Below are 70,404 nucleotides of genomic sequence, written 5' to 3'. Positions count from 1 at the left end.
ATCTCTATGAATTCCCCAACCCAGAGCCGGCAACCTTAGCTGCCAAGTGGGAAAGGAGCACAAGGCGAAGTTATTGGGGGGGGGGGTGAGGTTATTTCTCCCCCAATGCTTCTGGGGTGTGCAGCGCCAACAGCAAATGGTGCACGGCTGTGATGTACCGGCCCGGCGTCCCCCCCCCCACCCGCTTGGTGTTTCCACTGCAGGGATGTTGCTTGGCCCCCCTGGGTGGCAGTGACCCAGATAAAGAAATAGATGCGCCAACCCTTCCAAATGCACAGCACGGCATGCTCAGGGCCTCTGCCCTCCGCGCAAAGAGATTAATGTGCAGAAAGCTAATGGGGAGCCGACGGAATGAATCATGGCTGCTGCAGATAATGTTATCAATTAAAAAAGAGAGTGAGAGCATCTTGGGGGAAGGATTTTCGCGAGAAGCGGGAGACAACTAATCGTATTGTTTGGGCTACGGGACACATTGATTTAGCCTCCGTCTCCCGTGCGATCCTAAACAAAGTTGCTCCTTTCTTAGCTCGCCGAGGTCCGTGGGTTTAAGAAGAGCACAAGTCTATCAAGGACCGTTCAGTTAATTACCTAAAAAGAGGCTCGATGGATCCCCCCCCCCCCCCGATCCATATTGTTTTACCCAAAGGTCTTAATGAGGACATCGACTGTCTGTCTTTGTTGCAGGGCCGAGGGAACGAGAGGAGGTTTCTGCGGGCCAGAATCGGAACCCGCTTCCTCTTTCTGTTTCGATCCTGCCAAGGAGATTCATCTCTTGCGGATAAAGGGGGGCAAGGAAGGACCAAAAGGGACCTGGAGAAGAAGACCCCGAATCTCTTTCTCCGTTTGTTCTCTCAGAACTCTCCACCAGACCTACCTCACAGGGTCCCTGTTGCGGGGAGCGGAAGGCAATCAGAAGCCGCTTTGAGACACTTTCAGGCAGTGAAAAGCGGGAAATAAAAAACCAACTCTTCTTCTAAATCTAAAATCTGTTTGATTTGAATAATTCATTTGGATTCCCCAAGTGCATAGAGGTCCCCCCTTCAGGCACGACTGGTTGATGAATGATAAATTGTCTTTTGAATCATACATCTTTTAAAACTTGGCACTTTGTTCTACTGGGTTCGTAGCTTGCATGAGCTGCCCTGAGCCACCGGGAAAGGCGGTACATAACAATGACAAAATTTTAAAAACCCCAGATCTCCAGATCAGAAGCATGACTTCTTAGCCACCACGTCAAGCTGGTTTTATTCCTTGCAGCATTGATCAAATGTGCTTCCTCCACAGAGAGCTGCCAAGGCAGTTCGCAATCAAAACCAGCAAATCCAAGAAACGGCAATCTTATCAACTAAGCAGCACCCAGCTGTCGAACATCAAGAGCCTCCCTTCTACAGAATGTGCCGTGAAAACGAACTGGCTCCCCCCTCCCGGGCTTTTCCTTTTGGCCCAGCCCAAAAATATAGGTTAATGGACCGCGAAGGGAGGAAAGTAGCTTTTGTTTGGCTTCGAGGGGGAGCAGATGCTTGCCTGTGCCCATGCGGCGGCGAGATTCCTACCAGATGGTGGAAAGAGATTAACAAAATAATTTATTTGGTGTTTTGCACGACGTAGTAATGGCTGTACACACAAACAGGGCTCGGCTAGCGTGATGCGCAAAAGCTGCCCCTGCGAAGAACGGAGTGTGGCGTGTGCGTTGTGAGGTCCTGACTCTTGACTGGGCATGTTGTGTGTGAGAACGTCAGGAGGGGGGGCTGAAGTCAGCGAGGGACAGGGGTTTCCAAGCTGTGTAAGGAGCAGATATTCCAAGACTCAACTGGGGGGGGGGGGGGGGGCGGGGGAGCTGTCCTTCAGTTCTGAGAGCTTTCTGCTGAATCCAGGAAAGCCCACTGCAAATGCAGGCTTCCCAGATCTAGGTTGTAAACTCTTGGTCATTTTGGGGATGGCGCGTGGGGAGGCAGGAGACTTTAGGAGGGGTCATGCCGTAGTCTGTAGGAATGTGCCAGATCCGTAGTGTGCAGGATTGAACGGATTACAAAGAGCGTCCAGCAGGGGGCATCAGAGAGGTGTGTTTGGCAGGGCTAGATTGACATGGAGGACTCCCTATTTTCTGTGCTAAACCTAATGTGCACTAATTTCATTGAGCGACAACAAGAAAGGGCAGAGTGACACGTACTGTTGAGAGAGGCAAGGATCTCCTGTGCCCCTTGGGGAAGCATCTACCCCAGCTGCAACACAAAAAGAACATTCAGATGCATAGCGTTTGTCTTACACAACACGCATTAGAATTCTCTGGCCGCGCATAAACATGAGGTTAGGAGGAAAGGGAAATGCGCCCTGCCAAATTCCGACCTCTTTAACATTTTATTTGGTGTGGGCAGGCATTGGATGGCTGGAGACATCCCTAATGCACCGGAAAACCAAGGCTGCAACCTTGATGCACTCATTTTGGAATGTGCGTGCTTAAAATTGCACAGCACACATTTCAGTGCTCTGATACATGCCTTCAAATCATTCAGTGCTTATTGAGCATTGATCTCTCCTGCCCTCTCAAAAGAAGTCGAAATTACCCTTGTGGTTGGCCCTCTGCTGCCCCCAAGAGGTTTTGCCAGGATCCTGCTACAGGAGTGTCACCTTTCCAGTAAAACCTGGGGTTCACATTTACCCATTGGCGCTGCTGTCTGCATGCCTTCTGTTGCATATTGTGCAGCTTTTAATTCTAGGTTTGCTTTATTTTTACACGTTTGATTCTGAGCCAGCTTGGTGTCCTGGTTAAGAGCAGCAGCTTCTAATCTGGCCAGCCAGGTTTGATTCCCCGCTCCTCCACATGCAGCCAGCTGGGTGACCTTGGCCCAGTCACAGTCCTGCGACAGCTGTTCGGAGCAGCTCTGTCAGAGCTTTCTCAGCCCCACCTACCTCACAGGGGGGTCTGCTGCAGGGAGAGGAAGGGAAGGCGATTGTCAGCCGCTTTGACACTCCTGGTAGAGAAAAACAGGGTATAAAAACCAACTCTTCCTTTATTAGTGTTGCACAGGTGGGCTGCATTGAGCACACTTAAAAGCTACTTGAGAAACCATGTAATTAAATGTATTTCAGTACCGTGGAAAGAAATATTGCACACTGCAGTAACCAAGCCGGTCACCAGTGTGGCCCAATGACGAAACTCAATTTATTCATTGTTAATAATAATTATTAATTAATCATAGAGCCACAACAAAGCGCTAGATGAAGAGGCGGGCTTCAGCTGCCTGGCTATTATTCCCAATTGCTGGGGCCACGGCCTGCCTCTTCATAGCGATCCTGGCCTCCCTGGGGGGTCTCCCATACCAGGACCAACCAGGGCTGACCCTGTTCAACTTCCATGATCTGATGAGAGCATGTTTACCGGAACAGGCAGTGTCCACAGGACCCACAGTCTCCCTCGTCTCTCACCTAGTCAAAGAAGGAAGAGTTAGAAACAGGTCCTCTTTAGGGCCAGGGGCAAAACCTTCCATTCACTTATCCCTGTATCAATGTTCCTTCTAGTTTTCCCTCCCTCCTTCTAAGTAGAACAGGTTCAAAGTTTTTGTATTATTGGCTTTCTGGTGTTGATCTACAAGGCCTGGGCCCTGCGTAGCTGAGGGACTGCCTCTCCCAATAAGACCCCCGGAGAAGCCTGACGCTCTGCAAATACCCACTTGCTGGGGCTCCCTAGCCAGATCTCGACCACAGCTTCAGGCTCTTGGGGGGGCGGGTCAGCTGAGATGGGGGCTCTGACAGATCTGCAAACAGCACTCTTTCTCCAGACCTACGGCTGAGGCCAGGGCTCCCCTCCAGTTCCTTTTCCTTGGCTCCCCCTCCCCATTTACTAGTTGTGCCCTCTCCAGTCCAGGCAGCCGGCAGAGGGAACTGAGTGGGCAGGGGGTGAAAGTGGCCTTTTAATGGAATCAAAGTCATTTTGGCAGCTCAAAAAAACGGAGCCGTTGAACAAAACCACGGCACGTTCTTGCGACATGTCTCGGCGCCTGCAATGGACGCAGAAGACTGGCTTTCACAGCTGTTATTCAATTTCTTCACTTTGGGGTCTTCAATCAAAAGTCCTTCTCAATAGACAGAGAGTCTTCATTCACACAAGCGGAGCCTGGTGAACTGGCGCCCCCTAGAGGCAAGACAGGCAGTTGCAGCTGAATGGCTCCAAGTCACTCCAGTAGATTTTCCTATTTCACAGATTGAGGGCAGACAGCACCCCCTTGTGGTAGCACGTGGTCTGTCAGACTAAAGCTGCCTTTCTCAACATTTTGCAATCCAGAACGCCCAGAAACGTTCTCCAGGCCTCAAGAAACCCCAGGACTGGCTTCCAAGGAAGAACATGAGGCTTACTTCTAAGTAGACCTGGCTGCTCCTTTTGCCTTGCAGACATTCAGCGCCTCCTCAGCTCCAGGTTTCCCAGAAGCAAGAGACATCCATAATCCCACAACACAACTGTGACATTTACTAAAACACCAAAATCCTCAGATTACTGATGCCACTGCCAGATTTTTCTATTTAACATTGTTCAAATATGCTAAAAATTTATAGCAAATTTGAATTTTACTATGAATGGTTTTAGCACAGTTTTAACTTAGGTATCAACTAGAAATGAAGCCTGTTGCACCCAAGGATACAACAACGGGCACTAGCGTGGGGAGGGCACAGTGGCCGTGGCATGGTACCGGAGTGGGCGAGGCGTCCGGGCTGGTGGGTGTCCAGAGCTTGGCTGGCTGCGGCAGTCCTGGTCTCCTGCATGGCGAGACAGGGCAGCGCTGGACAGCCAGCCTCCACCGCCGACCAGCCTGTGGTGCTGGCGGTGGGTGAGGTTGGCGGTAGGCAACTGCCTGGTCAGGGCATCGCAGGTCTGCCATCCTCTGCAGCCAGGGAGCGTCTGGCCGTGAGGCTGGGAGCATGCCTCTGTTCCCAGAGATGTCCAGTGGCCAAATGGCGGCCACTAGCATCAGCAGGTTTGTGGGGGGTGGGCCTGAGAGAGTTTGGCCAATCACATTGTCCCTGGGGCCGGAAGCAGAATCCAGACAAGCCCCGGACAGTCTCCGCCCAGCAGGCCGATTCCCAAATAGTAGAGGAGCAAAGTGTTAAAGATGCCAAGAAAGGTAATTGATTTGATTTTGATTTGAGTCATAATGAAATCCTACAAAATCCCCAGAGATTATTCCTTCCTAGACACCATCCTTGGGAGCTGCCAACTAACGTTTACAGCTGGAACTGACTTCACGGCATCCAACAGGAATCCCTGCGACCCCACTGTTTTATGCTGCATTAACCCCATGGGAACCAACAAATACCTGCCAGGCATTTGGGCTTTGGGGCAGATCATCCCAGACTATGACACAGATACCATGTTTCCTGCTTTGGGAATTGGGGACCTGGTTGCCACCAGACAAAGGTTTTCTCCTGAATTTGCCATTAACTTCAACCCGACCCACCCATTCCACTTTGGTGCAGAGGACACTGTCCAAGTCTACTCCAGCTGCTGCCTGACTCACGTACGTTTTTACGGACCCACCAACTTCTCCCCCGTCATTAACTACACAAGTCGGTTTGTAGCCCAGGTGGCCCAGCAGGAGTTAGCAAATCAATATTTCATTCTCTAGATCAGGGGTGGTCAAAACTGTGGCCCTCCAGATGTCCATGGATGACAATTCCCATGAGCCCCTGCCAGCTTTCGCTGGCAGGGGCTCATGGGAATCGTCGTCCATGGACATCTGGAGGGCCACAGTTTTGACCACCCCGATCTAGATCATCGGTGACGTGGCCGAGACGAGGCACATCGTGGGTCAGGCCTCCAAGCTGCCCGTGTCCATAATCACTGTTGGGGCGGGGAACACTGCACCCCCAAATTCTACAAGGGAGAAGAGGCCAACATGTGCATCATCCAGCTTGGGCCATTCCACAGCACACCTCAAGAGACCTTGGCCAAAGCTCTCTTGGCAGAGCTCGCTTGGCTAGCGGTCCGATATTTCAAGCATCCAAAATTACTGCCCGCTAGCAGTGGGCCTTGGCTGAGCAGGGAAGTTGCTATCTGTTGCCCCAAGGGTCAGGCCAGAACCAATGGGTTGAAAGTAATTCAAAAGAATTTTCAGCTTGATACTCCTTTTCACAAGTCATTACTATGAAGAACCTTTCAAAACAAGGGGACACCTGGACTCGAAGGCTTTACTCCAGAGTTTTATCAACTTTATGAAGTAGTCGCAAGCTCCCTATGGGCACCTCTAAGATAAACAGTTATGAATATTTGTATTTGCCTAAAACAGAGAGGGAATTGAAATGGGCTGTGATTCCAAAAGTGGGGGTGGGGGAAGAGAACCGACTAAAGTAAGTTCTCAAAGGCCAATTAAGTTTATTAAACTACAGTAACAAAACCCTTCCTTCAATTTTGGCAAAGCGGCAGAATCTATCTATTATTCATAAATACATAAACACCATTCAAATAGGATTTTATTCCTGGGATAAACATCAGGAAACTCATTAATTTGCCTCATTATGTAAATAAAGGAAAGCTAAATGCAACTTTATTTTTAGACACTGGCAAAGCGTTCAACTCACTGAAGCCTGCACCCTTTTTGTGATAAAATATTCAGAAACTTTGGGTTTTGGGAAGTGGTTTAGGGTGGGCCAGCATTCTCTAGTCAACAGCCAGCCCTCGTTTCATAATCATGTCAGAACAGGCATCGGTTCTAAACAGCGATGTTACTGTTTGTTAGTTTGTGTAAGTTAGTTGGGATGTTGTTTGTGGCCACTCCCCATAACATCTTCTGTAAGTCCGACAGTTGGTGCTCGTCTGTGAGAGATGATGTCAGGAAAAGGCATTTTTCTCGTCAGGAAAAGGCATTTTTTAAAATATGTGTTCTATCCAAGTGTCATTTACCACTCGTTTTGCTAGTAAACTGTTTACAAACTCACTCATGGAGAACTGAGAGTGTTTTTGGCCAAAAGGCCACTTTACTTGGCTAAATCCCAACAATCTTGGTTATGGGCCCAGTTTCACTTCAGCTATGCAGAATCAGTGTGAGGCAATGGCTACACGAGCTAGAAAAGTAGAAAATAAAGTCGTATTGTTTTTGCTTGAAGAGACAAGAGGAATAATTTCTCCTTATCTTGCTCTTAAAGCCCAAGAGTCAGCATAGGCAGAATTGCTTCCCAGGGCCAGCTACCTAGCTAGTTGCCTTTGCTGAATAATAATTTTGAAAAGCTGCTAACGCAGCTGCACGCTTTACGCTTCGACCCATACGGTGACCTTAGCCAAGGCACCTTTCACACTGGCCTTCTTCATGCATTTAGGAAGAGTGAGATACTAGCATCCTCATAAACTCACATGGACTCAGCTGTGCTGGCCAGGGGGCACGTGGTTGTCATACCGGGCACAATGCAGGTCTATTGGCAGAAGACTGACCAAAAAGGGCAGGGGACAGCCATGGTACCGGCAAGTTTGCCTTGTCCAGTGCGGTGCCGGTAAGACTTAAAAGCAGGGGTAATCAAACTGTGGCCCTCCAGATGTCCATGGACTACAATTCCCATGAGCCCCTGCCAGCTTTTGCTGGCAGGGGCTCGTGGGAATTGTAGTCCATGGACATCTGGAGGGCCGCAGTTTGACTACGCCTGCTTAAAAGCATGATGAGCTTTTCAAGACTTAAAAGCATGATGAGTGGAGAGCCCATGGGATAATTAATATGGAGTAGTGAAAACATTAAGAAAATACGAAGGATCAACAATCACTGAGGAAGTTTGGGAAAACGGGATATTATTTACCTAGGAACCCGTTTTGGCTGTGATTTATGATTTTGGATGATTTACAAAGTTCTGAATTATTATAAAAAGAAGAAATAAAAAGATCCATTCATGATTTGAAATAGCCTGGGCAATTCCTATACATTTTGTTTGGACTGGAGTTACCAAAAGGAATTGACGGTTCGTTGGTACTCCATTTATGACTGTCATATGGGAACAACAAGGGTGTCATTAATGCTTCTGAGATCAGTCAAGTACTCATTTAAGGCCACGTGGGTTGAATGGACAGGAGCCCCCATGCCCAACAATATTCTAACCTCTCTGTGGTCTCTCTCTGTGGCAGTTTTCTCAGTTGGGGGCATGATTGGCTCTTTTGCTGCTGGTGAATATTCTGGCCACCGCTGACGGCCCCCAATGGGGTCTTCTAAACTAGCAAAGTCCAAGGACTTGTTTGCATCCTTGCATTCCGATTGGCTGAGAGTTATGATTCGTCCTCCAGCAACGCATGTTAACCTTGTTGGAATGTGTTTTGTTTGCCTGTCTTCTGAAAGTGATAAAAGTTTAACAAAAATTAAAATGAAAGATGTTGAGGGGGGAAAACCCACACCATGAACTGTATATGCTAACTGAGCTGGTAGCTGACAGACGATGCTGTGGGAAAGCGCATGCATGTGCTGTGTGTGACTGTCATTGGATCTCCACAGTACGGGTTTAACATGGCAGCCACCCATGATCCTGAGACTAAGAGCTTCTTTAACGTCACATGGGTTTAACAACTCTCTTCTCTCCTCTCTGGCCATTTCCTCAGGAGGTGAGAGGATCTGCTCTTTTTCTGCCCGACTTTTAATCAATTGATGTGGGAGGCAAAATCCAATGCTGCTGGAGAATATTCTGGCCCTTGTGAGTCACCTCCAGGGCTCTGAAAGAGGGCCAGGGGCATCTGGAACCAGCTGGACGTTGTGTGTGGTGATGAATAGGAGGACAGATTTGGAAAGGTTACTTCTGCAAGGAGAAGCATTCTACATATTCAGACTTAACACGTTAAGCCCCCGTGGACTCAATAATGCGATTGACTAATCTTGCTTTTTGTAATGCTGGATGACTTTTGCATTTAACAAATTCTAGCCGCGACACACAATGTGCACACTGTGCCTTTAATTGTCACAAGTAGGGGCAGAATTATTTAACTCTTTGCACCTGCTTGAGGGATTAGTTTAGGCAGCTTCTCAATCACTGTTAGTGACATCTGAGCAACTGGGAAGAAACATGTTTCTCAGTGAAATCTTGGACGCTGGTAAATACAGTTTACTAATTTTATAAATATGTAGTTAAAGTTAGTAGAAGGGTTGTGCATTTTAACTCTGTTGGAAATTGCAGGATTAAAATATAAAAGACAGCTAGATAGACAGGTAGGTAGGTAAGTAGGTGGTTTAGGTGTGGTTGAAGACAAAGAAAAGCAGCACTGCCAAATCAGGCATTTGCAAGAGTCCCATCGAACCCTCAGAAATGTCTATCAAACCTCCCCCAGATTATTTGACAGAGTTTTTTCCAAAAATGCAAAAAAGTTCAGAAAAAGCAGGATTCCATTTCAAGAACAATCCTAAGTAGGCCTACTTAGAAACAACCCCAGGTTTATTCAGTGGGGGTTACTCCTAGGAAAGTGTCCTTCATATATTCCATTGTTGGTGTCTTCCCTCATATTCAGATTGACGGAACTAGGGAAGGTGACAAGGCTGCAGAGAATATACCTGAGGCCTTGGGCGTGTCCTCCAGAAGAAGGCACCAACAGAACCAGCGGGCAGGCGAGGCCCAAAGGACAGATTTTAACCATTTTATTGCATTTTTTATGGTGCATTTAATAAGGTATTAGCAACCCCGTGTCCCGTCCTAAGGAAAGGGCCCGGGATGTAAATCTGATCTGCACTATATTTCCTTGGACCAAGATAGGACAGTATACTATCAAAACACCATTCCAAACACGTGTATTCTACCAAGACGGAAATTTATCTCCAGGAGGCCTTTGAAACTGCACCGCTGCCTTGGCCACTTTCACTTGAGCCACGTTTCAGAAACTATTGGGTTAATATTGCAGTGTCTGGAGCCACGTCATCACGGTGCCTGACCAGCGAAAAAGGCCATTTGGCTAAAACATGCATGATCAGGGTCCAGGACCTCACAAGATCTTCAGGCTATGAGCTTTAGAGCAGGAATAGTCAACCTGTGGTCCTCCAGATGTCCATGGGCTACAATTCCCACGAGCCCCTGCCAGCTTTTGCTGGCAGGGGCTCATGGGAATTGTAGTCCATGGACATCTGGAGGACCACAGGTTGACTACCCCTGCTTTAGAGAGTCAGCGGTCCTTTTGCCCGATGTCTGAGGTTGCCCAGCTGCTGCTAGACCCCAATCTAGCTGTTCTACTGCAGGCCAACATGGCCACCTTACGAAACAACACCTTCACCCTGAGTATCTGTTCACAACAACCCTTTATAAAAGCCATGCTAGGCAGTTTGATCCCTAAGCAATAGAGCGAAAAACCAGGATTGGATTGATTTTACAGGATTGGATTGATTTCACATGCATAATGCCCAACATTCAACGTCTCCTATCACAAAGGTCTGTTAGTGAGGAGGACTTAAAATGTTCTTGGGAGAGCTGCTACCAGCCCGAGCAGACGATATCGGGCTAGAACGGCAAGTGCTTGACTCAGCATGTTTTTTTTTTTTACATTCATGCTTCTTTATAGCCTTGATGTAGTCAGTGAGAAAATTTATCTAGCCTAGGATCAGATATTTTTATGCAGCATGTTATACCTCATTACTGCCAACCCTGATTTTTATGGGACTGCAAAGAAGGCCGTTAACCTTGTAGTGTGACTGTTATCCTAGCCCTGAAGAAACGGTGCACAGAAGCTGCATGTCTTATCACACCCCACCATCAGCCATCTCCTAAACGACAGTGCTCTGTTGTATGTGAGGAGGATGAAATTAGGTCCCTCCCAATCCAGGGTGAAAAAATGGGAGAACCTTTGGAAGCCAAGGGGGAATGACCCATTGTGGGTCAACTGTGCTTCTGGAACACAGAATTCTGGAAGTTTTGCTACGGAGCAGCAACCGGACGGTGGAGCAGCTGATTCATCTGTGCAAGTTATAGCAACGCTGCAAAAATGGGTGGGGAACAGGTGGCCAAAGAGAGGCCATGGAACCTATCAGAGTAACTTCTGGACAACGGAAGATGGTGGGCATCCCTCATTTTGCCAAAGATCCACAAGGATCCCATTAATCCTCCGGGCCGCCCAATCGTGGCTCAGATTGGTTTGGCTCTTGAGCCTCTGTCAGTATCAGTATTCTTTATTACGGTCATAGACCAGCAAAGTCAAAACAATTTCACAGTTACATAAATAATATGGCTAAATGTATTGATTTCTTGATTTCTGTCTAAATTTATTGATTTCTTTTTACAAGGAACCATCCCCTCTTCGTCTGAAATTTTGACCACTCATTTTTTAAAAATTTATAGGAAACTTAACGATACGTATCTCAATGTTTTAAATGACGATTTTACTGCTGTTATCATCACTAAGTGTACTGTAAGCCTCCCCAAACCTGCCCACAGAGAGAGACAGCCTATAAATAAATTTATTAAATATGAAGTTCAGAATAAGTGAACCAACCCCGCTCCCCAGGCTGAATAGGGGCACAGGATTATCTCATGACTCATTTTCTGCCCGCAGTCTCTCCCCCTCTGGTCTAAGCAAGCTGATCACGGTATCTGCCCAAGGGCGCTTTGACTTTCAAAAGCTTAAACCCAGAAAAACTGGTTTGTCGCCTATTTGCGAAAACGATGGCCCAATCACGGCGTCTAGAACTACATTTCCCACGATGCCTTGTAGCGACGACCATGCACACAGAAGCAGTTGACAAGTCCCGGGACTTCTGGGATTGCAAGCTGGTCCAGGAAACACAGGGCTTCTTTAGTTTACCTCCATATCTTGGAAACGGCAGCATTTTATAAGGATCCAGGAGCCTCAGCTGCAGTGAGCAAAATTCCCAGCTGGAATGTCTCCAAAACATTCTGCAGGCATCAGTCTCTGTGAGTATTCCTTCTGCGCTCTTTAGGCACATGTGGGGGTGGATTGGGGGATTCTCAGGTGGGGAAAAATGCTACTGAGTTTGTCCAGTTTCTCTCTCATTAGAGATTAAGCATCTCATGCAAAGACAGCACATCTTCCTCGAGTGCCACTGGCTCTCCATTTCTGCATTTGAGTGGATCCTGCAGCAGAGGGCTTTGTGCTCCAACACTGTATTTTGCCTTTGTGCTCATAGTTTCACTTCATTCATTATTGTTAATCTAAGTTATCTGCATTGTTTGTTCTGTTTTATGTGAACAGCCCTGAGCCTTCTGGGAGGGTGGTATACAAATAAAATAAAATAGACAAAGTCTAAATGTCTGGACAAACTCTAAACGGGTCATAATTTTTCATCTGATTTGAGCCAATTGGGCTTTTCTGGCTTTCTGCTTTTAGCCCCTCCATCCCTTAACCAGATGTCTTTAGGACTCTTTAGAGACCTTCCAGGCATGTCCGTGAGCAAGAGACAAACCCTGAGGCCAAGCATGATGAATGGATGCTCGCTGGGCGCATGGGAGAATATTCATCTGGGATGGGTTTTGAAGAGCTCACTGACAGACCAGCGGCTGAGACGTCTTGCTAGAAGCTTCGGGCCTGATCGGTGTTGTATTTGGACTTGCTGCACAACGACATTCAGTGTTCACCAGCGCATTTGTCTCATGCAGGGGACTTTTTGGGAAGGGTGCCACCACGATCCAGACTGTGTAGGTTTGCGGGTAGGAGAGGCTGACTCTTTTGTGATCCAAGAGGTGCTTCAATGACTGTGGACTACACCAAAATTCCACGCCCTCCTGGGCCCTAACATGGAAAAGCAAAAATAAAGAAATCCAGCAAACCCACTGAATTGGTCATCAAGATAAAATGGGGAGGGGGGGGAGGACAGGTGTCCTTGAGTCTTTAAAATAAAGGGAGCTTTCAACTCTTTGAAGTGTAAAAATCAAGGGGGGGGTTGTTGTGGTGTGGTATCCTATCTTTCTTTCCAAATCCACTGTAGTAGTAGTAAAGGTTGGGAGAAAGAGTGAAAGAAGGCCCAGGGTGTGTAGGTGTTTATGCCACTTCTGGAGAGGGGGTGGCAGGCAGGAGTGGCCAGCTGGCATCACTTCCAGGGATCCTCAAAGCCTAAACAGTTCATTTCAGGGACTTTTCCACAGTCAAAAAGTTGAAAAGGTAGAGACAGACTCCTGCCCATTTGGGGCCCAAAGCAAAGCTTTTCTCCAGTAACAATGCTCGGTTTATGGAGCTCTGTCCTTGGAGATATTCTCTTTCTGAAATGCCAGTCTTTTACAAGAGCGATTTCAGCTCTTTTGGATTAAAACAGAGATAACACGAACGTTCGCACGATGCGTAACTGGCCCGTTTCACGTTAAGATTTCTTTCCCTGTTTTCCAGCACGAGTCTCAATTTAACGTTGATCCGCGCATTTCCCATTGAGCGTTCCGACTTCTCGCCATCGAAAGAAACGGGAAAAATCAGAGGCTGGTTTTGGAGAGCTCCGGGTGGGCCCATCCCCATCCCAAGATGGCGGAGGCTAAAATGGCTGCCCAAGATGGAGACTTGCTGGAGCCGCTGCTGCGCCTGAGGAGACAGCTCGGCCGCATGCCTCTCGGGACGCAGCAGCCGGCTCAAGGATCTGAGGGAGAGACCGCGACGGCCGTCGAATTGACGAGCGCGGAGAAGAAAGAGAAGCCCCCTCCGAGGCTGAACGTCCACTCGGCTTTCTGGATCGTGGCCTCGGTCGCCGTCACCTATTACGTTGAGTTTTTTAGAGCTGTGAAGGAGATTATCCAGACAGAGAGTGGTTGGTTCATGCTCGGCATCTGGCTGTTGCTGGGGAGCTTGGCCGTGGCCTTCTATTGCATCATCTACCTTGAGTGGTACCGCGGGATCGAAGACTACGACACGGCCTACCCGGCCCTCATCCCCATCACGACGGCCTCTTTCCTGGCCGCGGCCATCTGCTTCAACGTCGCCTTGTGGCCCGTGTGGTCTTTCCTCACTCCTTTGGTGCTCTTCACCCAGTTCATGGGGGTCGTCATGCTCATCTCGCTGCTGGGGTGAGGCCAAGGAACTGAGGGCTTTTTGGGGGGGCTTGGATAACAGGATCCCATTCAATCTGTACTCCTCCCCCCCCCCCATCCTACCTATATGCTGTGAACTGATCACGCTCAACAGCAGGGGTAGTCAAACTGCGGCCCTCCAGATGTCCATGGACTACAATTCCCAGGAGCCCCTGCCAGCGAACACTGGCAGGGGATCCTGGGAATTGTAGTCCATGGACATCTGGAGGGCCGCAGTTTGACTACCCCTGCCCAACAGGAATGGCACGACCCAGCTGAGCTGAGATTCAAAGTTGTTGCAAAGTGCTGAGGAATCTGAATCTTCATTGACATTTTGCAGGACGTTTTATTATGCAAAGCACTGCAAAAGTGATTTAAACGCTTCCATGTCCCTATTTAACTCCCATCTGGAAAGAAGATATTTACAGTCTTTAGATCCAGCTTTCCTCAGTGAAGAGAACCTGCCTTGTCTCAGGATTACGAAGACTTTCTCGTTTGTTTGAAGATTAAAGATAAAACTATTTTTATGGCTTAATTCAGCATCTCTTACTCCCTTTCCAAGCAAATATGGCCCTGATTTCAGTAGCATATGGATTAAATGCATTCTGAAATTCTTGCTGTATTCCTATGGACAGAAAGCAAAACAGGAGTGTGAAGGCATCTCATGTTTTACCCCAGTAATAATAGTTTGACTACTAACACAGACTGTAGAACTTGGGAGTGAAGGGAAACAGAATTAAAACTTTGGGAACATTCAGGGGTGTCAACCTTTCTTGCAAGATACGACAGGTTCCACAATGAGGCACCTGTGGCCACCCACAACCTTTCCTGGTACCCACCATGACACAGCAGTCTTCATGGTACAGCCATAAGGAAGACATGGCAGCCATTTTGTGACTGCCCCACCTCCTGTGGCGGCCATTTTGTGGTTGCACCCATCATGCTGTATTGAAATACAGAAGGCACTCACAGACTTAAAAAGGTTAGGGACCCTTGCTGTAGGGGGCAATGGAGAAGGGGTGAGCAGGTAACTGCGAAAGCACCGTACAGATCTGCTTTCCGAACCATTTGGGGATATTACCAGACATTGTTACATGGAAGAATGCTTGAGCTGAGGCCTGTATTGATAGGATAGTATAAGATTGTGCCATCTAATGCAATGCCCACTGTGTTAGATAAGTTAGCATTTTGTTTACTGAACTGCTTGATTTTAGAGATCAGTGCTGCCTACTGTATTGAATATTAGTTATAATTTATTTATTGATAATACAGTTCCAAGCCAGATACCAACACACTTAAGCGTGTTGCTTACTAATAAACTAAATTTCCTAAAATTTTATTTTACCGAGCTACAGATATATTTTAAAGTCTATTTGTGCACACTTGCCCCAGGAACCCATAGGGTTCAGCTTGGCACTCCTTGACTGTCATAGAGAAAACCACATCACTGACACCGTGTCACCACCGCAAGCAGGAAAATTACTTATCTGATGCCAGGGTGGCACTGAAGAGCATTAGAGGCCAAGAAAAGGAAGATACGGGGAAACTGACTAGTTGGCAGGAAACTTCCACAAAAAGCAGCTGTGAGGGGCCTCTCAAGCTGATGGAGGCCCCCCACCTATCAATATCACATGAACAAGAACACTGCCCACACACCAAAGCTTGAGCCCACATCAACGGCAATGCTGCTGTCTTGTCCTGATTCAAACTACCAGCCCATCAAAGTATCATCTAACCACACTGACTCTGCGGAGTTTCTGACAGGTCATTCATATCACCTGTTGCTTGGTCCTTTATTAACTGGAGAGGTCAGGGATTGAACCTGGGACCTTTGGCATGCAAAGCAGAGGCTCTTCAACTGAGCCATGAGCCCTTCTTGTCACCGCTGGACTGCTCCCCCTTCCTTTCAGCTGTGGCAGTGGCAACCCTTATTCCATCAGCAAATGCACAAGTGATCAAAATGTGGGGTTCATGGCCCGAAGATGCAGAGGTGGCCCCAGGCATAGGTAGCTTCAGAACAGGATTGGAAAGATTCCTGGAAGAGAAGCCTATCAAGGGCTCCTAGCCATGGTGACGGAGGGGATCCTCCACATTCAGAGGCACTAAGCCTCCGAATCCTGGAGCCAGGAGGCAGCAACCAGGGGAAGGCCTCAGCCTCAATGCCCTGCTGCTGGTCCTCCAGAGGAACAGGTTGGCCATGTGATTCCTCAACCATACAGAACCCAACTAGAAGTGTTGCCAGCTGTTGAGTTTGGAGAATTGAAGAGAGTTTGGGAATCTTACGTGGGGAAGCCAGGAACCTTAGCAGAGCGAGATGCCGTAGACCCCCACCTTGCAAAGTACCCGTTTTCTACAGAGGAACTTGGATTTCTGATGTTTGGAGATCAGCTGTAATGACAGGTCTCCCGGCCCCACCTGAAGAAGGCAATCTTACCAACTAGCCCGCACAGGTAACCCCATGGCCCAGCTTGTGCCCCAATAGCCACATGTTGACCAATTGCTCAACCATTTGGGGATATTACCATACTTTTTAATCATCTTTCTAACTCCAGAAGGTGTTTTCAAAGACTCATGTTATATGTATCTGTTTCCTGTTCCCTGTAAACCGCCCCAAGCCTTTGGGGGAGGACGGAATATAAATATAAATAAATAAATAAACAAACCTACCACCCCTCCCACACACAAACACAAAAAAAAAACAACACACACACAGACCTTCCTTCCTGGGATGGGGACATTTGACAAGCCCTGGGGGGGGGGGGGGGAGGCCCAGCCAAAGAGGGCATTCTGTGATGAGGCAAAACCCAAACAGAAATTGCTACCCACACAAGCATTGCAGCCAATGGCTCCTAAAAATGTGCACCCTAATCCGAAGGAAAAGTTCAAACTAGCTCTGTCTATTCCCCAGCAAAACCAGTTCAAACCCTTCCCACAAAGAGCCTATGGAACTCACCACAACCCAGTTCGCAAGGAGTGGCAGGCAAGAAGTCCAAAGATAAAAAAATAAATATATGTAAAATAATAATATAAATAATACATAAACAATAAAGGTATCACGCTGCTTACTTCAAAAAGTGACCTGCAACCGACCTATATATAGTCCTTTTTAAAATCTTAAAGGAGGCCAAGAATTCTTTAACAAATGGTGGGTTGTTATCTGAAACGGTTGTTATCTAAACATTTCCCACTGGCACGATACAATTTTAAACCCATCCTCTCCACACTACGAACATCCCTAAGAAATTCCATGCAGGGACTCCACTTTAAAATATATTTTTTGCAGAGTGCTTAAAGACCTAGCTGACTTGTCATGCACAACCCCACAGATTTGTGAGCGCCAGGTCCACCCCGGGTGTCCTTCAGTCGGTTCGTGCAAAAGGTGGGAGGGGAAAAGACAAGGATTCTCTTCCGAGAGCACCATCTCCACGGCAACCCCCCCCCCCCAACGTTAACAGACGGCCAACGGACAAATCCCAGCCGGGAGACGGACGGGCAGAAGTGCCCCCTCTCTGGGCCAGGGGATGGAGCCTCCGTCCGCCAACTAGATGCTGCTCCTCATCCACTAAGCCCCCCCCCCTCTTGGATTCTGCACACGGAGGGAGGGGGAAAGGATGGAAGCGGCTTTTGCGGAAGAAGTGGCAGCCTCGGTGGTGCGGGAGTTCCTCAGCAGAAAGGTAAAGCGGCTCCTGGTTCGCTCTGCCCGTGCACGCTGGGTTTTGCTTTGCAAGAAGAATCCTGTTTGCAATCTCAGAGCTTAACGTTGCTCCCCTCTCTTCCAGTCGCACGACCCTCCCCCTCCCCCTGGTGCAGAAACCAAGAGAGAGAGGGGGGGTTGCCTTTTCATCGCTTGCAAACAGAGTTTTTGGTTCAGGCTGCGAGATCAAAACACGCACCAAGCCTTGCCTACATTTCCCATTGTGCCTCTGGGTGGCAACGGATAAGGAAGCAGATTCAGTGCTGTAACAGGATCACAAGCTGTTTTTCGAAGCTTCTGGGAGTTTTTTTGGGGGGGGGATGTTTCAGCAGCCAAAGCGCTGTCAAATCCATCTTGCATCTTCTAGCACTTTTGACCAGGGGGGGGGGTGAGGAGGGAACTGCCTGAACCCCCCCAATAATGCAAAAATATAGGCTCTGGCAGAGATGTACAATCCGCATGAGAACTACTATTCTACCATTTGGGTGTAGAGGGGACGGATTTGAGACTTTGCATGCTAAGAAAAGAGCCGTCAGTGTTCTTAGCCTTTTAACCGCAATTATTTTACAGGCTTCAATATTAGCATACCCCAGTTTGATTCACTGCAAATGTGATAAAACTATTGAAAGAGTTCCAAAGGCAGGAGTACTGGGAATCAGAGCTTGAAAATTATTACCTCTTAAATAATAATAAATGGATTCCAAACAAATCTAGGGAAACAAGATATACATCACAGGCTGCTGAAAACTATCATGTTCCAGGAAAAACCTACTGAAGCCTCTTTCTGTATTATTAGTGTGCACCCCGTGACTTTTTAATCATTTTTCTAACTCCAGAAAGTGTTTTCAAAGAGCCAGTGTGGAAGATCTAGCCAAACTGCTTCTCTCTAGATGTTCAGCAGGCAGGGGTTCATGGTAATTGTAGTCCATGGAGTTTTGGAATTCCTATCAACTGCCATCTTGTTCGTTCTATTAAAGGGTGTTTTTAGGGGTTCCACCGTGTTTTTATGATCGCATTGTAAGCCACCGCAAATCAACCGAGAACGGTGGTACAGAAATCTAAAAATAAAGTAAACACATATCTGGAGAGTCACAGTTTAGCCACCCCAGCAGCATAACATAGCAGGACCTTGCGCCACGCCGGTTTTTGGGAGACTTAAGATGTCCATGCCTTCTCTGTAATGGAAGTACACTTGGTGCCCTTGGGCCAGCTGAATGCACTGTGTCTGACCTGCTGCTGATTTTTTGGGCCAAAACAGAAGAGAGGACAGTGCCGTAAAAATTCCTTTTGTTTCCCAGAAACATTCATTTCCCAATAAGCCAGATTTTGCAGGAGCACAAAGGCCAGCACCTTTTGTCAAAGGAGCACCCAAACCTTAGAAGTCTCCCATTATACGCTAGCCAGGGTTGGCCCTTGCTTAGACTCCGAGATCTGATGGGACCAGCTTGCCTGGACTATCCAAATCAGGACATATAACCAGAATAAAACTGGGACATGACCTTCGGGATCACATTTTTTTTTAAAGTAGTGTTCTAGCTTTATGACTGCCATTTTTATTTTATGATGTATTATGTTTTAATGGGATGGGATTTTATGGATTATGCTGATTTATGGTCTTGTTTTGTAAGCCGCCTTGAGGAGACTTTGTCGAGAGAGGCGGGGTATAAATGCAAAAATAAAATAAATAAAGCCAAGGAATTTTCATGCCGTCATAGATAGAACAGGATACAGGAAGGGTGAAAAATCTCCCTCTAAAAGTATTTCTTAAAGTGGGGGTAATTGTTCATGGGCAATATGAACCAAAGGGACTGCCACTTTGCCAAGCTATCCTCTTCTGAATCCAAGCCATAGCTGTGCAATTTCACCAGAGAAACATTTTCACGTTTATATCGACACTCCGGGCCACCTTTTTAAAGCTTCCAGAAGCTCTCTGCACCTTGTCACGGTGCTCCCTCAGCCTCCCCCATCTCACAGGGTGCCTGTTGTGAAGGGAGTAAGGGAAGGCAATTGTAAGGCGCTTTGAGACTGCTTGGGGCAGTGAAAAGTGGGTTATAAAACACCAACTCTCCCTTCTTCTCCCCAAGGGTTTGAACAAGACAAGCGCCACAATGGACCAGGAGCTCCCCCGCACGGCCCTCAGCATCAACAACCGGAACGAGCTACGGAAGGTTTTGCATCTCCAAACTTTGTACAAACTTAACAAGGTAGACGTAACCCCCCCCCCAACTTCCTGGTTTACTTTAGAGATTGAGCCATGTGTGGTTGCACATGGCTATCAAGAGCATCGGAAATGGTATTCGAGAAATGATGTGGAAGCTCGCTTTCTTGGGGCTGCTGATCTGCACGGACCCAAAAAAGTTCTCTCAATCAAAGACACACAGCTGCCCTATACCGAATCAGGCCCTTGGGCTTATCACGGTCGGTCTTGTCTGCTCAGATATGCCAGTGGTTGTCCAGGGCCTCTGGGTAGAGATCCATTACATCTAGTGACCACTAGTGTTTCTAGTGACCAAAAATTATGCATTAGCGCTGTTCTAGCTCCACAGAATTTCCTCAGGTTCACCCTGAAGTCAGGCTCCTCAGTCACAGCTTTGGAGGAAATTTCTCCTTTGTTTTTTTTTTTTGGAGTTCAGAAAATTCGCGGTAATCCAACGAGTGTGGTCAGCGTTCGAAGTGGCTTCTCCCTTCTTGGCCCAGCCTCAGCAATGCTTGTGCTGACCAGAGAGTCCGCGCCTTCCTTCTCCGCCTCTCCTTTCGCTCCCTTTCCATCTTGCCGCCATGTTTGCTTGTGGGTTCTTTTTTATTTTTCTGCTCTTCCGTCAGACATGCGGTTGAGGCCAGCATACCCAACAGAACATCTCTTCCCACATCTCCCCTTAGGGGAACCAATAAACTAAGCCTCCGTGGGGATTAATGTGAGCTTTTCCATAATTTTAATGCATTTCTGTGGCTTTATAAACTGCTGATGCGGTTTGTTTCATTCAAAAAATAAATTTTATTTATAATATAATGCTGTACGCCGCCCCAAGATGAAGGGCAGCTTATAAATCTAGTCTCCTAAGTAAAAAAACCTAAATGTATGGGTCACTGGTGCCTAGAAAGCACCACTAACGTGAAAGAGAGGGCCCCAAGCATAATTAGAGGTCAGCAGAGGTGGTTGGCTGGTCACTGCAGGAGTTCGGGATGGCCTGGGAAATCTAGGGGAGGGCTAGAGATAGGACTCTCAGCAATTGATTTAGACCAGAACCTGGGACTGGATTTTTCCTTCATCCAGAGTTGGTGGGAGAAAAAAAGGTTTTAACATTAGTTTTGCACAATTGGGCGACGGGGGTGGGTGGGAGAGGGCATCGTATGAAAACTAAGTTGTAAACCACCCCGAATTAGCAGAGCTGACAAGGCCTGTCTAGAAAACAAAAAATAAATTAGCACATAAGAACTGAAAAGCTTGGGGCACCCCCAAAAGCACCCTATACTCAAATTTGCACCGAATAACTGAGCACTATCAGGGCTGGACTTCTGTCCCTTCTGTGTACCCAGAATGTAATGAAATCATCCAGTTCAACATTTTGATTAAGGTAATACGACAACTTTAACTCGGGTCCTTTGGAGGGGTTAAACCAAGATGCGTAGGGTGTAATTCAAAACAAAGATCACCACAATGAAGCCTCCGTCCCCTCTTTTGCCTGCTGCTCAGAAGCATCTAAATGAGCAACTTGCTATCTGTGTGCGCAAAGTAATTTTTAAACCGAGTATATTATTATTATTATTAAATTTTTAGACCGCCCTTCTCCCAATAGGTCTCAGGGCAGTTTACAACATAGTTAAAACACAATAAAATCCCCATAAAAACCCCAATTAAAAGTTACATATAACATATAGCGGCGGTGGTCACAATTCTGATCTTAGTTCAGCCTGGTGGAGAGAATAATGTTCAGAAGAGGGTGGCACCAATACAATAGATCTAACCATGATCTCGATGTTAGAGATCTCAATATTGGAGGGGATCCTCCGATGGATTAGTGGGAGAGCTGCCCTGGCCTCAACCATATGCCTGGCGGAAGAGCTCCGTCTTACAGGCCCTGCGGAAAGCTGGTAGATCCCGCAGGGCCCTTAGCTTTTCTATATATAAGTACTAGCATGGTCAGCAGCAAAAGGAAGTGTGGTCACCAAAGGATCCGCTGGCTCAACACAATCAAAGCCGACACAGGGATGACCATGAACCAACTAAAGGAAGCGGTCAGAGACAGAGATGTGTGGTGAACTTTCCTATAGAATCCCCGAGGGTTGGGCATAACTGAACGGATAACATCATCATCATACAAGTACTACACATTCCTTCCCATGAGTACAGGCACTGACAAATTATTCATTCATTGCAGACAAGAGAAAATCCACTGAAAACGATCCTCGAAATTATGACTAGCTATTTTCTGGAAGAGACCATCAGCCTCCAAGGGACTAGAAGTCCAGCTGTCCCAGAGAACAAGGCCCCTGCACTCAAGAGTTCCTTCTCAGATGGACACACCGGCCTGCGAATGGCCCCTCAGGCAAGCCAGGAGGAGCCCTACAGGTAACTAAACCCACTTTAGAGCTTTCTTGAAATCAATATTTAATCATTAACAGCACGCAGTTCTACAGCGACTTGTTTTGAGATGCTACCTTAAGATAACTTAGCTTGACTTGCATGCGCATTATCATAAAGGTTTACCTTGGATAACCCATTTCAGATACACATGCATTTGTACAATAGAAGTTTAGTCTCTGCCTAGACTCATGGGATGAACCACCAGCCCTTAAAAGCTAGTTCTCTCTTAGAAGAAGAAAAAAAAATCAGTCACATGGAAATACACACTCAGGAAATTTTATTTTGTTGAGATAGATCAGGCTTTCTCAACCAGAATCTTGTGTTTTCTTAATAGGTAGGTGTTATTTTTTAAAAATATTTTTAAAATTTGTTAAAAATTTATCAGTAATGTGACCATATATGGTCATGTCTACCCCTCCCCAATGGCCAATGATAGACCTAGAAGGGATGGGAAGGGGCCCCGGGTGGGCGTGGCCACAGCTCTGCTTCCCAACCCTATTCTGCACCATTGCACCACTTCTGAGGTTTCTCAAAGCCTGAAGAATGTTTCAGGAGTTTCTCAACATTAAAAAAGTCGAGAAAGACTGAGATAGACCAATGACACCACTCTGCCGATATGCAGCTTCTACCATGAACCGTATATTGAATGCTAAATTTGTGGAGATTGTATTCTCCACAGAAGTATGGATTACCAGGAGCGACATACAGATTGTTTTAAATCTATTTTAAACCTAAACTTATTAAATCAATTTTAATTTACTGCATAAGCCGCCCCGAGACCACAAGGAGAGAGGCAGCCTATAAACAAAAACAAACCAAATAAAATAAATAAATAAATACCCCCCTTACACAGAAATCTTATGAGGGAAGGTGCAAATTTTATTCTGGGGTATATTTTACCTCAAATATAAAATTCCTAGTGTATCTTGGAGTAAAAGCGTTCCAGTATTTGGTGTTTTATTGTGATCCTCAATACTTGCACACAAAGAAGCTGAAAACACACGGATGTAAGATGGAATGCCCCTTCCCCCTTGCCCACTGCACAAAGGATACTCCCACCATCGGTATTAACTTTATAAAGCTGCTCAGTATAACCCTGAAATAGCCAAAATGTAGCCTTTGGGTGTATTTTTATGCCCTCTTGTTTTGCGGAAGTGTTCTCTTGTTTCTAGCATTGTCCTGTGCACCTTTGTTTAGAAAAAGAAAACTGCCCATGAACTGCAATCCAGAAACAATGCAGAGATGTGGACCACTTTCCCCATGAATTCTGCCAGACAAAAGTACAACTAGAGTAGAAAATAAAACGGGTTTCCTCATCACAGCCAGCATTCTCTTTTGTAGCAAATTGTCTTTAAAGCTTTGCTTAAGTTTCCTTACAAGCTCTGCTCATCAATTCAGTTCCCTCTCTAGGTCACAAGCGTGCCGAGTCTGGCTTTCAGCCGTTCAAGCAGAAACATAAAATGACATGTACATCTTAGGCCACACCCAAATTTAGCAGGTGCAAGCTTCTGGTTCCCGTATTTCCAATAGCAGCATGTTGATTTTTGTATTACATTTCAAATCTTAACTGTTAAACTGCAAACTCTCAAATCCAGGATTAATAGCCATAAAACTTAGTCCTCTACCTTATATAAAAGATTCTTCCAACTTGGAACCTGAATGCAATTGTGGTACAGCCCCTCAAACTATTTCCCCTGTAGGCATCATGCTCTCCAGGGCAATACAACACTGCTCATTGCCCTCTCTCCTGCTGCAATTTAGTGTTACTAATATTTAAGGGAGTTGTCCAAGCCATCAGCATAACCCCTGCATCAAGTAAGCTACCTATTTTATGTTATTAGATTATACATTATATATATATATATTATATGCTTCCTGTAACAGCCACACAGTAAATTCTTCTAGCAATTGAAATGAAGCTTGTAGCAGTTCACCTAATTTATTGGCTGTAACTCAAAAGCCCTACAGCATGGTTAATTTCCCAACCCATAAAATTATGTTTCGCCACTTCCCTTGAGTGTCAGCCACAAAGTCAGGCTATAATAAGGTACGTGCATGTTTTAAATAAAAATTGAAGGCAAAATAAAGAAATAAAATGGTTCCAGACTCCTAAAATCTTAACATGTTGGCTACTTAAGACTGTTTGAAGGACTGCACTGACTCACTTCTGTGTAATTCACCCTGTGCCCATATGAGAAAAGTTACCAATAACATAGCAATAGCAAAAAAATATACAAAACAAAAACTGCACCTACTGAGTCTAGAGAAACTAAAACCAAACTATGCCTTTTGTAAATTACACAGGGTTGCATATTGCAATGTACAGCATCCGCGCTTTTCTATTTACTATAATAGTAAACTGCATTTTGCCATTAATGCTCTTTAAAATAAACTAAATTAATAAAATAATGCTCCGGGGAGGGCGGTATATAAATATAATAAATAAATAAAAAAGCTCTGCCCTAGCTAGCCAGCTCTATATGCAGGACAAAACATCAAAAATACTGCAATGTACAGCATCTGTGCTTTTCTATTTACTATAATAGTAAACTGCATTTTTGCCATTCATGCTCTTTAAAATAAATTAAATTAATAAAATAATGCTCTGGGGAGGGCGGTATATAAATATAATAAACAAATAAAAAAGCTCTGCCCTAACTAGCCAGCTCTATATGCAGGACAAAACATCAAAAATCAAAAACATAAAATAATTACTAATAGTTAACTCCCTCCCTGCCCGCTCCACCCCCCACCCTTCCCCCGCGAGAAATGGCGGTCGTCGCCCGGCGCGACTCGTATTTATAGTTCTCCTTAAGCATGCGCAGTCGGCTCCAGAAGACGCGCTCCCATTCTCGCCCCTCCCGTCGGGCTTCTTTCAGGCAGCCAATAGGACGCGCGGGAGAGGCGGCGCAGCCGGGCTGGACAGACTGAGGCTCTCCGGATGTCCGTGGCCTACAATTCCCATGAGCCCCTGCCTGCAGGCAGGGGCTCATGGGAATTGTAGGCCATGGACATGGGGAGAGCTACGCTTTGGTCAAGGTTCTTGGACGGGAGGAGGGAATGAGTTCGGGGCGTGGCTTTCTCCCCCTCCTTCCTCTCCGCAGCTGGGCAGGCAGAAATGCAACAGGGGAAGCCTCCTTGCTACCTGCGCCATAGGGAAAAAGCTTTCCGAGTTGCACCTAATGTAGATCGAAGCTCTCTTGATCTCCGTGGGGCTTCTTTGCGAGTAAATGCCATCCGTTTGGTTTTTTTCCCTCAACTGGAAATAGCAGCTCTTGCTGATGCGGTTTGTTTCGGATCAAAACATAAATGCATATGTAAACAAACAAATCAGTGCCGTGGTCTCGAATCTCTTCCCCGCTTCCTTCTTGGGATCCTCTCCAGACGGGAAACCTTCCCTGGATCATCTCCACCCCACCCACCACCCCAACTTGTGTCAAAGCTGTTCCACAGGACCCTTTTCGGCATTTAAGCCTCTGTACATGTTCAGAAACCCTGCAGTCACCTAGGCTAGAATCAGAGAGGAGGGGCCTCCAGGGTCATCTAGTCCAACCTGCACAATGCAGGAAACTCACAACTGCCTGCCCAAGCCCCAGGGACCCCAATTCCATGCCCAGATGATTCCCCCCCCCAATCAGAACTCCTGGCCAGTCTGGCCTGGGGGCAATTCACCTCCCGAGCCATATGGAAGGGCGGTATCAAAATCTCATAAAATAAATAACAAAATAAAATTAAGTGGTAATCGGCATTTCCCTGGGCATGCAAGAAAGGACCCCAAGAGCCAAGCATGGACACAATCCCTTCTGCCCACCCTAAATTCACAGAATCAGCATGTCTAGCCTCTTCCAAAGCTGGAGAACCCACCACCTCCCAAGGAAGCCTGTTCCTCTGAGGAACCCCTCTGACTGTCAGGAACTTCTTCCGGAGGTTTAGTTGAAAATTCTTTTGAATTGATTTCAACGTTTGGGTGATGTGCGTATTAATTCTTTCAATTATTTTAAGGCGAATGATAATCGCATTCTTTCATGTCTGCTCCTATAAGTAATAAAAGTACATGTACATGTATGTACGTACATACGAATGCATATCTCATGCCTGCTGTTTGCAGCTGTGAAATTGATGAGGAGACGGCCAGCCCGACCCTCCCTTCCCAGAGACAGCGAATTGGAAACAATCGGGACAAGACCGGGCAGGCATCCGAGAGCCCCCCTGCCGACGGAGAGAGAAGGCTTAAGAGCAGCCGAGAAGAGCCAAGGACCCCAGACCTGTCTTCTGAGGCCAGAACGGCCACACGAGAGAAACTCCGGGCCAAGCCGGGCCTCATCATCCGGGGCATGATGGCTGGGCCGACGGCCAGTTTTCAAGAGGTTCTTGTCTTTGATCCTAAACATTTGATCTCTTGCTATTGTGTTTGTCCATTTACCTGTTTCTGGAAAGGGGTCAGCCATCTCCAGGTGGGGCCTGGAGATCTTCCAGGATGAGCACTGATATCCGGACAACCGAGGTCAGTCTCCCCTTGGAGAAAATGGCCACTTTGGAGGGGGACTGGATGGCATTTTGCACCCTGAAACCATCCCCAGAGTCCACCCCACCCCTACCCCATCTCCTGGAATTTCCCAGCAGAGCTGGCAACCCTAGTGGTCATCCTCCAGGTAAAGCCTGGAGATCTCCTGGAATTATAATCTCCAGACGACCAAGATCAGCTCCTCGGGGAAACTGGCAGCTTTTGAGGTGGGCCCTATGAACATCAGAGACATTTTGGCTTTCCAAACTGGCTGCCATTCAAACCTGAGGTTTATTAAGACTTTGGGGCCTTGGCTTCATGTGGGGCTGTATTTGGGGCCTCTCAACCATCCGTATTCCCTCCCAATGTGTTTTAGGACTCTTTGAAAAGAAGGCACCTGAAGCGACCCTCCGGAATCAGCAATGCAGCCCAGCTCCTGGAGGAAGACCATACCAAGACCTCTTTCGGCATGCCGAGCACTGGCTTCCAAGAGGCCAAAGAAACGACTGGGCCATCCTCAAGTCTCCTTTTTTCACATCCGGGCACTACCCTGGATGTCGGGAAGGGGGATTCCTCCAGGATGTTTTTCCGTCCCCTCGTGAGCCGAGGGGACGGAAAAGCCAAACCCTCCGTCCAAGAGGAAAACAGCCTGTTCGGCAGGCGGATGTCAGACGGAGCCCCAGATGAAGTCAGGGAACCTTCATCCGGCCGTGATGCTGAAGCCAATGAGAAGAACTACCGGCTCAATGGTTTCCAGAGGCCCCCGGGAGACGGAAGTAAGAAAAAAGAGAGGTCGCCCGGAAAGAGTGAAATTCGGTTTTTGGGCTGCAGGTAGGATTGTGACGGAAGTCTTGTGAGACAACGATTCTGTGTTATTTGCATGGTGCGCCTCCTATGTCGCCGCCAATGTATGTACTGCTTGCTGGGCAGAGATCACGGCCGCTGCCCCAAGAAGCTTACAATCCCAAGGACTCCTTGGGCGGAAATGGTCTTTCTATGTTGTTGAATCATGCCCTCCACAGATCTTGCATATCCCAACAGCCAGGTGACTCTGTGAGCATTGTACCCTCCTGAAGTCCCTCCCCAGGTGTTGTGCAGTGGTTAATGGCAGATTCCTACCTGGCAAGCAGGATGTGATTCCTCACTCCCCCATGTGCAGCCAGCTGGGTGGCCTGAGGCTTGTCACAGCCCTGGTAGTGCTGTTTTGACTGAGCAGTCCTTTCAGAGCTTTTTCAGCCTCCCCTCCCTCCCAGGGTGTCTGTTGTGGGACGAGGAAAGGGAAGGTGACTGTAAGCCGCTTTGAGACTCCTTTGGATAGAGAAAAGTGGCATGTAAGAACCAACTCTTCTTCTTCTTCAGTAATCTCAGGGCTCTCTCAGCCTCCCCTCCCTCACAGGGTGCCTGTTATGGGGAGAGGAAGGGAAGCCGCTTTGAGACTCCTTCCGGCAATGAAAAGCAGGGTATAAAAACCAAACCCTGCCCTCTGCCAGCGCCACTCCTGAAATCTGCACGTATTTCCTGAGACAGAACTGGCCCCTCTAAGCACCATGCCCATACAGGGACCTTTTCCACTCTTTCTAGAGTGGAAACTGGCAGGGAATAGTACAGTTCTGCAAGCCAGCTGGGCAGAACATGGTGCTTTAGGAATTTTTGGAAAGATCGCCCAAGAACAGGCGCGAGGGCTGAGGCCAGTGGTTGAGTCACGAAAGCCGCTGAGCCAGGGTCTGAGTCACTAAACTCCAGGACTCTCCTTCCTTTCGGGAAGCCAGGCTGGGCGCGCTGGAGAGGCCTACCCCGCAAGAACGAATTTCCCCCCTATCGAACTCTAAATCATGCGAACGTCTCCATGCGGGGATGCGCTGCGGAGATCTGGCAGGCCAGCAGAGGGAGCCTTTTTAAAAGCGATAGGTGCCTCGCCGGTGGCTGCTGGGTTGTTCGGCCGTTGGCTTCGCCTCCGGGGTTTGCAGCCGAACGTGGTTGAGTCATGCGGAAAAGCTTTAAGTAAGGGAGTCACCCTCTTTGCAGTTGGCTTGGGACACCTTCCCCGGGAGGAGCGGGGGGGAAGCAGCGGGGCCTTCTTTGGTTTTAAGAAACGGCGGGGTGGGCTGGAGGGAGGACGGAGTTCTAAAATGAGTTCTGCACAACATGAAGGGGTAGTCAAACTGCGGCCCTCCAGAGGTCCATGGACTACAATCCCCATGGGCCGCAGTTTGACTACCCCTGGGTTAGAGCAATCTTTTTCAATGTTTTTACCATTGAAGAACCCTTGAAATATTCTTCAGGCTTTGAGAGACCTCACAAGTGGCACAATTGTGTGGAATATGGTTGGGAAGCACAGCTGTGGACATGCCCACCTGAGGCTCCTCCCCTTCCCATCCCCTCTAGCCTACCATTGGCCATTTCAGGAGTGGGCGGGTTGACATGACCATATATGGTCATATCTCCCGACAAATGTTTCAAAATTCTAAAAAATATATTAAAAATTAATTCTACCCATTTGGGAAAGCCTTCCAGGGCCTTCAAGAAACCCCAGGGTTTCTCAAAACCCTGGTTGAGATAGCCTGGGTTAGGTTGTCGGTCCGGAACCTGGAAGGTCTGGGTTCAAATCCCAACTTGCAGGTGAAACTTACCAAATCACTTTCGGCCAACCGCATACCCTCAGCTACCCGGAGTTCGTGGATAAATAAATAGCTTTGTCCTGCTGATAATTCAAAGCATCAGTGTTCATTGAGCCCACAGACAGACAGGCAGAGGGACAAATAAAGAGACAGACAGACAGAACAAAGTTTGAGTCCAGTGGAATCTTTAAGACTAACAAATTTTTATCCAAGTTATCAGCTTTAGTGTGCCTGCAAGATAGATATTCCTTCAAATCGTTCACTTTCTTTTTATTCTGTTTTCCCCTCAAACAAACAACAACCTTACACGCTTAGCTTGTTATTCCTGTACAGCCCTTGTATCTGTTTCCTGATTTATAACTCACCCTCTGCCTCTATATGTGTGGGCTGGAAAATTCCCCCTGCACTGTGTCGGAGCACAAGTCCGCTTACATCTTGAATGAAACTTTGTTGGTATTCAAGGTGGCCCCGGACTCTTTTCCTCCCAAATGAGCTGCCAGTTTGTAACTGAAGCAACTAGGGCCGCAATTCCCAACTCACAAATTGGCCCCGTCTGGCCCATTAGCAGATGACCTTTAATTTCTGGTGGGTCAGAGTCTGTTACTGCAGGCCTGGCACTGATTTCTTCTCCCACCACCCCTTCCCCTTCCCGAAGCCAAGACATTCTTGTCTCATTCTTTTCATTCCTGCTTCCCTTGTTTTTTTTCAAACCTGATGTTTGACATTTCCCCAAAATCTCTCCTGGCTATTCATCAGCCATAGGTCTCAAGTTCTTCTCCTCCCCGGTGCGTGCATTCGGGAAAGAGACAAGGCTGAGAAACCCAGGTTCTGCTCGAAAATCTCCAAACAGAAACCCCGGAGGTCCCTTCCGATGCCATGATTCTATGGTTCTGTCCTCATCTGCTGCTCGCTCTCTATTGATTGTATGGACCGGTCCCGTCCATTTCAATGTATCTGATGAAGCTTGTGTGTACACAGCAGCTCATACCTTGATTAAAACTTGGTTGGGGCCAGTTGGATCTCCGTAGGGCAGGGGTAGTCAACCTGTGGTCCTCCAGATGTTCATGGACTACAATTCCCACGAGCCCCTGCCAGCATTTGCTGGCAGGGGCTCATGGGAATTGTAGTCCATGAACATCTGGAGGACCACAGGTTGACTACCCCTGCCGTAGGGCAGTGGTTCTTGACCTGGGGGGTCAGGGCCCTTTTGGGGGTCGAACAACCTTTTCACTGGGGAGGGGGCACTCCACTGCTGCCGCAAGATCGGCATGGTGGGACAAGAGGCAGAGCTGAACTGAGAAACCCTGGAAAAGAAACAATCTCTATACAATCATGAACCATGGATCTCCACGCCATTGGTCAGTTTGGGTTTAATTTCCGTGAAAGGACCCTTGCGTAGTTTTATGGTTGGGGGTCACCCACAACAGGAGGAACTGTATTCAAGGGGCGTGGCATTAGGAAGGTGGGGAACCCCTGCCTTAGGGCCAGGAACCCTTAGCCTTAAAACTGATTCAGTCGCCCACCTGAATCTCTGTTCAAAGAACCCGTAAAACGGACCGACCCAGTCCTGTATCCTTATTTCTCTCGCCATTTGTCGTTCGGAAGGGGCCGCCGACCTTTCGTTTTATAAACCCTTCAGTTTATTTGCCTTGCGAGGTGTATAGGAAGCAGTCCAGGAAGTGTCCCTTCTTGTGCAAACAGTGGGCCTTTCTCCACGAACTTCGCCACACACGGAAACACCAGGCCCTCAATGTGCAGAGATCAAAGGGTAGGCTTCTCCGAGCGCCGAGAGCCCCAGGGGGGTTTCCTTACGAGGAAACCTCTTTGCTTCCCGGCACATTTCCCTGATGGGATAGATTGCTTCCTCCAAACATTATGTACCAATTGTATGGCTTCCTTCCCCCTCTCCTCCCCACGTATAAGAGATGCAGTTGAGAGACAGCGGTACAATCCTGGCTTGAATAACCGAAAAGAAAGCCGCGTCGGATTCTCTTGTGGTTGAGAGCCAGCGTGGTGCGGGGGGTTAAGAGAGGCGGCCTCGAATCTGGAGAGCTGGGTTGGATTTCCACTCCTGCATGTGCCGCCAGCTGGGTAACCTTGGGCGAGGCACAGTTCTCTTAGAGCTGTTCTCTCACAGAGCAGTGCGCTCCCAGCCCCACCTACCTCACGGGGTGCCTGTTTTGGGGAGAGGAGAGAAAAGGTCTTTGTAAGCCACTTTGGATTCCTTTTGGGTAGTGAAAAGCAGGGTATAAAAAACAGCTCTTCTTCCGCAGCTGCAAAAGTAAGATTGCCAACTCTGGGTTAGGAGGTACATGGAGCTTTATGGGGCGGAGCCTGGGGGCGGCAGGATTTGGGGAGAGGAGGGACCTCAGGGGTGTCCATTACGGCAGGCTCCGCCCTCCAAAGCAGCCATTTTCTCCAGGGGAACAAATCTCTGGAGAGCAGCTGTAATTTGGGCAGATGGCCGAAATGTTTTTCATTCCCCCCGTCCATTTTCCAACCAAGCCGACTGCATTTTTCTTTCCTTTTGGCCCTTTCTGTTTCCATATTGCGGCCTGGCATCTGCGCCTCAGATGGCTGGCATGGCTTTCCTGCCTTGACTCATTCCCAGGGCGGCTGATTCATTTCCCACCCCCGGGCATGTCCATGTATAGTCCTTCTGCGGACTCAGCCGTGTTCTGCCGAATCCACTTCTGAAAGCTTTTCCTGGGATTCCAAAAACGAGAGGATGGCGTTTGACGTTTCTCTGGGAAGGGCGGCGTGCCCGCCCTCGGGGTGCCAAGAGCCGGCCTCGGAAAGTCTGAACGGCTGGGCGGGTGTTCCCTCCTTCGCCCCCTCAAGAAAAATAAAAGGCAAGGGAGGAAATGAAACGGAGGAGAAGCCTGTGGCAAGCCAGCCGTTCTTGAGGTAATGACACGGTGCCCGTCGTTCTGCTCGAAATGTGTGGCATCTCCGGTCTGAGATCAGTGTCCCTTAGAAGTTGTTCTCGTTCAGCTTGGATTGGCATTGCCCCCCCCTCCCCCAGGTCATAAACCGATGTCCAGGAGAAGATTTGAGCAGCTATCCAATAGGTTCCCAGCATGGTGGTTTGGTTAGCAGTGGAGGGCTGGAAAATCATGTTCAATTCCCCATTCCTTTTCCATTTGTAGCCAGCTGGGTGACCTTGGGATAGTCACAGTTCTTCTAAAGCTCTCTCAGCCCCACCTGCCTTACAGGGTGTCTGTTGTAGGGAGAGGAATGGGAGGCGATAGCAAACCACTTTGAGTCACGTGAGAACTGCTGGGTGACTTTGGGCCTGTCCTAGTTCTCTGAGAGCTCTCTCAACCTCCCCTCCCTCCCAGGGTGTCTGTTGTGGGGAGAGTAAGGGAAGGCGATCGTAAACTGTTCTGAGACTCCTTCGGGAAAAGCAGGGTATGAAAAAACAACCATTCTTCTTCTTAAACCCATGTAACACAGGAAACCGCCGACAATACAATTCTAAAGTGACAGAAGATTCTGAATTCTTTTTTTTTAAGAGCACTGTTTATTTATTTCCTGCTTTTCTTCCTTGGAGCTCCAAGCAGAAAAAAGTTCTAAGGAGGTGTCTCCCTAGACAGGCCAAATCTCAGACCCACATAACTTATTCTATGAGCTGGTTTGATTATATAAGGTTGCCAGCTTACAGGTGATACCTGGAGATCCCATGGAATTACAAATGGTCTCCAGATAATAAAGATCAGTAGCCCTGGAGCTTGGGTGGGCACCATGTGGCATTACACTACACTAAGATCTTTTCTCCCCAAAATTCTGCACCCCCCAGTACCCCCCCCCCCCAAAAAAAACCTGCTATTGTGCTATGCACAGCAACCTTTGTGATAAACCTTTTGGACCCTCTGTCCTTCCAAAGAGTCTGGACTCCATCTGGCAGTGGGTGGGTTTCTTGGAGTCCGGGAAGGGTCTTTGTTGTGGTAACCCTGTATCTGTGGGACAGGCTGCCTGGTGAAGTTAGGGCTGCATTGTCTTTTGCTGGCAGGGGCTCATGGGAATTGTAGTCCATGGACATCTGGAGGGGCACAGTTTGACTACCCCTGCCCTAATCTCTTGGGCTCCTCGATCCGTGTGGAGGGCTGTCGATCTTCTGAGTTTTAGAAGTCGATCTCATATTTGTGGTTTGTTTTTATTGGAAACTGCTTTGAGCTGACCCGGTATAAAAATACCTTCCATGAAGTGACCGGGGCTGGGTTTAGGAGGGTTTCTCTTTTTTTTTGGTAACCTCTCGCTTAATTTGTTTTCAATCCAGAAATACTCCGACGTCCATTTCCAGTCAGGGCCCCTTGGGCGACGACGCATTAGAGTTAGGTATGTCATCTCCCATGCTTACGTACCTTTGGCTTCCGGCGTGCTTTTATTTAATGCCGCTTTTCAGGAAAGCTCCGTGGAATGAGAGTCCATAATCGCCCCAAGCAGGCTTCCCTGCTGGGTATAGCTAAGGAATTTGGCTGAGCATTTGGCCTGTGTCCACTCACCGGGGAGTTTCAGCTGGTGGCCATTCCAGATTCCTGGCCCTGCTGGTGGACCTCCTGAGGGCACCTGGGTTTGGGCTACTGTGTGACACAGAGTATTGGATTGGGTTTGGGCTACTGTGTGACACAGAGTATTGGATTGGATGGTCCATTGGCCTGATCCAACATGGCTTCTCTTCTGTTCTCATAACAGTGGAGGGCTTCTGGAGCTTTATCCCCACTGGTGGACCTTTTGATGGCACCAGGGTTTTGGCCTCTGGATGGCACAGAGTGTTGGTCTGGATGGGCCAATGGCCTGATCAAACATGGTTTAGGTTCTTAAGTTGTCTGCGATTGGATGGCATTTTCCATGCTCTGCCCTGGCTGATCCCAGCAGATCTTGGAAGCTAAGCAGGGTCAGCCCTGGCTGGCTCTTGGATGGCAGAAGCAGGTGATGTCCAAACTGCCTCTCAACATCTCTCACCTTGCCAAGCAGATGCTCTACCAATTGAGCCATGAACTTCTCCGCTCCAGCTGTGGACCATGACCTATATTTCAGCAGAACCCATCCTGACAGCTGGGAGAGAAAACCTGCCCTGGTTCACCTTGATGACACTGAGAAAAGTGATGGGAAATGTTTCTCTGTATGTTTTGGGCATTTGATACTCTGTTTCTCCTTCGTTCCCCACCTGCAGTTGATGTCGAAGATGAAGGACCTCCTGTGGAGGTGGGCAGGATCCTGGATCCTTCCACGCCATTTGTGCTCCAAGTGAAATCAAAGCCCATGGACTTCTGCCTGGCAAGAGTAAGTGATGCGGTTGACTTTCCGTCCAAACAACAATCACAAGACACCCCAGACAAAAACAATTCCCCCTTTTCTGTTGGCGGAGTATAAATATGCAAGAGTTCAAAGCCCTAAGATACTTAAAAGAATAAAATAGTTTTATTAAGAAAAGAAATAAACTAGAAAGGAGAGAGAGAGAGAGTTCTAACTAACTGTCTAACTGATAAAAATGTATTCAAGGTGTGAGCTTTCAAGTGCAAGCAAGCTTCTTCGCATTCGAAAGCTCACACCTTCAATAAATCTTGGTTGGTCTTAAAGGTGCCCCTGGACTCTGATTTTTTTTGTTTGTGCTTCTTCAGACCAACACGGCGACCCACTTGAATCTGTCTAACTGATGTTCTGGATTCATTCTGCCAATTCTAGAGCCAAGCAGGGAGGAAACAAGAAAAACTTACTTATAAGGGGTCAGGAATAAGAAAAGCTTCCTTATAAGGGGTCAGACCATTAGTCTGTATAGCTCTGTATCATGTGCTTTTAATTGGAGCAGTCAGGGATTGAACCCTGGACCTTCTGCATGTTGAGCAGATGCTCTACCAGTTGAGACACGGCTGCTCTCCAAGGTCCTGGATGGTTTTCCTGGCTCAGAGTTTCCCCCCCCCCCTGTACTTGCCAGGGATCGAACTTGGGCCTTTAGTGTGCAAAGCATGCTTATCTTGCATCCTTCCAGGAACCCACGACATCTCCAGCCATTGGAGCCAGATCTTCATGCCCAGAGGAAGACTACGAACATTGGAGACACATAATTTTAAAAAACTCTCTTTTTCTTTTACTGCATTGTGGGTCTTAGGAAGATGGACAGGGCTCCCGCCCATCAATGGAACCACTACCAATCGGTGGAAGCTTTGATACTATGTAGGTGGGCAGAATGCAGAGAGGGTTCCCAACCTCCAGGTGGCAACTGGAGGTCCCCTGGGATTATTACTGATCTCCAGGTGACAAAGGTCATTTCTCGTGGAGAAAACGCCCGCCTTATTTTTCAGTTTTTGAAAAGTTAGCTTCGGTTCCCGTTTCCGCACCTGCAACCCTCAGAACATGCGCTATGCTCATTTGCGTTCCAAATCATACATTTATGTATAACTTTCTTCGATTTACTCTTTACCCTTGTCATTAAATGCCTGTCATCTAGCCCAGCAAAGCCAGCCAGCATCATCGCCCTCAAGGAGAGAAGCAGGGGACACAATGGGTCAAGAGCACGGCCCATCCTAAAAAGCAGGGAGAGGAGCCCGTCGCCATCCCTGGGCACTCACAATGAGAGAAGCCAAGCTAATGGCCTGTCCCTTAGCTGGCGCATGGCTGGCGCATGGAGAACGTTCCCTCAGTGTGGCGGAGAACCATTTGTACCTGAGGGAGGCGTTGAGACGTAAACAAGAATCCCATTTAAAAGGCCCTTCAGACCAACGTCAGGGAGCAATTAGAACAAAGATTAGGGGGAGCAGGACACGAGCCCTGTGGAAAGAGCACTTTGCCGTTTGATTGTGTTCCCAGCCTGTCCCAGGGGGGCCTGCCCGGAGGCCTTCTGTTTGCTTTATGATTAGCCTTGACGGGGCCTTCCTGAAGCCGTGATTTAAGGCGTCTGGAGCCCCCCCTCCTTCCCCAGTGCTCCCGCTGTAGACACAGAACACTTTGCACCAAGGGGACGCTGCGAGGCAGGGGAAAGCTGACTCTTTGGCCGAATAATCTAGCGACGTACAGTATTTATAAAACAGGGGATTAAAAGGGCGGAGAGGCGGGCCCTGGGCACCGCGCGACCAGGTTTCTCCTTTCTTCCTGGAACGGGCTGTAAAAATAGAACTCTGATACCCGGAAGGGGGGCGGGGGGGGCAGGATCTCTCCATGCCCCTTTTCATGTCAGGCATTTGCTCAGCACCCCGCTTTCTGTTTCCTCTTTCAACACAGGACCTAAAAATCCTTTTGTTTGGCTCCGGCCTGGGCTGCTTCAGTGAGGAGTGGAAAATCCAGAGTTTCGTGTTCAGCGACGTCCCAGAGCTCAAATATGGCATCGTGCAGAAGAAGGTAACACCGAAGCAAAGCGAAGGATGGCTTTGGGGTGGCTGTAGGGGACTCTTAGCAGGGCCACAGCTCACTGGAATGGACGGGATGGCACACCAATTGACAAGGGAACAGACAGCGGGGGGGGGGGGGGAAAGCAGGGGGGGCAGAAGGTAGAGAGGTCGCAAGCAGGCAGGGCACTCTGGTCCATCTAGTCCAGCCTCCCGTCTCACACAGGGGCCAGCCAGTTCCTCTGGAGGGTCAACAAGTGGGCAGAGAGAATGAGGCCTTCATAAGGATCAGCCTGCTAGATCAGACCAAGGGTCCTCCTAGTCCAGCATCCTGTCTCAGACAGTGTCCAGCCAGTTCCCCTGGAGGAACAGCAGCAGGGCCTGGAGGCCGAGGCCTTCTCCTGATGTGGCCTCCTGCACCTTCCCTCCCCATCCCCTGTTGGGGGCTGGGAGAGACCCAGCGACCCTGTTGTGAGCTCTGTGGCCTCCACATCTGGCTCTAAACCCACAGTTCTTATGGGCTTTGCCTCCAGGCCTGGCTGAGAAGCCATAATATAACAGAAAGCCTTGGCAAGGCCAAGCTGCAAGGCCAAGCTGTGTCTGTTTTTATCCCACTGTTTTAACTGGAGATGCCGGGGACTGAACCCGGGACCTTCTGCCCGCCAAGCAGATGCTCTGCCACTGAGCCACGGCGTCTGCCCTTGTCCCCAACACATTGCGCAGATGTCATCCAGGAATTGTTCCCGCCGGGGCTCCGGAACAACAAAACGCAGCGTTCCCTTCCTCAGCACAACAAAACCCCACTGCAATTGGCTGACCTTCTAGATAAATACCCGCAGGCTCAGAGAGGGTAGGCCTTCCAAACCGCCCCACCCGTGACATTTGCTCAGGTAATTGGGCCGCCAGGAAATCGTCCTGTTGTTTTCTTCCTCGAGGCGTGGAACAAAGGCTCCCGTGTCCCTACAACGTTATCACGGCCCACGCACACTTGGGGCTGTCCAGGGAAAGGGCTGCGGCCTTTCAGTTACGAATGCACAGCATCTCAGGGCCAAAGTGGAGGAGAGGAAGCCAGGGTCTAAGGGGCTGGGAGCCTGCAGCGGGGCTCCCCTGAATGCCAGAGGCCACACTCAAACCACCCTCTCTGTTTGCATTCCTCCTCCATGTGGCAATGCCGTCTAGGGGGGACCCTGCGGAGTGCTGGCCGCCGTCCAAGGCTGCCTCCTGCGACATCTTATCTTCGGGGACAGTAGCAGAAACAGTGGAGATCCTTGGTAAGTCGGCACGTCCCGGAGCCGGGACCCTTTCCCATGCCAAAGTGGATAAAAACGCCTTCTATTGTTACAAGGGCGGAAGTGACCCGATAGAGGAAGATTCAGGCGGGTGGCCGTGTTGGTCTGAAGTAGCACAACAAAAACAGAGTCCAATAGCACTTTTCAGACCAACCAAGATTGATTCAAGGTGGGAGCTTTCGAGTGCATGCACAGAGTGCTTGCACTCAAAAGCTCCCGCTTTGAATCAATCTTGGTTGGTCTGAAAAGTGCTATTGGACTCTGTTTTTGTTCTGATGGAGGAAGGTGAAACATTGGTGGATCTGTTCACGTTGGAAGGAGGCAAATGGAAGCCGGAAGTGGCTACCGTTCCCCCAAAAAGAGAGGGTATACGGTGGTAGAAGCGCATCAGGCAAGGAAAACCACATCATAACGCAAATTAAACCTGAAGCAATAATATCTCAATCTCATGTTTCATTGAAATCATCATTTTCTTATTTGTCGCCAGAAGGCAGCGGGGTGTAGTGGTTAAGAGTGAAAATGTCCGTCAAATACCAGGTTGACAAAATAACAGCCAAACTGCCAAGTAGTGCTCTGGGAAAACTGGTTTTTCGATGAAAAACAGTCACGGGAGCTTGCCGATTTCATCATGGCAGCTGGCACGGTTCTGCTAGGCCTGCAACACGGAGCTCTTCTGCCAGGGTTTTGGTTGGGACCAGGGAAGCAGTAACCTCTGCTGGGCCTTCCCGTTGGTTGTTTTCCTGACGTCTTGCCCTGGCATCTCTGAGCAGATGGGAATGAACCGTGGGCGGGGCGGACCTTAAGTGTGCTTTCATCTCCTGGTGTGCCCAGAAGTTCCGCTTCCCTTCGGAGCTGGTTCTGACGGCCCTCCTGGTCCCAAAGGCCCCAGCGATGCTGCTTTCATGTCTGGCGCCCGCGTTTGCTCTTTAGGCCTTTGAAGCATCGCATCTTTTCACGCCAGTGGTGGGAACGTTTTGACGAGTTCCATCTCAGGCCCAAGTTGCTATTGTCTAGATTCCGGTGGGATCCCCAAATTTGAGAGGGAAGGCCTTTGATTGTGGCTTTTTTGTTTGGTTTCATCGTCTGTTATTCTCAATTTCTCATGTGCATCGTACAGCCAGGAGATTCAGAGATTGTCTGGCAGCCGGCCAAGAGAGGTTTGGACCTGGTTTGCCATCGCCTGCCCCCCACGTCACAGTTCTGGTGCTCCTGGGAGGCCTCCCCCCCAAGTGCAAGCCAAGGCCAACCCTGCTTAGTTTGCAGGATCTGGTGGGACCGGCCTAGCCTGGGCTTATTCAGGGCGGGTTGATAGAGACGTTACCCCTTAATCGGTCTTTTATGCTGACTTTTCCCCCTTTTGCTTTGTCCCCCACTGTCCCAGTTCTAATTTCATCCCTGGTCAGCTGCTAGTTTGGCCAGCTAGTTTGGCCAGATTGCTAGACTGCAGATTTGCCATTTCAAAAGTTCCCCGGCTGGGTAGTCGTATGCACAGAGGTTCTTCTTCCAGCAGGCCAGGCGGTGGCGGGAAGGGGGTGGTGGCGCATTCTTCCTTCCTGAACAGAACTTTGAAATGTTTTGTGGCTGCAATGAAGCATGCGCACCAAAAGCTTCCCATCCAAAAAGGCAAAAGGACAAATCATTATCACTAATGTCTTTTTACTTTCTTTCTTTTTATGGCCTTTCTGGAAAAAATCGAGCCTCTTGGGATAGCTCTGGCCCCACCCAACTTTGCACATCCTGCAGAACTCTTCGTCTTGGGCAGAATCGTTTCCCAATCTTTGTCCTTAATGTGTCTTTTCCTAATTGCATCCCATTACCTCTCCTTTCAGCTCAGCATGTTCTCTCTTGCATTTTCTCTATCCGTCACATATTCCCAGACATCTCTCTTGCTCTCCCTCTCTCTTTGATTTCGGGAACCAGCGTCCAAAGAGAAAGGGGCCATTCCGAGCATGAAATGGGAATTTGGGGTAAGGGTCAGGTTGTTGTGTATGGGGGAGGGGAGAACTGCCCAAAATCATCATGATCATGATCATGATCATGATCATGATCATGATCATGATCATGATCATGATCATGATCATGATCTTCTCCTTCTCCTTCTCCTTCTCCTTCTCCTTCTCCTTCTCCTTCTCCTTCTCCTTCTCCTTCTCCTTCTCCTTCTCCTTCTCCTTCTCCTTCTTCGTCTCCTTCTCCTTCTCCTTCTCCTTCTCCTTCTCCTTCTCCTTCTCCTTCTCCTTCTCCTTCTCCTTCTCCTTCTTCTTCTTCTTCTTCTTCGTCTCCTTCTCCTTCTCCTTCTCCTTCACCTTCTCCTTCTCCTTCTCCTTCTCCTTCTCCTTCTCCTTCTCCTTCTCCTTCTCCTTCTCCTTCTCCTTCTCCTTCTCCTTCTCCTTCTCCTTCTCCTTCTTCTTCTTCTTCTTCTTTGCACAGCTGCAAATTGCATAGCACCTTCATCCTCCTTCACTACTAATTTCCTTTGGCTAAGACTAGGAGCTAATTTCCTTTGGCTAAAACTGAGCACTAATTTCCTTTGGCTAAGACTGAGCAGCTAATTTCCTTTGGCTAAGACTGAGCAGCATGCAAGGAATGGGTTGAACAGAACATTGTTAGTTAATACCATTAAGGAGGTGCTGGACAAGTTCTCCGTGACTTGATTTTTCACTTGACTACTGAGATCAAGAGCTTCATAATGTCACAGTCGAAGACGGCTCCTTTGGTGTGATTTTTTTTAAAGATCACATAACGCCTTACCTGGCTGAAATTGCCCCCCGTTTCCATTAAGGACGGTGTCTACCTCTTTGAAGTTTCAGACTATGTTTTGGTTGATTCTCACGTCTCCCAAGATCCCAATGCTTCAGTAACTGTGGGAACGTGTAAGTTGAGGGCCTTTCCCATTATGTCCTACGATTATTATTTAGATTTATTGGCTACCCCTCTCTAAAACAGGCCCGGGCCAGCTCACATCAATAAGAACTTATATACAAATACAAAGTAAATATAAAACAGTAATTCTAAAAATGCTTAAGCTAAAACCCTCCTTGAGCAACACGATAATTCTGGCACTACTCTTATGCCCAGATTTCAGGATGGGGAGGGAGGGGGGAGAGGGAGGGGGGTGCTGGTGTTAGCCTAGACCAGGGGTAGTCAAACTGCCAGGCAGGGGCTCGTGGGAATTGTAGTCCATGGACATCTGGAGGGCCGCAGTTTGACTACCCCTGGCCTAGACCGTATGCATGGTAGAAGAGGGCTGCTTTACAGGCCCCTGGGATTTTGCCTACGGTGTACCCTCTGTGACGAATAAGTTTACTGAAGGTTAATACTGGAGGTACCTGCAGTGCCAGAGCATGATGGATTGATTTTTCTATCGCCTGCTCCCAACCCATTTGTCTCTATTAGGTTGGCTCTTTCTGCATTTGCAGCCAGGAAGATCAGAGCTAAAACGGTTACATTAAAAAGAAAATGCTACCCCAAGAGATTTGAATTCTGGTTATTGCATTTTAAATTGGTTATGGGATTTTCTCTGTTGTCTGTTTTATCCGCATTTGCAGTAGCCATAGGGAAAAATCTAAGATATGGAGCAAAAAATGCAACAAATCCATTATGGAGACACAGACTGTAAACACCTAGGAGGCCGCACATGAGGTGCGCACTTCCCTTGTGCGCCTTACACTGTACGGTACGGCCACAGGCAGCAAGCGTAACATTCCATGATTGCATCGTGATATCTCCGTTATTTTCCGGATGATTTCAAAACTTTAAAAACCGATGATTTTATCTTGATGCAATCTTTAATTTGGCATTAAAAAACTGGGCATAAAACAATTGCAAACTTTTAAAAACAACAGTTCTGTGGAACAGTGTTTGATTTCTTCGCATGCACCTTATGTGGCGACCCGATGCTTGCAGTTTGAAAACTGGAACGTAAACCGGTGTGTGTGTGTGTGTGAGTGTGTGGTATTGACACTTGGAGCCTGCCACGTTCAATTCAAAAATTTCCAAATTCCAAATTCCTTAATAGTCAAATATTATGGTATCAATTAGCTGTAGGCTCTGCAACGTAGCAGGAATCCGAGTCTTAGTATATTAAGGAATGTGGATTTTCGAAAAAATTGAATTGTACTCATTGGAATACATACAGAGAGACAGGCCACCGGAGAAACATTGATTCTGAAAACGGAGGAATTTATCTGGAGACAGATTTATGTTTATTTGGAATGCTCGTTTTGGTTGGTCGATTTCCACTTTTTGTGTCTGGCTGATCTCAGATTCCACACTGATGTTTCTTGCATTTCCTGCTCCCCAACAGCAAGACCCTTCAGCCTTCAGAAGCCCACAGGACTAAATGCCTCGCTTTGGCTCTCGCCGATATTTTATGGCGTGCCGGTGGTCGCGAGAAAGCCACAGTGGCCTTGTAAGTGAAAAGCGATTAGTTAAAGTTTCTTCAGGCAGGTAAAATTGTCCATTAGAACTCCCCCGGGGGTTGCCAGACCCCCTCCCCTTAGGTACGCGCCTCTCTCTCTCGTTCCTTCTGCAGCTGCTTTGTCTGTCTACCCTGTCCAGGTGCAGCGCGACACAGCAGTTCACCCCTGCAGGGAAATACAAAGCAGACGGGATCCTGGAAACGGTAGGATTTCATCCCGAAGTAGGGGAATGTGGGGTGGGGTGGACAGATTTGGGAATGGAGCCTGGGGAGGACAGGGAGCTTAATGAAGTACAGTGCCATAAACTGAGTTTAAAAATGCCAAGGAGAAGTAAAGCACCAGCAGTTTAAACAATAAAGAACTTTATTGAGAAGTGAAACTACTTTATAAAGAAGAGAGGAGAGAGATAGTCCTAACAGTCTAACTGACTAAATGTGTTTTTCCGGTCTGGAGGCAAGCAAGGGGGCGTGCACTCAGAGGAGCAGGAGGTTTCCAGTGGGGCCAATCAGGACACAGGAAAAGATTATTTGAAAACTACCAGGAAGTTCCTAATCTAACTATGCCAACTGCACATCTCCTCCGATGGCCCCTGCAGGATATTCTTCACATGCTGTTGAATTGGGCACACCGCAAACCGGGCATAATCCGACAAAAACATCCATTTTCTCAGGCGGAAACTGATATCTGCAGCCTGCAGATGAGCTGAAATTCCAGGAGATCCCCAGGTCCTGCCAGGAGGCTGGCATCCCTATTCTGATTGCTGCTCGCTGGTACATGTTCCTCATCCGTGTGCAAACCTCATAGAGAGGGGCCATCAGGCATGGAGTTTTGGAATCCCGAGAATCTCATCTGTCTCTCCAGAAAGGAAAACAGGTCCCTGGCCCCCATGAGAGCAGAGAAAAACCAGAAAATTTGCAAGCTGTGTCTGGCAAACCGGAGAGATGCCAGGACAACTTTCAACACCTGCAGCATTCTCAGGCGCCTTCCTGAGCAGCTGGGTCGGGATGCATGTCCTATAATCCCAAGGGGAGGGCTGCTATCACACAGGGGTAGTTCCATCTGCACGTAGCGCCAGTCTGCACGTAGTAGAGCCCCAGACCAGGCATTCTGGCGGAGGGGAGGGGGGGGGGAGGAATCCAGCATCAGGAGTCTGCTAAGAGAATTGCAGGTCTACCTGAACAAAACTATCCTTCATTTCAACATGAGATAAATAATAGGGTTTTTTTAAAGCCCTGAACAAATATGTCGTAATACTACATTGGCCAGACCCCACTTGGAGTGCTGTGTACAGCTCTGGAAACCTCACTTCCAAAAGGACGGGGACAAAATGGAGGGGGGGGGTTAGAGGAGAGTGAGGAGGGTGATCTGGGGCCTGGAGAACAAGTCCTGTGAGGAAAGGCGGAGGGACTTGGGAACATTCAGCCTGGAGAAGAGGAGGCGGAGAGGGGACAGGAGGGCTCTCTTGAAGTATCTGAAAGGTGGTCCCTTGGAGGAGGGCAGAGAACAGTTCCTGTGGGCAGCAGAGGAGAGGACCTGCAGCAGTGGGTTTAAACTACGTGTAGAACAGTACTGTCTAGATATCAGGAAAATAAATGTTTACAGTCTGAGTAGTTCAGCAGTGGAATGGGCTGGCCAAGGAGGTGGGGAGCTCCCCCTCACTGGCCGTCTTCAAGTAGCGGCTGGACAGATCCTTCTCCTGGATGCTTCAGGCTGATCCTGCACTGAGCAGGGGGTGGGACTAGATGGCCTGTAGGGTCCCTTCCAATTCATAGAATCTTAGAATCTATGGAATGTGTTGTAATAACATATTGGTTATGAAATTAGAAATTAAAATTAAAAATCTGAAATGCTTAAAGTTAGAAATATTATATTTTGTAGAGGATGTTTTGAGGATTATAATGTAGGGGATGTTGAGGTAGGTTGATAGGTGATAGTTTAAGTTTGTAATGATTTTATATATATATAATGGTCTGTTACATAGCCCCTCCTTTTCTTTCTGTCCCTTATAAGCCACTATGTTGTTTTTCTTTTAATTAAAATATTTATCAAAAGAAAAAGGGGGGGAAGAATTGCAGGTCTACTTTAGAGTAAGAGGCTGCTTCTTGGTGGGCAAGCACCTTCCCAATCCCATTCCAACCTGACCAGCTGCCTGTCTGAGGCGGCCAGCCCCCTTCCCCCATCCCTAAAGAACAGAGGCAGTATCAGAACAGTTCTGAGCTGGAGTAATGAGCGTTGCAGATTGAAAAATCAAAATAGCATGGCAAATAATATCCCCCTCAAGGCCAATAGACAGTGATGCTCTATATCCACCCAGCAAATCTTTTTCAGCGAGTGTCTGGTACATTTTGTTTTTAATTCCACACTGCCTCTAAGGAACACAGGGAAATTTATACGCTTATCTAAGTTGGAAGATGCAAGATCTGTGGTGCGTGCATAGTTGAACAGCCTGTGGAGAAAATCCTGCAGGGGGCAGCAGAGGAGATGTGTATTTAGCATAGTGAGATCAGGAACTTCCTGGTATTTTTCAAATCATCTCTCTCTGTGTCTTGATTGGCTCCACTGGAGACTTCCTGCTCCTTTGAGCCCACTTCCTGCCTGTTTGCCTTCAGATGAAAAAGAACAGTTAGTCAGTTCGACTGCTTGGACTCTCTCACCTCTCTCTCTCTTTACAAAGTTGTTTCAGTTCTCAAAAAAAGCTCCGCCTCCTTTGTATATTTAAACTTTGCTCATGCTCTGTTCCCCACTTTATGCTCCCAGCAATCCTGCAATGGCTAAACTGAGAGCAAGAGGGGTGTCTGTGGGTCTCCCAGCAAGTTTCCGTAGCAAAATATGGATGTGGGGGTCTGCGAGCTCCAAGTCCAGGCTTCCAACTGCCAGACCAGGATGGGAACAGAGGCATCCAGCCCTATTGAGAGAAGAGGAATGAGGGTCTCCATCCACTGTCCTCCTCTGTGGAAGGTCACAGACTATAGAACATGTGCACGGGCATACCTCTGGCTGCCTGCCCAAAGACCCAGCTGCCAACTCTGCTCAGGCCTGCCTGTTGTGTTTGGAGGCCCCCCTCTTTTCCACAGGTCCTTCTGGCTTCAATAAGAGCAATGGCCTTTCCGGTGGTGGCCCCCCGCTCTTTGAAACGGCTTGCCACAGGAGGAGTGGAAAGCATCTTCTCTGGTCAGATCGCACCAAGCAGTTTCGTTTCCCAGTGGCTGTTGGGTGCCTGGTTTTGATCGCAGGGGCTCTTAGCAGTTCAATGATGAGTTTGGCTTGCTTTGCTTTTTGAGCAGTCCAGGGGGGGGGCAAGGAACACCCCCAAGACAGCTGTTTTTAGAGGGGGATTTCCCCACGCTTTCTGACTCCCCAAAAGTCAAAGCGGGGGTTCCCTCAGCCCCAAGGGGGTCTGGCATCCCTCAAACGGAATCCTCTGTTTCTGGTCTACAGATTATGCTCCACGAAGTCACAAAATACGAAGACCTACTGAGTTTTCTGCAACAGAACATTGACAAGGTAGGGCTCCTGAAATACAGCACCAGCAGTACCAATACCCCCGTCCTAGGACCCAGGAATCCCTTTGAAATTGTCAGCGTTACAATGCAACAGTCCTGCCTGGAGGTTGGCAACCCCAGCTAATAGCGTGGCTTTCCTGTAACCCTTCTGACACGACACTCAGGACATGTTACCTGACAAACCCCATGAAAATAACCCATCTTTCCCAACTGGAGTCTTGTATTTTTGAAAAGCCGTCATGGTGTCGTGGTTAAGAGCGGCATGCTCTGATCTGGAGAACCGGGCTGGATTCCCCACTCCTCCTTCACATGCAGTCAGCTGGTTGGTGTTAGGCTAGTCACGGTTCTCTTAGAGCTGTTCTCATAGAGCAGTTCTCTCAGAGCTCTCTCAGCCCAACCTACCTAACAGGGTGTCTGTTGTGGGGAGAGGAAGGGAAGGCGATTGGAAGCTGTTTTGGGATTCCTTCAGGTGGTGAAAAGCGGGGTTTAAAAAAACAGCTCTTCTTCTGCTTCTCTTAAAGGCAGGAACCTAGAAAAACACATGTAGTCCCACAGTGACAAGGATGGTCCAGCCTCAATCTTGTGTCTTTCTTTCCCTCTCTGCTTCCTGCCTTCCAGTTTGAAGCGGGCCCATACGGGGGAATTCTTCTGACTCTCTCGGCGATATTATCAAGATCCATCCCTCAGTGAGTACATTTGTGTTTCTTTCTCTCCAGCACCACTGTCCCTTAAGTTCGGATATAATTCAAAAGATGTACAGCCTGAGTGAGTGTTTAGACATATCCTTCAGCTTCCCATAGGCAAAATTCCTTGGCTCTGGGTTTCTCGGAAACCAGGCACCCCAAATCTCCCAAATGAGCAAGCCTGTGTTCACGATTGCAGGATTAGACATGCTTGCGCAAGGATGTGTACTTCAGGAGAGCCCTGCTGGGTCAGACCAGGGAGGGTCCATTTAGTCCAGCCTTCTGTCTCACACAGGGGCCAGCCAGTTCCTCTGGAGGGCCAGCCACAGGGCAGAGAGGCCGAGGCCTTCCTAAGGACATCAGGAGAGCCCTGCTGGGTCAGACCAGGGGTCCCTCCAGTCCAGCCTCCTGTCTCACACAAGGGCCAGCCAGTTCCTCTGGAGGGCCAGCAACAGGGCAGAGAGGCCGAGGCCTTCCTAAGGACATCAGGAGAGCCCTGCTGGGTCAGACCAGGGGTCCATCCAGTCCAGCCTCCTGTCTCACACAGGGGCCAGCCAGTTCCTCTGGAGGGCCAGCAACAGGGCAGAGAGGCCGAGGCCTTCCTAAGGACATCAGGAGAGCCCTGCTGGGTCAGACCAGGCGTCCATCCCGTCCAGCCTCCTGTCTCACACAAGGGCCAGCCAGTTCCTCTGGAGGGCCAGCAACAGGGCAGAGAGGCCGAGGCCTTCCTAAGGACATCAGGAGAGCCCTGCTGGGTCAGACCAGGGGTCCATCCAGTCCAGCCTCCTGTCTCACACAGGGGCCAGCCAGTTCCTCTGGAGGGCCAGCCACAGGGCAGAGAGGCCAGGCCTTCCTAAGGACATCAGGAGAGCCCTGCTGGGTCAGACCAGGGGTCCATCCAGTCCAGCCTCCTGTCTCACACAGGGGCCAGCCAGTTCCTCTGGAGGGCCAGCCACAGGGCAGAGAGGCCAGGCCTTCCTAAGGACATCAGGAGAGCCCTGCTGGGTCAGACCAGGGGTCCATCCAGTCCAGCCTCCTGTCTCACACAGGGGCCAGCCAGTTCCTCTGGAGGGCCAGCAACAGGGCAGAGAGGCCGAGGCCTTCCTAAGGACATCAGGAGAGCCCTGCTGGGTCAGACCAGGCGTCCATCCCGTCCAGCCTCCTGTCTCACACAAGGGCCAGCCAGTTCCTCTGGAGGGCCAGCAACAGGGCAGAGAGGCCGAGGCCTTCCTAAGGACATCAGGAGAGCCCTGCTGGGTCAGACCAGGGGTCCATCCAGTCCAGCCTCCTGTCTCACACAGGGGCCAGCCAGTTCCTCTGGAGGGCCAGCCACAGGGCAGAGAGGCCAGGCCTTCCTAAGGACATCAGGAGAGCCCTGCTGGGTCAGACCAGGGAGGGTCCATTTAGTCCAGCCTCCCGTCTCACACAGGGGCCAGCCAGTTCCTCTGGAGGGCCAGCCACAGGGCAGGCAGGCCGTGGTGTTCCCCTCAGAAGAACCTAAGAGCCCTGCTGGGTCATTCTTGTAGCGGCAGTCAAGAGCAAATGTCCAGGAGCACCTTTGGGATGAGCAAACCTTGTGGCCAGCTATGAGCTTTCCTGAGTCAATGCTTCCTGAACTTTTGCTCTTTCCTGCTGCTGCAGGCAGATGAATGCGGCTGCTCCTCTCAATTCAAGGCGCTTTAGCCAGAGCAGGCGAAGAGAAAGAAAGAGGGTGGGGCAGAAACAGGAACTCAGCCACTCTCCCCCTCTGCTCCTCAGCTTATCCCCTGTTTATCTGGAGCAGCCGTAATGAGTTTATCCTTCTTGCTGTGGGCCTTTGAGGCTGTGCTGGGGCGGCCCGCTTAAATGGATTTTAATGGGAGCTGGAGAGCTGAGGATATGCAAGGCAGCATCGGGGGGCATAATTGGGAAAAGGTGCTGAAAAGGACAAAAGGGGAAAGCGGCCTTTGAGCCTGAACAGGTCCCAGGGGAGCCCTTAAGCAACATCAGGTGGCAGCTTGCTCTGCAGCATGGAGGGGGATCTGGGGTCATGAGAGCAGAAGGAGAGCCTGGCTGGATCGGACCAGAGAACTGGTTTGATTCTCTTTCCCTCCTCCTCTTCTGTATGCAGCCAGCTGGGTGACCTTGGGCCTCTCCCTGTTCTCTTAGAGCTGTCTCGGTTCTCTTAGAGCTCCCTCAGCCCCACCTGCCTCCCAAGGTGTCTGTTGCGGGGAGAGGGAGAGTAGGGGACTGTAAGCCGCTTTGAGATGCCTTTGGGTAGTGAGAATCGGGACACACGAAAACCAGCTGGTTTTCCTTTTCTTCTTCTTCTTCCCCCTCTGGGTTTACAAGTCACAGAGCCAGTTTAGTGGTTAAGAATGGCAGCCTTTAATCTGGAGGTTCCTCACTCCTCTTCTCCACCGCATGCAGCCAGCTGGCCGACCTTGGGCTCGTCACAGTCCTGATAGTGCTGTTCTCCCAGAGCAGTTTCTCTCAGAGCTCTCTCGGCCCCACCTACCTCTCAGGGTGGCTGTTGTGGGGAGAGGAAGGAAAGGCGATTGGAAGCTGGTCTGAGACCTTTGAGACTCCTTCGGGCAGTGAGAAGAGGGGCATAAAACCCAGCCCTTCTCCGTCTTTACTGAAGTCCAGCCTTCCGCTCTCCCCAGGGGGCACTTTGAACGCAGATTCCTGCTTCCGTGCGGAAGGTCCCACACACGGCCCTCTCCTGAAACTTTAAAAAACTTTCCCCCTTTCAAGCGGTTTGGCGAGGATGGCGAAATCAGTGCGCCATGTTTTTGTTTTTCTTAATCAAACACGGAGCGTTGCAATTAAAAAGCAAACGGGGAAGGGAAACAATGGCCCTGCGGGAGCCTCTCGGCGTCTCAAGCACAGAAGGTCAGGCGACGGCTGCTCGGCCCATTAAAACCCAATCTGTTCTGACCCATGGAAAATATGAGGTGGCCTCTTTTGGTGCCATCTCAAGGCTCCTCTCGCACTGCCTTTGCGGCCTCTCTTTCCTTCCTGAACGCCGGCCCAAGCTACCTTCCGAACGGAGCCGTATTTCCGTTACATTGTGTGTGGGGTTTTTTGGGTGTGTGTGTGTGGTTTGCTCTGTATTCTAATGCATCCTCATTAGTGCTTTTGGGGGTCATTTACAGGCAGATCCCCTAATCGTCCTGGGCTGCTTGTTGACGCCCTTGGCTCTCCAGGCCACTCGCAAACTATCCGTGTCTGTTGTCTGCTGAGCAGAAGCAACCTCCGTCTGGCTCTGAGCACAGGCTGCTTTCGTATACCTTGCAAGAGCCTCTTCTTGGCATGCAGAAGGTCCCAGGTTCGATCCCCAGCAACTCCAGTTAAAACAACCAGGCAGGAGGGGATGGGGAAGACCTCAGTGGAAGAGCCTCTGCTTGGCATGCAGAAGGTCCCAGATTCAAGCCCCGGCATCTCCTGTTAAAAGGGCTAGGCCAGAGGTTCCCAACCAGGGTTCTAGGAAACCCAGAGGTTATGTAGCCTTTCCCAGAAGTTCAGATGACCACTGACATCACTAGTCCCCGGAGTCTATTTCCCCTGTTGTTCTACAGGCCTCGTCTCTTTCTGCACAATGGCAAAGCGGTAAATTATTGTTTGTTTGTTTGTTTGTTACTGATTGATTGATTGATTGATTGATTGATTGATTGATTGATTGATTGATTGATTGATTGATTGATTGATTGATTGATTGGCCGGCTCCCCCATCTTTCTTCTGTGCCCACTTCCCGGAAGGGGAAGGTCAACACTTCCGGGGTCCCTTGAAGTCAGGAAAATATTTCAGGGGTTCCTCCACGGTCAAAGGGTTGAGAAAGTTTGGGCTAGGCAGTAGGGGCTGTGAAAGACCTCCACCTGAGACCTTGGAGAACTGCTGCCGGTTTGCGTAGACAAGACTTCCCTTCATGGCCCAAGGGCCTAATTCATTAGAAGGCCGTTTCATGTGAAGGGCCATCTGCTTGGCCCGCAGAGGGTCCCCAGTTCAATCCCCGGCATCTCCAGTTAAAAGGACCAGGCAGGAAAGACCCTGGAGAGCGGCTGCCGATCTGAGTTGGTCCAAAGGTCTGATTCAGTAGAAAGCAGCTTTATGTGTTCAGAAGGTCCGAGGTTCAATCCCCGGCATCTCCAGTTAAATGGACCAGGCAAGAGACTCTGGAGAGCCATTACCAGCCTGAGTAGACAATTGTTGTTGTTGTTGTTGTTAGGTGTGAAGTTGTGTCCGACCCATCGCGACCCCATGAACAATGATCCTCCAGGCCTTCCTGCCCTCTACCATTCCCCGGAGTCCATTTCAGTTTGCACCCACTGCTTCAGTGACTCCATCCAGCCACCTCATTCTCTGTCGTCCCCTTCTTCTTTTGCCCTCGATCGCTCCCAGCATCAGGCTCTTGTCCAGGGAGTCCTTCCTTCTCAGGAGGTGGCCAAAGTATTTGAGTTTCATCTTCAGGATCTGGCCTTCTAAAGAGCAGTCAGGGTTGATCTCCTCTAGGACTGACCGGTTTGTTCGCCTTGCAGCCCAAGGGACTCGCAAGAGTCTTCTCCAGCACCAGACAATACTGACCTCGATAGACTGATTCAGTATCAGGCAGCCCCCTGTGTTCATCTGCTCCTTCGAACTGCCTCTCCCCCCACCCAAACTTCCTTTGTTATTATTTGAGATGCTTCTCTCTTCCCCCCGCCCCAGCTCCTTTCCAGCCCGTGCTCTATTTCTGTCCCGGACTCATAATTGTGTGTTTTGCTCGTGTCAAACAGTCTGTTGCCATGAAGAAGGGGGCGTGAGGTCACCCCTGGAGCATTGCTGCTTGGCCGCATGGAGGCCAGCTGCGAGAGAGCCAGACCGCGCCTGGGGCACGCACGGATGCGCCGGCTCATTTTCCAAATTAGCAGCAGGAAGGGTCTATCGTAAGGCTAGGGATGGGGGAATGGGTTCTTTTACGCGGCTGTGCTGGCATTTCCCCCCCCCCACAAAAAAGTCAACCACGGGCCTTTTACTTCCTGCTAATGACATCGCAGGCGGCGGAAGGGCCCGTCCTGTTTGACTTCTTGATCTTGCAATGGGCTTAGAAAGCAAACGCTGTGGGAAGTCCTGCCATGAAGAGCGTTTGCCCATGATGCTGTAAGCCCTGAGCAGCTGCGGTACCAGGGTCTTCCCAGAGAGGTGTTGACTTAGAACCACAGAGGCTCATTTCCTCCCCCCCCCCTTGTCAAAAATTCAAGATGGGTGGCCCTGTTAAGTCTGCCTGCAGCAGCAGCAAAGGGCCGGAGTCCAGGAGCACCTTCAAGACTCACCAGAATTTTAGCAAAACAGGAGCTGTTGTGAGTCAGATACGAAGAGGATGCTTTAGGACAGGGGTAGTCAACCTGTGGTCCTCCAGATGTTCATGGACTACAATTCCCATGAGCCCCTGCCAGCGAGTGCTGGCAGGGGCTCATGGGAATTGTAGTCCATGAACATCTGGAGGACCACAGGTTGACTACCCCTGCTCCTGGACCATGGCTCTTTTCTACACAGACATATTTGTTATACCAGATACAGGAAGCAGCCTCACACCAAGTCAGAGAATTGGTCTTTCGAGGTCAGTGTTGTCTCTTCTGACTAGTATCAGCTCTCCAAGGCCTACAGTTTTTATTTGTTCATTTTTAATTCACCGGCATTGTTTACAGAACCTGGGACACACACAACAGAGGTATAATTTCAGGTTTAATTTCAGAGAGCCACCTTGGTGTTGTGGTTAAAAGTGGCAGCTTCTAATCTGGAGAGCCGGCTTTGATTCCCCACTCCTCCGCCTGCAGCCAGCTGGGTGGTCTGGGGCTAGTCACAGTCCTCTGGTGGTTCTCGCAGAGCATTTCTCTTAGAACTCTCTCAGCCCTGCCTATCTCACAGGTAGTCTGTTGCAGGGAGAGGAAGGGAAGGCGATTGTAAGCTGTTTGGAGACTCCTTTGGATAGAAAAAACAACTCCTCCTCCTCCTTCTTCTCCTCTTCCTCCTCTTCCTCCTACTCCTCCTCCTCCTCCTCCCATCTTCCCGATGCATTCTTTGAGCAGGCCTGTGTATTTTTTATTGTACACTCTCTATAGTTTCAGATTGGGTTGCAGCAATTGTCCTCAAAGGGGGTCAGCTTGACCCAAAGGCACTGTAAATCTTGGAGCCACACCCATGGTGCCGGCTTCCTTGCTAGCCCAGATGATATGAAACGCAGCTGTCACTCCTTCTAGAACATCCCTGCATTCAGCTCCAAATTCCCATAAAATTTGCACCCGAGGATAGAATTAGAACTTCCTTCTATTGTCCCGGACTGTGTGTCCCACAGCCCCAAACTGACGGACGTCGGTTGTTGTTTCCGCCCAAGGTTTCCGAGGTGTGCAGCCCTCGACGCGGTTGGTGGCCAGAAGGTCCTTGTGGCAGACACCCTGCAAAACAGGCCCTTGCTCCAGCTTTTCAAGAGGACATTAATAAGATTAAAAGCTAATGAATAAGCTATTTGGGGGCGTTGGCTTTCAAAGAATCCTCAGAAAACTCTTCTACCAATGGCTGCTCGCAAAGGTTCCAGGCTTCCCAGCCGCCTAGCTGCGATCTGGGAATTTATTCGTTTTGGTGTAACCAAAGCTGCCAAGACCACTCTTTGGCCATCTTCTTGGAAGCTGAGTCCCCCCCCCCCCACACACACACACACTGCATCTTTGAAGCCCACATTCTCTCCAGCAGAGTGAAAAACAGAACTGGGGAAACATCTCAACGCCATGACCTTCTTCCTTTCAGAGTCCGGAGAGATTTCGACGTAGCCACGAACCAGTTGATTGGCGCACATGGATACTGCACGCAGGTAAACGGCTCTGTGTCGCAAGGGAGGGTGTTAGATATAAATATAAGACATAGAATAAATCAATGAATAACTAAAATACATGAACCAAACATGAACCAAACAGCTTAGCTGAATGTGATGGGGAATGCAGGAGCTGACATTTTAGATGCAGGGAGCTGTTTACATGGAGAACTTTCCCCTTCGCAGTCTTCTCTTATGTCCTTATAGACAGCTTTAAGAGGGGACTGGATAAACATACGGAGGAGAGGCCTGTGAGTGGCTCTTAGCCACATGGCATAGATGGAGCGCTCTCTCTGGGGCAGGGGTGCTCTGTCTCCTTGGTGCTTGGGGGGCAACACTGGGAGGGTTCTGGAGTTCTGGTCCCGCTGGTGGATTTCCTGACGGCACCTTGGTTCTGGACACTGCGTGATGCAGAGTGTTGGACTGGATGGGCCAGTGGCCTGATCCAACATGGTTTCTCTTATATTCTTATGTCTCGGGCAGGGATGCCCTGGATTCATGGTACTTGGAAGGACCAGTGGGAGGGCTTCGGAGTTCTGGCCCTGCTGGTGGACCTCCTGATGGTGCCTAGATTTTGGTCACTGTGGTGGATTTGGTGGGCCATTGGCCTGATCCAACATGGCTTCTCATATGTTCATAGTCTGCAGTGCTATAGTCCAGGTTATGGTGGCACCCTCTTTCTCCAGGCTTAAGAGTCTCTTGGCTCCCTTCAGTCCGAACATAGTTCTGAACTGAGACCCAGGTACTGAAAAGGCACCATGAGTAACATCTCACACTCCCTAGCCAGACTGCTTGCTAGAAGGCTCTTCTCCTCTTGACTCCAGGAGCTGGTGAACCTCCTGCTGACGGGCAAAGCCGTGTCCAACGTTTTCAACGACGTCATCGAGCTGGACTCCGGAAACAACAACACGGTGGTTTTAAAAGGCATCTCTGGCCGGAGCGAGGTCGGCCTGTTGTCCCTGTTTGAGCACTACGACGTCTGCCAGGTATGCCTTGACTTACATCATTCTGGGTGAACGGGGAGAGATGGAAATGTCCCTGGGGGCCTTCCAAAGAGCGTTCCTTTAGACCAGGGGTAGTCAAACTGCGGCCCTCCAGATGTCCATGGACTACAATTCCCAGGAGCCCCCTGCCAGCATTCGCTGGCAGGGGGCTCCTGAGAATTATAGTCCATGGACATCTGGAGGGCCGCAGTTTGACTACCCCTGCTTTAGACCAACAAAACATCTCCGGATACTTGTTCAGATACTTCGGGAAGTATCTTAACCCGGTCACCAAGCTTGCTCAAGTGTTTGTTTATTTAGCAATTTATATATAAATTCTACAAAATCTACAAAGAAGGGAACAGTGACTCCTGAAAGCCCCTCCCCTGCCACAAATTTTGTTTGCCTTCAAGATGCTCCTGGACCCTTAGTCTTCTCTAATACAGGCAGGCTAGCATGGCTGCTCATCTTGATCGATCAAGAGGACGGGTTTAGGCCCCCACCACAGCCTTTTGGTGGTCAAGGTGTTATGATGGTGCCAAAAAAAAGATTGAGAACCTGGGCCCATTCCAAAGACATTAGTCAATGCACTTTCAATGAACTTTAGAAGTAGATTTTCCTGTTCTGCAAAAGTACACTGAGAGTGCATAATCCCACACATGCAGAAAAGACCCCCTGATCTCAAGCATTTTGTGGATGCAGGAAAAGTGTGCGGTTATTTCAGTTAAGATCTCCGTGTTGTTCAGCTCTGCCAGTGAGCCGTGGCTTTTGACCTCTTGGGCTTTTGCAGGGTTTTTAAAAATTTTACTCAGCGAATTACATTAGCAGCATGGCTTCTTTGAGCTCACACTTTTTGTCATTTCGTTAAGAGCCGAGATCAGGCAAACAGCTGGCATTTTGCAGATCCCCACCACCTTTTGTGTAGGCCAGGGAAACAGAGAGTCCCTCGGCCCCCAAACAGATGTAAGGAAACTTTCCACGCTCCCAAGCATCGGCTTGCCCGAAATTCTCATTGAAAGGGATTAAATTCGGCAGTCGCAAACGGTGGCGGTGAAGCCCAACGAACGTAAATCCATACACTGAGGAGCTGGAAAAGAGTCTGTCGTGGAAGACGGCCTCCTTTTGGAGGGGTTGACATTTACACCAAATGAAAGCCCACCCCTCGCACAGAAGGGGTCCGGGGGAGGAAAGCTGAAGTATGAAAGGCTCCAATTCTGCTGTCTCAGCAATCTGCAGACTGGGGCAGATTTGTCGGGGGAGGGGAGGATTAAGGGGGAAAAAATAAGACCGGCTGGCTTCTAGTACCATTTTAAACAGTTTTTTTTCTTTAATTAACTTTATTTGTACCCCACTTTTCCCCCCAATGGGGACGCGAAAGAGTTTGCGTCATTCTCTTCTCCCTAGTTTTATCCTCACAACAACCCTGTGGGGTAGGCTAAGCCACGAGTTTGCGACTGGCCCGAAATCAGCCAGCAATTTTCCATGGCACAGGGAGGATTTGAACCCGGGCCTCCCAGATCCTAATCCAACTCTTGAACCACTACGCCATGCTGGCTGAAGCCTGGCGTGCTGCGTTATCACAAACCACCCTCCGGCCCTGCTGAGCGCGTCTTATAGGGACGTGTTGGCATACGAGAACTCAGCACAGCAGCTTCTTATGGGGCTCTCCCCCCCCCCCAAAAAAAAACCAGGCTAGAAGCTGGAAATAAAAGTGCTGTAGGCATGTTGGTGACATATTTGGGGGGGGGGGGGAAACGCTGGGTTTTGGGCAAAACTCTATGGTAAGAAGCTAATTCTATCATAGAGGTTTTACCCACAATCCAGAGCGTCTATCTCGATATCTCGGACATGCCTACATCACTTCCGGGCAATGTAGCGACGTTGCATTTATTTCCAGTTTCTTCTCTCCCCATTCCCAATAAGTTTCCCCCCAACCCTTGCTGGCTGGTCCAGCAGACCTGGCAAACCTCGCACCTAAACAACCCAAGAAAGGGCCTTCTTGGTCATGGCACCCAAACGACCCTGAGAGAGGTCCTTCTCAATGACGGCCCGAAAAGGATGGCTCCTTCCCTTGGGATATTCCTCTGTCCCCATCTAACATTGAATTCCACCAGCATCTGGGGACTTTTCCATTTCTCCTGGCGTTCCCTCAACGATTCCTGCCTTCCTGCCTTATGTTTTCATTATTTCAATGTGCATGTGATACGTATTTCATCTTTTGTTTTCATTGGGTTTTTTTGGGGGGGAGGGGCGTGACCAGCTTGCTTGAACTCCGAAATGCCACCACGTTCCTGTGCTTAGAAGGACATCCCTGGGGTATTGTCATGGGTCCCATTCTGCTTGGGGCTTTTTTTTTTTGTCTATTGTTGTTGGTATATTTATAACTTTCGGCCTGTGTTCTCAGCTCAAGAATTTTATCGAGCAAACAATCCAGCCATTGTTTGGAACAATGACCTTTAAAAATAGCAAGTGGAAACAGATCGCCAACCCCTGAAACGTTCTTCAGGCATTGAAAAACCCCAAAAGCGGGGGGATCGGGCAGAACAGGGTTGGGAAGCAGAGCTGGGGACACGCCCACCTTGGGCCCCTCCCCTCCCCACCCCTCCAGGCCCATCATTGGCCATTTGGGGAGGGGAGGGGAGGGTGGGTAGACATGTTGTCTTATCACTTTTATGCCATTGATGGTAATCTGTAAATGGTCAGACCACCCAATAAATTCACCCAATGAATTCTAAAAACATATTTTAACAATGAATCAACACTCACCGTTGAGAAACCTCAGGATTTCATGGAAACCCTGGTTGAGAAAGCCTGGAAAACAGAAGAGGGTAGAAAAGTGGTTCTCTAAGTCAGGGGTCATCAACCTGTGGTCCTCCAGATGTCCATGGACTACAATTCCCATGAGCCCCTGCCAGCTTTCGCTGGCAGGGGCTCATGGGAATTGTAGTCCATGGACATCTGGAGGACCACAGGTTGACTACCCCTGCTCTGTTTTATGGTAGCAATGTGTAGGCAATTCGCTTATTAAAATAAGAAACTCCAAATGCTGAAAAATGAATCCAGCTCCTACTTTTTCAGCTCGTTCCTAGAGCCAAAGAAAAGGTGTCAAAGATAAGGTTATCATGGAACTGTGGGGAAGAAAAAGAAGTGGTTTTTTTTATACCCCACTTTTCTCTACCTGAAGGAATCCCAAAACAGCTCACAATCGCCTTCCCTTCCTCTCCCCACAGCAGACACCCTGTGAGGTAGGTGAGGCTGAGAGAGCCCTGAGAGAACTGTGACCGGTCCAGAGTCACCCAGCTGTAACATACAATGGGACTTTCTCTGAATTCTTTTCCTGCACATCTGTGAGGCACCTGCAGCCTCACGATTCCACGGCATTGACCAAGTTCTGGAAATTCGCAGAAGCAGGAATCGGTTGTGGATACAATCGATCACACAGATCTTTTTTTTTTCTTTTTTAACGTTTTCTCTCTCGCGCAGGTTGGCTGTTTTTTAAAGACCCCCAAGTTCCCCATTTGGCTGGTGTGCAGCGAGAGCCACTTCAGCGTCCTTTTCAGCACGCGGAAAGACTTACTCGGGGACTGGAAAACAGAACGGCGCTTTGACCTGTATTACTACGACGGCTTGGCCAATCAGCAAGAGGAGATCCGCCTGACAGTCGGTACGGAAACGAACCATGCACACCGCAGACGGCGCATGTTCCAACACGGGCTACCTCTCAGTTGCCAACTTGAGTGTGAAGGACTGTTGTCGTCCGATTCTCATGCATGTCCAATGATTGGTTGATGTGGCCCTAGACTGGCAGGTCTCTTGAAATCAACTATTCTGCCACCTGGACATGTCCTATATCCTCTTTGGGCAGAGCGCAGTGATAGGAAATGAATATTTTTGGAATGCTAGGATTTTGGCCTTTAGGGTCACTTGCTTCGGGGTGGAAAGTATCTGGAGATCTTGGGGGGCGGCATACTCTACAGCAGGGGTAGTCAAACTGCGGCCCTCCAGATGTCCATGGACTACAATTCCCAGAAGCCCCTGCCAGCATTCGCTGGCAGGGGCTTCTGGGAATTGTAGTCCATGGACATCTGGAGGGCCGCAGTTTGACTACCCCTGCTCTACAGCATGATACCCCCCGGAAGTCCCACCCCTCCCTAAATTTTGCCTTCCGGCCCCTCCCGCCCCTCCCCTCAAGATCTCCAAACAGGGCAAATTTCACAAATCTGTGAAACCGTTTGAGGTGCTGAAAAGCCTTGAAGAAATATTTGCCTTCCGCTGTTTCTAATGCCATTCAAAACTTCTCAGCTCTACACAAAAAATAAAGTTTGCTGAACGGCATCCGCTGAAGCCGGTTTCAGCTCATTCAGCAGCCTTCCCCGGGCCTTTCTGTGTTTCCGCATCAAACTGCTTCTGTGGGGAATTTTCTCTTTCTCTTGAGCTCGGCTGAGTAAGAGTAGATACACGTGGAGTTTTTTTGCATTGCATTCAGAAGAACTTGAAGACAAATACTTCTTCCAAGATTTTTTAATCGCCTCCAGCCGTTCTGCCTGGAGGTTGGCAGTTCTACAACAAGTATTTAAGAAAATTGAGACCCCTGGCATGCTTGATATGGAGTTTATTATCTTCCTACTCACGCTGCCCTTCCCCCAACATCATAGAATTTGGGGGGAAACGGCTCCCTTTTAATCCCAGGAGTGGTATAACGTGATGCACCCCCCCCTCCTAGGCCACCGGATAGATTCTTTCTCCTCTCCGGCTGCCTAATGGAGGGTTTGCTAAAGATGCCATGGCAACTTCACTCTCTCTCTATTTTTGCTTCCTCACCTACGAGCTGTGATTATCGTCCCCACGTTCTCATACTTTCCGGAGTGTCTCTTTGTTCGCTGGTGTGTCGGCATGAGGCACGCTGAATTTTGGAAACGCTCCTTCCCTCTCCCCGCCCCACCCACTTGGGCCTGACCACAGGGGCTCCAAACCGTAGCCAAGATCCCTCAAACTGCTGCTCCAAGGAGATGCCGAGGAGCTGTGGGTGGGCACCACTCGGGAGCTGTCATTTGGAGAGGGCAGAGCTGTGCAGGCAGAGGAGGGATATTCCAAATGGCATTCTGCCATTCTCTCCTCCTCCTCCTCCTGTCTGCTTTGGGGTCTCGTTTATTCCTCGGAGCCAGCGTGGTTAAGAACGGCTGGAGAACCGGGTTTGAATCCCCTCTCCTCCACATGCAGCCAGCTGGGAGATTTTGGGCTAGTCACAGTCCTGATAGAGCTGTTCTGACCGAGCAGGAATATCAGAGCTTTCTCAGCCCCACCTACCTTACAGGGTGCCTGTTGTGGGGAAAGGAAGGGGGAGGTGATTGTAAGCCGCTCTGAGACTCCTCAAGGTAGAGAGAAATGGGGCATTAAAGCCAGCTCTCCTTTTCTTCTTTTTCTCTGCAGATACCTCTCTGCCTTACCTGAAAGACCAAGAAAGTGACCTTATCCCTCCACTGGAGCACTGCATTAGGACCAAGTGAGTCAAGTGGGGCGAGGGACTCCTCCTGTTTCTCGGAATCCGCAGAGGCTCTACCACTGAGCCACATCCCTTCCCCTAAACGCCTGCTTCATACATGGGCACATGAAGCCGCCTTCTGCTGAATCAGGCCCTTGCTCCATCTGGGTCAGCATTGCACACTCAGACAGGCAGCCGCTCTCCAGGGTCTCAGGCTGAGCTCTTCCCCATCCCCTCCTGCCTGGTAACTGGAGCGGCTGCGGATTTGAGCCACAGTAACAATGTCTTTGACCTTTATACCTTGCTGTGCTCTCAAAGGGCTCAGGGCAGCCTACCTGTATTTGTTTGCATCTTTGCTCCGTCTAGCCCACAGTCACCCAGACCTCTGCCTGGTTAAGACAGGATTTGAACCCAGACCTCCCTGCACCGAGCCTGGCATTTGGGACAACAGTCCTTGGTCCCGGACTAATGATCTAGAATCGATCAGACCTAGCAGCTTGTGAGAAACCAGCTGGAGAGGGGACATGCAGGAGGGCGGGAGGGCATGATGGGCGGGAGGGGGGAATCTGGGAGCGATGTCTGGGGTAGCCAGGTGCTCAGTGGAGGAGGGGGTGGAGCCTGGGGGGGACAGGCACCTCAGTGGGGTACAAAACCACAGACTCCACCCTCCAAAGCAGCCTTTTCCTCCGGGGGAGCTGCCCTCTGTCACCATGAGCCGAGCTGGAAACCCAGGGGATCTCCAGGCCCCGCCTGGAGGCTGGCATCCCGATTCCTCCGCCTCCCATCCTCCCTGCCTGCGTCTCCAGTCCCACTCCTGCCGGAACTCCGCGAGCCGCTTCCGGCCTCCGTTGCTGGGTCTCCGGCAGATGTCTCGAGGGAGAAATGCCCACGGCTGCTTTCCTCCCTTCCTCTCTTCCACAATGCCGGCTAAATTGCAGGCCGCCTGCAGAAGAAGACAACCGACTGCTCTCTTTTGCAGACGTGGGTTTTCCGAGGAGGAAGGGGACTCGCTCCCCTCCCATTAGAGCCATTGTTTTCCGCAAGACGCCGCTTCTGTTTTGTCCTTGGCAATCCCGCCTGATTACCTTCCCCTCATTAGAGAAGCTCCGTCATATCCAGGTGACAGCTTGGCGGAGCCTGGGATGCTGAGATCTTCGCCTGCGTCTCTTGGACCTTTCAGGGATTCCCGATCAAACAGGTTGGCTGGCTTTTCAGCAGAGCTGGCCTGCAGAGCTGGTCTGTTTGGGTAACAATGGAGAAAGCCCAGGGATGTTCACAGCCTCTGCTCTCCACAGTGGTGGAGGAGAACCTCCACATTCAGGGACACTCATCTTCTGAATCCCAGAGCCAGGAGGCGACCTCAGGGGAAGGCCTCGGCCTCTCTGCCCCATTGCTGGCCCACCAGAGGAGTTGTTTCTCTGCTGTATGAGACAGGAGGCTGGTCTGGATGGACCGCTGGTCTCATCCAGCAGGCCTCTTCTTACATTCTAACCATGGGAAGGCCTCGGCCTCCCTGCCCTGTGGCTGGCCCTGCAGAGGAACTAACTGTCTCACCATTGTGTGAGACTGGATGCTGGACTAGATGGACCCCTGGTCTGACCCAGCAGAGCTCTTCTTAGGTTCTTATCTGGGAAAGGCCTCGGCCTCTGTGCCCTGCGGTTGGCTGTCTAAAGGAACTGGTTGGCCGCTGGGTCAGACAGGATGCTGGACTAGATAGACTGTTGATCTGATCCATCAGGGCTCTTCTGATGTTCTCATGTTCTTACCCCGATCTGAGGTCCTGAGAGCTTCTGCCAGCCTGTAGACCACGGCCTGATTCCGTGTCATGCAGCATCGGCTATTCCCCAAGGAGCTCACTGCAAACCTGACAACCAACTCCTTCTCCTTGGATTGGCCACTGGGAAAACCATATTGCACTCGGGGGGGGGGGGGTTGACTCAGGGACCCTCCCCCTTTCAGCTAGGAGAAATGCTGACCCGAAAGGCAAAGGGAAGTGGGCTTTTTTCAGGGGTCTGGCAAATGCCCGGCAGCCTGATCCATTCCGTGGCCCCGGGAAAGAGAGTCTCGTGGCCCACCGCTCCCACCCCCAGAGCAGGAAATGACTTCTGTTCACTCTGCCCGAGGGGGGATCCTCTTTGATCGGTGGAATCTAGATTCAGCATCATATTTCATTAACTTCTAAGCCGATCCTTGGCTTCCCTTTGCTGTGTTTGGATTCACGTCTGTGGAATGCCAGGATCCTGGTCGAGTGGAAGATTCAGCGCCTTGGGGAGGGGGTGGCTGAGTGTTGGGGGGGCATTTGTGGGGAGAACTGGGGAAAGGCACCGGCTGATGGGATGCTTGGCTCAGATCTTATCGTTCGAGCTCTACCCGTTTCTTTCCCCACGGTCGCCTCTGATCCTGCAAATCTGTTAGCGTTCTCAGTGCCGGGAAGAGCGGAACGGTAGAATCATAGAGGTGGAAGGTCCCCCTAAAGGCCATCTAGTCTAGCGTTCCTCATCCAGGGTTTCATAATGGTCTAGTGGTCAGGACCCTCAGGTCACAGCTGCCTTAGGGGGACCCCACCCTGCTCAGCTTCCCAGACTGGATAAGATCCAGCTAGCCTGGACCATCTAGGGCAGGGGTAGTCAACCTGTGGTCGTCCAGATGTCTGTGGACTACAATCCCCATGAGCCCCTGCCAGCGTTTGGGTCATTCGGACCAACCCGAATGACCGAAGCCCCGTCTCTCTTTGCGTTTAGGTGGCAAGGAGCCGTGGTGAGTTGGAACGGCACGGAACCCATCCTGTGACCCATCCGACTGCAAAGGCGCCCCGTTCCCACCCTCGGAGGAAGCCCAGCCAGCTGTGCTGCAGCTGCTTTTGTTGCCTGCGGCGGGACAGGATGACCGGGGAGGGGAGACGCCGCAGTTTCGTTTGGGGCTCCCCATCCATTGTGTTAGCTGCTTCCCTCCTCCGTGTGAAAGCGGAGGGCCAAACTTGACGGCCAAAACAAGCGGCAGCGGGGAAAGCCGTAAATCTGTCGACGGCTCCCTTTCGGCCACCCGCTCCTTTCGGTTCCTGCCGTTGTATCCCGAGGACCAGCCGAACAATGCCGACCCCGCCCACGTGCCCTCTTGCGGCCTCGGCCCACTCCCCACCCTCCCCGTTCTAGATTGGGGCAAACCAAAGGGTCGAGCAAAAGCACCAAAAGGATCCTTCTTCCCAGCTGCCCCCAGTACGCTCTGAGCCTCCCAGTTGGGTCTCAACTCCTCCTTCTGGAGGAACTGGGCTAGCTCTGGCCAGCTGGGGCTGGGTGATTCCAACGTGATTTTATTCCCTTGGGATTCCTTCCCTTTTCTGGTCCACACTTTATTGCTTTCAAGGAGGAGCTCAGGTTACCTTTTGAGTGATTGGAAACATATAAGGATGCCAAGAAAGAAAAGGAGGCCCCGGGTAGCGTGATAAAACTTTGAAAACGGAGAGGGAGGCCACAAGCAGACTGCAGTTTTGGTCTGGATATTTGCCCCCAGGAATTTCCCACAACCCCCCTTGCCTGTGTGGGTCTGTTAGAATTTGGGGGATTTGTAGAAGCCTATCCCAAATTGAATTTCCCCACTGCTGCTGGGTGAGCCCCATTGAGAAGGGCACGAAGACGGAAAACACGATAAACCAGGTTTGTGTGTTTTATTCTGATGGTTGTTACGACACAGGTGTGTGTGTGTGTGTGTGTGTTAGAGGGTTTGTGTGTCCAAGGGGGACGTGATGTCTAGTCTGGCCTTCAGCGTGAAGGAGCGTTCTATAAAACGCACCCTCTTGAAAACATATCGGAAATCGAAAAAGAAGTCAGACCGAGGTGAGACGTCTCCGCCTTTGCCAGCTCAGGTCTGCTCATTCCCTGCAACCGGTGGAAATTTGCCAGCATCCATTAAAGCTTCTGTTTCGCCTGCCGTTGTGTGTCTTGGGAATCGGAACCAAGGTGCGCATGATTCAGGAGTGCCATTTCGGTCAAAGGTCTTCCGGTTCATTTTCCTGGTCACATCTGGACAACCCCCACCCCTCCACCCCAAGGTAGTTGTCAGTCCCTATTTCAAAGTGTCTTTTTGTAAATAAAAAACACAGACATTTAAAAGGATTGTTGGTCATTTATGCTTTCCGTCAGCAGAAAACGACTGTGTAAACTGCTCCGCCTGTCCCAGCAGGGACCCCGCACCAAGGGACTTCCGATAGACCAGCAACCACAGGGGCTTTGTTTTCACGAGCGAGCCATGAGCTGCGGAAGAAGGAAGTTGTGTTCTCTTGGTGGAGGGGGGGGGGGCCTCGTGTAGGAATTTGGAATAGGAAACAATCCTAGAATCCTAGAATTGGTCTCTAAACTGATACTCTTCTGTTGAAGAATAAGAGTTGTTTTTTATGCACTGCTTTTCACTACCCAAAGGAGTCTTAGAGCGGCTTATAATTGCCTACTCTTCCTCTCCCCATGATAGATGCCCTGCGAGGTAAGTGAAGCTGAGAGAGCTCTGAGAGAACTGTCGACTGGCCTGAGGCCACCCAGCTGGCTGCCCGTATCTCAAAATGGCTTACGGTTTACTTCTCTTCTAGATTAGTGTAGTGATTAAGAGCAATGGCGTCCAATCTCAAGAACCAGGTTTGATTCTTCACTCTTCCACCACATGCATCCAGCTGGGTGACCTTGGGTCAGTCACAGTTCTCTCAGAGCTCTCTCAGCCTAATTACCTCACAGGGTGGCCATTGTGAGGAGAGGAAGGGAAGGCAATTGTAAGTCGCTTTGAGACTCTTCCAGGTTGTAAAAAGCAAGGTACAAAAAAGACAGCTCTTTTTCTCTCTCCACAATAGACACCCTGCATGGTAGATGAGGCTGAGAGAGAGCTCTGAGAGAACTGTGACTGAGAGAACTACGATTGGCCCAGGGTCACCTGACTGGCTGCACGTGGACAAGTGGGGAATCATACCCGGTTCTTCCGATTAGAGGTGGCCGCTCTTTAGCTGCTACACCATGCTGGCTCTCTGATTGTTGACTGACAGGGCTCCCCTTGGAAACTCTTCAGCAATCCGGAGGAGGACATCAAAGATTTATGGCTGAGGCCAGAACTGCAAATGAGGTTTGGAAGAGGGAAACATGACCCTGGCCTGGCTGCTTGCCAAGGTTGGGACCCTGAGGTCATCAGCGGTATGGAGGAGGAAGGACTCCCTTCGGAAAAGAACAAATAACAATATGAGGACGTTAAAAGGCTCAGAGTAGGAAATGTAGGACGTTATGCACTTGCATTGGGATGATTTCCACCTCCGTCGCAACACTGCCTTGGCACAGCTGCCCGTCATCAGCACAAAAATATGCCAGCCACTCAGCATCACGTAAGAGTTCCACAAACCTTTATTGGTGTCCAAAATGCAAGGAAAGTATGTAGCGGATCAACAGATGCAGCTGGACCGCCCTGTCAAATGGACATCGCCGAAATTTGTGGTACGATGTTCGTTGACTTTTGAGGATTCGTATTCCCTTTTAAACTTTCCTCCAATCTCTAGGAGGCTGACCGACGTGGGGCCAGAAGCTATCCTTCCCCAAGCACCAAGAAGATAAGAGAACAGAGGAACAGAAGAGAAGCCATGTTGGATCATGCCCATGGCCGCTCCAGTCCAATGCTGGGGGACACACAGGGGCCCAAACCCAGGGGCCATCAGGAGGTCCACCAGTGGGACCAGAACTCCAGAAGCCCTCCCACTGTGGCCCCCCAAGCACCAAGAAGAGCATCCCTGTCACAGACAGAGGGTTCCATCTAGACCAGGGGTAGTCAAACTGCGGCCCTCCAGATGTCCGTGGACTACAATTCCCAGGAGCCACCTGCCAGCGTTCGCTGGCAGGGGGCTCCTGGGAATTGTAGTCCATGGACATCTGGAGGGCCGCAGTTTGACTACCCCTGACCTTGGGGCAAATAGAAACTCTGCTCCATATAAGAACAGAAGAGAAGCCATCCTGGATCAGGCCAATGGCCCATCCAGTCCAACACTCTGACACACAGTGACCAAAAACCACCAGTGGGTCCACCAGCAGGGCCAGAACTCCAGGAAAGGTGTTTGTGGGCACCAGGAAGGTTACGACCAACCTCTTTGGGGATTTTTTTGCTTTGTTTCTCCTCGTCTTTTTCTTTGCCCGATGATTTCACACTCTTCAAGGCCAGGGATTAAAAAGAGAAGAACAATTGTTGACATTTGTGTTCATGCGCAACCCACGCCTGTCCGCGCAGGAGTTGGCAAGGCCCAAACACAATGCACTTCCTCCGTTTTATTGCTCTCCCTTGCTTCATCTCAGGCCAATGAAGCTGGATCTCGGAAGCCCTAATCATGACGGGTCGGTGTTTTTCACTGCCCTTCCCGAGAGGTTTGGCTTTTGGGGACTGGTGTCAAGGAAGTTTTTCCTGGAATGCTGGTCGAAAATCTCTCTCTTTCTCAGGGGCGGAGGGGCGGAGGGGGGCGGCGGGCAGGCTTCCCCACAAATCAACACCATTGTGGTTTGTTTATAAAACCCTAAACGCCTTTTTGTCTTCTCCGCAATCTGTTTCCCCTCTGCTTGCAGGTTTGGGAGGCGACCCTCGTAAATCATGCTGTCCGCTGACAATAAATACGTCTCTTAAATATTCTCATAGATGATTTGTAGATGAACGTTATGAACCAGCGATCCTTTTATTTTTCTTCTCCCAAAGCCGCCAGGCTAGGGGAGGCCCGATCCTAAAACAGATCGTTGGCTGTCAAAATGGCTGTCGCAGGAGGCAGCGCCAACCCCAAAATGTCCGAAAGCGCGGTTGCGTGTAACCCTGATAGGAACGCGTCAGCATTTTGGACAGAAGCTCTGTTTATCGGGCGCCTTTGAATCTGTCCAGCCAGCTGGAACCCCTGTTAGAGCAAAAGGATTTGTCAAAAACACTTGGCAGGTGCCACGAACGGTGGCCACGGGCGCTGCGTTGGGGAACTCTGCACAAGACCCATCCATCCTCTTGCTCAGAGCGGAGCCCCTTCCTTTCTCTAGGCAGGGATGTGGAACAAGGCCCCGGGAATCCCACCCTCGTGGTCGGAGGTGGGTGCTTTCACCCTGCGGGCCCTCCCCCAATTCACAGGCGTCTCTGAAGCGCAAACCGTTGAACAGCTTGTTCCCACACGTGGAGGGATTACGGCGCAGCGAGGCGGAGAAGTACATTTCGGCCTCCTGCCTTTTCCTGCGGACATTTTTGAATGCGCTCAGCTCCGGGGGTAGGCAACAGCCTTTGGCTTTCAGCAGCACGGCTCATGCCATGGCACAATGCGCGGCGGCTGTCCATGTGCCAGGAGAGTTGCCCTCCGCATAAACAAACCTTGGAGGGGGCCAGCCCTGGCTCTCCTCTCTGCCAGTTCCTCTCTTTTGTGGGACGTGAATTTGGTACTGCTCAGGTCTCCACCATAATCCCTGGGGTGTCCCCCTAATTCAAGGAAAAGGACAAGCTCTGGCTCCCATTGGTCAGGGATGCGGGCGGGGCGATAGGGTGGCCAAATCCACCTTGGGAAACTCCTGGAGATTTGGGGACGGGGCCTGGGGAGGACAGGAAACCTTACTGCTTAGACACTCAAGGAAAAGATGAAGAAAACAAGTTAGCCATCTTCTCTGGGTTCTAGCACCAGATGTCAGAATATGTAAGCAACTGATCAACTGGGTTCATGAACTGTTTCCCCAAACTCCACCCCAAAACATCTTAAATTCGTTTGGTGTTTTTTTTTTTTTAATAGATCAGCTCCTTCCACATCAACACTAACATGGAACTTTTCCTATGAAGTTTATGGGCGCTTCGGTGATGGATGTGAGGAACCTCAAATTCCATCACTGCTGTACATGCCAGAATTCCTGCCGGGAAAAGAAAACAGGGTGGAGTTAAGTATTACCAGATGAAAGGAGATCTAATGGAAGATGAACCTGAGAACCTCGGAAGAGCCCTCCTGGATCAGACTGATGGTCCGTCTAGTCCAGCGTTCTGTCGCACCCAGCGGCCAACCAGTTCATCTGGAGGGCCAAAAACAGGGCGTGAAGGCCAAGGCCTTCCTAAGAACGTCAGAAGAGCCCTTCTAATTCAGACCAGTGGTCCATCTAGTCCAGCATCCAGTTTCACACAGAAGCCAGCCAGTTCCTCTGGAGGGCCAACAACAGGGCAGAGAGGCCGAGGCCTTCCTAAGAGCATCAGAAGAGCCCTGCTGGGTCAGACCAATGGGGGTCCCGCTAGTCCAGCCTCCGGTCTCACACAGGGGCCAGCCAGTTCCTCTGCAGGGCCACCATCAAAGCAGAGAGGCAGAGGAAGAGCATAGGAAGACCCCTGCTGGATCTGATTCGAAGGAGTTTGATGTCTCCATGGGGAAGTGCCCATTAGAAATCTCGCCTCTCTGCCAGCATCTCTTGGTCTTCTGGGATTTGTGGGGGTAATTCGTGATGATTGAAGATTTAGGTATCCAACCCAGAGTGTGTATTTACTGTTTTCCCCCCACTGATCGAACCTTTTACAGGCGGATCAATGTACTGACTTTCTGAAGCTTCTCCTCTCTCACAGCAATTAACTGAGAAGGCAGCTCACTCTTTCCCTGGTGCATTTCCCTCTTTCCAGTTGGCACAGAGAGCTTTCTAAAGGGAGAAAAGGAAGTCTACCAGTTCCAATCTCTGATTTAAAAAAATCCATGTTGAAATAAATCTCAACCCGTAAAGTAGTCGTTTAAAACCATTTTTGACCATGGAAGCACCCCTAAAATATGTATCAGGCTTCGAGGACCCCCGGTAGTGCAGCTGGCTGGCCATGCCTCCCTGCCATGCCCCTGGAAGTGATGTCACCCAGCCACAGGAAGTGATGTCACCAGGCCTGCCCTTCTCCTCCTGTGTTGCCAGAATTGACGCTTCTAACCCACCCCCACCTACATTCGACTGTCATAGAATCATGTCATAACTACATTTCTGGAGTTGTCAACCTCCAGGCGGGATCTGGAGATCTACAAGAACTGCAACTGATCTGCATGGCTGGGGTTGGCAACCTTCACGTGGGAGCTGGAGATTTTCCTCTCTTCCAAGAGCTCTCCCATGGACAGAGATTGGTTTCGCTGGAGAAAAGGGCTGCCTTGGAAGGCGGGCTCTGCCACTGCGTCCTGCCAAAGTCCGTCCCCTCCCTGGTCCTCACCCTCCTCAGGCACCACTCAGCCCACTGAGCCCTGGGTTGCCAACCTCCAGGTGGGATGTGTTATGAATGCGGGCAGAGACCCTGGCCAGAACAGCATGCTAATTGTAAAGGAGCCAGTCAGTGTGGGCAAAGAGACTCTGAAAATGGCCCAATTGCTGAGCCCCATTAAGGGGCAACCAGGTAACTTGGAAGGCTACCTGAATTGAATGTAAATCTGAGGGGTTGTGTTGTTTGCTGTTCGGGGTTTCTAGCTGGCGTTGGAGTTGAACAAAGAGCTGTTGTTCTCGAGGAAACTGTGTCTCTGACTGCCGGACCCACAGACGTTACAGTATGAATGAAAAAACCGTGTGAGGCAATTTATGCATGCGCGTATGTTTGTAAATGTTCACGAAACCTTTCAAAATGGAACTTTTCTATTCAGAGGAAATTTCTTGTACAATGATCATATAGGAAATGATTCATGAGAGAAATAGGTCAACTCTGCTACAGGCAGTCTTCGGAGTGAGGCTCCTGGAATAAATTATTAATGAAAAGATGAAAGCCGGTCCGTCTAGCAGCCTCCCGTAAGATTGCTCTCGACTTGAAATAGTGTCTTCTTCGGGATGTATTTCCATAAAGAACAGAAATAAACAGATTCTTACATAATGGTGCCTTACAATGCAAGATGTATTCAAAATCCTGAATTTAGCATGAAACATAAGAAAAATACATGGATACTTTCTTTTTGTTTACTGTGTCTATGCCTCCTTGGGGAATTTCATTTCATTGGAGCTGCCAACACTCAGGGGAACTAGCATTCAGCCAGTTTAAATGCCCATCACAGGTGAGAAAGAAAGAAAAAGACCTTACCAGTTTCTTTGTGGGGAGTGACGGGATTGGGAGAAACATTAGCCACCCCCACACTGTTCCACATTGGGGGGTTCCCCACAGCTGCATTTGCATCTGGATTTCCAGTCATGGATCCCCGGCATCACAAACATTGTGGCCTGAAGATGACATCAAGAAATGTCCCCTCTGCCTGTTTCTATGCTGACCATGTTTACAAGGGACCCTGAAGAAATAAGAGGAGAAGGAGAAGGAGGAGGAGGAGGCAGAGAAGGAGGAGGAGGAGGCAGAAGTGATTGTGTAGGTGCTTGACTCTTTTGGCCATTTCCTGCATTCTGCAGGGGGTTGGACTAGATGACCCTGGGGATCCCTTCCAACTCCATGATTCTATACGAGGAGGAGGAAGAGGGGGAGGAGAAAAGTGTGGAATGTTTGTCTCAAAGAATCTGTGCGGCTGCAGAAGATTAGGAGAGAGAGTATAGGGACTCTTTCATCCAGGAGATAACCAAACGGCCTAAAATGCCAAGGCATTAGGAACCAAATGACACTTGGGTTT

General features: G+C 49.6%; 2 protein-coding genes across 2 annotated transcripts; both read left to right on the top strand.

Moving 5' to 3' along the window:
* Positions 1–11,675: 11,675 nt before the first annotated feature.
* Positions 11,676–14,690, top strand: TMEM128 (transmembrane protein 128). Its single transcript, XM_077303700.1, has 2 exons — positions 11,676–11,841; positions 13,268–14,690. Exon 2 carries the CDS (start codon positions 13,397–13,399, stop codon positions 13,934–13,936), a length of 540 nt encoding a protein of 179 aa, XP_077159815.1. The 5' UTR covers positions 11,676–11,841; positions 13,268–13,396; the 3' UTR covers positions 13,937–14,690.
* Positions 14,691–17,376: 2,686 nt separating this feature from the next.
* Positions 17,377–63,955, top strand: MINDY4 (MINDY lysine 48 deubiquitinase 4). Its single transcript, XM_077303401.1, has 18 exons — positions 17,377–17,609; positions 19,714–19,833; positions 22,009–22,199; positions 26,323–26,581; positions 27,095–27,549; positions 33,616–33,674; positions 34,513–34,622; positions 36,558–36,674; positions 37,841–37,932; positions 42,254–42,358; positions 42,508–42,571; positions 45,807–45,872; positions 46,490–46,557; positions 53,318–53,381; positions 54,206–54,367; positions 57,848–58,028; positions 59,795–59,867; positions 62,588–63,955. The coding sequence occupies exons 1-18, from the start codon at positions 17,547–17,549 to the stop codon at positions 62,634–62,636; spliced, it is 2,298 nt and encodes a 765-aa protein (XP_077159516.1). The 5' UTR covers positions 17,377–17,546; the 3' UTR covers positions 62,637–63,955.
* The last annotated feature ends 6,449 nt before the right edge of the window (positions 63,956–70,404 follow it).

The sequence above is a fragment of the Paroedura picta genome, chromosome 11 (assembly GCF_049243985.1).
Source record: "Paroedura picta isolate Pp20150507F chromosome 11, Ppicta_v3.0, whole genome shotgun sequence".
Lineage (NCBI taxonomy): Eukaryota > Metazoa > Chordata > Lepidosauria > Squamata > Gekkonidae > Paroedura > Paroedura picta.
This window is presented reverse-complemented; position numbering and strand designations above follow the sequence as displayed.

What these genes read in the sequence shown, in the direction of transcription:
- TMEM128 (XM_077303700.1), top strand. Translation starts at nt 13,397, where the DNA reads ATGGCGGAGGCTAAAATGGCTGCCCAAGATGGAGACTTGCTGGAGCCG.
- MINDY4 (XM_077303401.1), top strand. Translation starts at nt 17,547, where the DNA reads ATGGAAGCGGCTTTTGCGGAAGAAGTGGCAGCCTCGGTGGTGCGGGAG. An exon ending in TGGACTTCTGCCTGGCAAGA is followed by an intron (nt 34,623 to 36,557) that starts GTAAGTGATGCG and finishes CTTTCAACACAG; the next exon opens with GACCTAAAAATCCTTTTGTT. An exon ending in TTATCAAGATCCATCCCTCA is followed by an intron (nt 46,558 to 53,317) that starts GTGAGTACATTT and finishes TCTTCCTTTCAG; the next exon opens with AGTCCGGAGAGATTTCGACG.